Raw genomic sequence first — 72,089 nt, forward strand, 5'->3', positions numbered from 1 at the left:
TTTTGTCATGAAATATTGGAAAGTTATCAGCAAAAGTTTGTCTACTCGGAACCAGCTAAAAAAATCATTAAAGTTTTCTCTGGGAACTTTAAGAACATAGAAAATTCTATCATTGTAAATATTTTGACAGCATTTTGTCTTGCATTAATTTATCAGAAAAGAAAGTAATCTCTTTTTCATAGAATTGGGAGACATTGGAGAATTTGGATCAAGTCAGACTACCACTTCCACTTCTTAAAGAATGCTTGTTGCAATATACTGAGCTGTTAAAAGGCACACACATGCACAGTCAATTAAGCTATTGGATAATAGATCTTTTGTTTTGAGGAAACTAAATAAGCTATTCATTTAAAATATTTTTTAGGCTTCCTTTGTTGTCAGTCACACCAAGGATTTTAAAGAAAATGACATTGTTAATGTTTTCTCTAAATTCTTTTCATATATTATGACTTATTGTACCATTATATTTTACTCATCTACTTATGATAATAATTCTGATTTCTCTGAGGGTAATAAAATAAATTATATGAGACCTGTTCTCATTCCCTGGTGATAATCTGTTTCTCTAGTCTACAATATTCAGACTTGAGAAAATGAAACTCGGTGTTTATTTTTTTGTGCTGACTACTCTCATACTAATTTTATGTAATCAAATTATTTACCATCTGTTCTTTGTTTAGTCAAAATTGATTTCCTATATAGTTTGTTTGGACACTTGAGACAAATATGGTGTTTATATGTATCAGTTTAATGTCTTAACTGCTATAATTTTAATATGGAAATATTTTTCATCCAGCAACATATTTCCAATTCTACTATATGTAGTAAATTTTGAATTATTCCAATTTGTTGAATAGTTTCTTATAAAGGGTATTAGTTTCAGTTCCTATGTAATAGTAATTAAATAAATAATTCATTAACTTTTACACAATGATTCTGAATTAATATGTATGCATATTAAAATTAATATTTATAATCTTAAAAGTAAAACAATATTTTAGCTAATTTCTATTGTTTAGAAACTCTTGCTTGTCACTTAACTTTATCCCTTATGGATAACTGTCATTAAATAGGAAAACTTAAGGAAATGTAAAATTTTGACTGAATTATGTAACATAACAGTATGTTATAGAATATTTATCAAAATTGTAGACCTCACCTAAGGACTTTAGGCATACATTTAGCTATACAAATTTGTCTTTACTACTTTCTAAAACAATTAGAATTTCATATAATGGGTTACAATGAGTAACATGAAGACAACTTCTAATTCTTAAAACAAAAAAAAAAGGAAAAAGGGAAATTCTGTTGAATACAATCAGTAACCCTAGAAGTAGGAGTGTTTCCTCATTTGGACAGGAATTTTGATGCAGTATGGAAGTTTTATACCACAGTTAGTTTCAAGACATTGGTGGCAGAGTTGTGTACAAAATATTTAGGTCATATCTAATTGATTGTTTCAATAGGGACTTTTTAAAGTTGTCAGTCATAACAACACCTTTATTTCCAATGGGAAATAAAGTCTAGATATTCCTATATGCAATCTATGATAGGCTACTTTAAATTTTATACATACATATAGACTCATATATTTTGCCCATAATATAGGTCAGACAAATTATCCGCAAGGATGGCTATTAAATTTTGAAGATTTTCCTAAACAATTTTATTATCTATCTTAGTCTCTGACCTTGTCATTTATTGCTTCGTTAGATAGTGTTCTAAAGATCTGATTTCAATCAATTATCCTTATAAATGCTTTCCAGAATAGTATCTGAAGATTTTACTTGGCAATTTTGAACTGTCTAATTACTAATTATACATACCCTGATCAAACACTCAAAATGGGACAAATAAACCTGGATTTATGGTGCAGCAACTAACTATGAAACATTTGACATATTTAAACATCTCTACATTGTTTTTAATAAAATAAAAAGCATTGTGTTATGTTGCATTTTTAAGAAAAATGCAAATCATGTGCAAAATTTTTTCCACTCAGAATGCTAAATGATAGTTCCTAGTAACATATTTTATGATAAATACACACAAAAAGCCAGTGGTTCTTAAAATTAAGTCTTTATAATAATAGGGAGCCAGCAGGTGGCTCAAATATAAGGTAGTAACAGAATAAAGAACATACTTGTAACTGGAAACTTATATATCTTATATGTACATGTATTAAAGCATTTGTAATATGATTAGTTTTATATATTTTTCTGAATATTTTTGCCTACAAATTCACATAAGAAGAATCTTATTAATGCGAATTTAAATTAAATAAAGTAATTAGTGCATGTATTTTTATTTAATAAAATAGGTTCAATTTAATATAATTTATTTAATTAAAATATTTTAAATAAGCATTTTTTCATCAGCCTGCATTTATAAGATGCAAATAACATTTCATTTTATAAATAAAATATTTGAAAATAATTCAAAAATTGTGTTTTAGAGTTTTCTTGATTATTTCATTTGAATAATTATTTATTAACATAAGAAAAATATGTCTCATAAGCAAAAGTATGAGCTAGTTTTCCAAATCATTCCTAGCTATAAAATATTTTGTAAGCATTTTTCCTAGTGTGAAAGGTAGATTTTCCTTTTTTAAAACATCAAGAAATTTGAAATTGCAACTCTAAAAATATAGTCTTACAGATGAATAAAAATTCCAAGTATAAGTGGTCAGGGATACATAGGCTCTAGCTTTGCATGTGGCCAACTTTAGTTCGATCACCAGCAGCGCATATATTCCCTCAAGCAACTTCAGGAATGATTCATGAGTGCAAAGTCAGGAGTAACCTATGAGCATTGTTGAGTGTCACTAAAATTTAAATAATACACTTTTCTGTTCAAATTATTGAGCTTTAGTTATCTACAAAATTCATGTAAAACAGCATCTTTCTGCTCTATGATGCTTAACAGAGGAAGCATTCCCAAAACAGCATTAAACAGTGGGGTAAATAGCAATAAATATAACACATTTAGACTCTAAAATATTTAAATAATAATAACAAACGAAAAATCTGTAATTCTTATTTTAAGTTTATTATAGTTTGCAAAGAGAATTAGTAATGACAATGATTGCTCTCTTATAGGGAAATTCTAGAAGTCAAGATGTTCCATTTTTTTTAAGTCACACTTCGTTGTTTGTTTTTAGGCTGCATCCATTGGTGCTGGGGACTAGGGTCATGGTGTTAGGAATTCTGTCTTACATGCAAAGCACACACTCTAAACAATTTTTTTTTGCTAGTTTGTGGTTGTTTCGCTTTTGGTTTTTAGTTTTGTTTTTGGTCTACACCCCTCAGGGGTTACTCCTGACTATGCGCTCAAAAATCACCTCTGTCTTGGGGACCATATGGGACTTCAGGGAATCGAACGGAGGTCCGTCCTAGGTCAGCAAGGTGCAAGGCAAATGCCCTTACGCTGTGCTATTGCTCTGGCCCCACGTTTTTGTTCTTTTTTTCCTGTGGTCAAATCTAGCTTTGATAGGGGGTTAATCACACTATATACTCCCAAATTACTCTTGGCAGTGTTCACAGGATGATGCGAATTTTCAGAGATCAAACCGACGTCTGCTGAATGGAAGGCTAGGACACTACTTGCTGTAAAATGGCTCCAGCCCACAGTCCAAACCCTTAAGAATTGCTCCAACACTCAAAGTCATACTCTCTTATTTTCTGTTCTTCAAGGAAAACTTCAACTCTCAAAATTATTTTTGTAAGCTTTAGAGTCCACTGAAACCTGGAGCTCTGATTTAAGATTATGGAAGCTTAAAATATAATCTTTTTATACTGTTTTATTTATTTCATAACATATAAACATGTTTGATTACATATAAATTGTCTAAGAAGCAGGTGGTAAGATGCATATTTAGATAGAATTTCTCAATATTACCTTAAGAATTCTCTTTTAATTGGGGGTCTTCATAGTCCAACACTTTTCATATTTTAGTTCATTTTAGTTTTTCTTCAGTGTCCTAGTGGACATTAGTATGTCCCTTTTACTTACTCAAAATTTAATATGAGAAAATTGCTGGTCCATGCAGTCTTAAGGCTTATTTTTTTTCTCTGATATCTGGCTCTAATAAAATATGTAAAACCTCTCCTTCTTAATCCATATTATGTTTTTTGTTTTGTTTTGTTTTGGGGGCCACACTCAGTGACTCTTAGGGGGTATTCCTGGTTATGAGCTCAGAAATCACTCCTGGCTTGGTGGACCAGATAGGATGCTGGGGGAATGAACCATGGTCCAGCCTCTGTTAGCATGGCAAACGCCCTACCGCTTGCACCACTGCTCTGCCCTGTTAATATTTTTGCATTGGATTTCATGTAGAATTTCAAACATAACTGATCTGATGTTTATTCCAAATTCCATGTTTATTCTTAATTTTAATTACGTAATTTAAGGGCCTCATGAATGGTGCTCAGAAACTAATCTCCACTCGAGAAGTTACCTCTGCACCAGGAGTGACCCCTGGCAGAGTTATGGAAATCATATGTAGTTACAGGGTTCAGGAATTGAACTGGGGTTAATAAATGTTGAATCCATCATCAGACCCTTTAATTGACTGGATGGAGCTATTTCACTCACTTAAATTTTACTTCATTTAGGAGTTCTAATATGAACTCAAGTAAAATAGCTTTCCCATGTACATTCCTCAAAATAGGCCTACTGATTTCTCAGCACTGGATATTCCTAATAATTCATGATATTTTTATTAGTTGAGATCAGTTAAAACTCAGAGGCTGTGAAGCTCTTTTCCTTTTATCTCAAGAGATGCAAATTTTATTAGCACCATAAACAATTACAAAAAGTGATTGATAATATTATTCAAATGTGAATTAATTGTAAAAATGTTTCCTTTGCCTGAGAAAATTACCACCCTGTATAGCAAAATATACAAGAGTTTCTCCTTCGTGTTGTAAAACACTCACGACTCGTTTCCCCACATTGTTCTCGCCAACTGAATATGTTCATAATTTTTACAGAGTTCTAGTCTGCATACTCTTGAACATTATCTTCTTCCATAATATATGGTGCTGTTGTTTTGATACTTGACCATCACCAAAATAATAGAGAAGGCTGTTTAAAGCAAACAAACAAACACAACACTGAAAGTACAAATTGTCTAAAAATTTTTGGTCCACAAAAATAGTTCAGTTCACAGAAGAAAATGTTGGTTATTAGAAGTTTAACATTCCTTATATACTGGTTCTTATATATACTGGTTAGAATCTTTGCTTTGAACTCTAATGTCTCTACTGTTTCAATGATACATTGCTGTTTTCTATTTTTTTTAATTTTCTAGCCTCTACATGGAGCTCTATTGTTTATAAAAGCTGTCAGCCCCATATTAGTTTCATGTTCCCCAAATACGTGAATTCAGTATTTATTATTTTATATCTAAAGTTTAATTGCTTTTGATAATTATCATTTCTTTTGAGAAATTTAATGTTTTCAAAAATAGAAATTTTACATAATACATTTTAAAAATAAATCCTAACTTATAATTTTATGAGTATTGCTAAAACTTATGTGTACTATGATTTTCCATTTTGTTTTGAAGTAATATAATCTAAGTGTTTCAAATTCAAAAGTTAAGAATATTTAAAATGCTTTTGATGACTACAAATTAGATACAGCAAAACTGTCTTATAACTAATGAAATACTTATATTCATGAAATTATTGTTACCAAAAATGTCACAGAAAAGAAGAAATTTGTGTTTATGAATGTTCTTCATATAAAAAATATCATGATGCTTAGTATTTTTCTTTTTAGTTTTGGGTCACACCCGGTGACACTCAGGGACACTCCTGGTTATGCACGCATAGATTGCTCCTGGATTGGGAGTCCTTTTGGGAAGCCAGGGATCAAACCAAGATCCATCCTAGGTCAGCTGCATGAAAGGTAAACGCCCTACCACTGCACTGTCGCTCTGGCCCTGGATGTTTAATCTTAAGTGATTGATGTTTAGTCTTAAATGATTATTAGTTTTATAAGATTTTCTTAGTTTTATCATTTTTATTTTACAAATAAAAAGTATGCTTCTGATTTAATTTGATTGGCATAGTTTTAGTTAAACAAATATGTTCAATACAAAGAAAACCCATATAGCATATTCCTTTATCTTACTCATTCTTTTTTTTTTTCCTTTGGGCCACTCCCAGTGACCTCAGGGGTTACTCCTGGCTATATGCTCAGAAATCCCTCCTGGCCTGGGGGACCATATGGGACGCCAGGATATCTAACCGTCAGTCCTAGGTTAGCTCTTGCAAGGCAAACACACTACCACTATGCCACCACTCAGGCTGCATATCTTACTCATTCTTAAATAATTGATTTCATTGTTGTAGCAGATTCACTGTAAGATTAATTAGATAGTTTGCTCATTTTTCAGAGGAATACACTGAAAAAATATCCGGTGTACAGTGCTTTCATTTATTATATTATGTTTCTTTAAATTCGGTCCTCTTGAGAACTTGGAAATTTGTTCAGAGGATGTACTTAGCAATATATCAATAGTTATGTTAACAAATGATAGAGACCGAACTCTGTTATGCATCCTTGACCTATAATTGTTCCTTACCAATGCAACATAACAGAAACAACATTTAATACCACAATTATAATTAGCAAAAGTACTTTTCACTTTAGAATGATTTATCAAAATATATCTCATATAAAGCATACATAATTAAAAATTATTATATCTTAAGATGAGAGAATGACTTTTTGAAAAAGAAACTGATCTAAATAGCAAAGTGTATTTCCTATTATTTTGTATCTAATTTTGATTAAAAGTGTGAGTATAATTTTATATGCTCACTCCTAGTTTCTTAAGCATAGAATAAATTCCTGGTAAAATTCTTGATTATAAAGTGTTCAGAATTTTTCTAAATTGAAACTTTGACAAAGCTAAAAATAAAACGTAAAACCATTGACTTTTTTACAAAAGAAAGAAAATAATAAAAGTATTCATTAAACCAAGATATGATCATTACTATTTCAGTAATTATGTATTACTAATAAGACCCTTAAATATTCAAGTGATTATTTTATGAAGATGTTGAGAAGAAATAATCAATAAAATAAATATTATTTTTTATTTTTCTAAATTTGTACTTTGAATATATGTCCATAGTATCTTATATGTATGTCTTTAATATATATACACATATATACATACATATATGCATATATGTATGTATAGATCAGATACTAGGGGTGACCAATATAAAATAATAAAGTATCTAGTATAATATATATATATTTGTATCTAATATGAATCAGTATATTAATTTGACATGATATATTGTCTTTATTTGCACCTTATATCTGGGGTTTACACCTTCTTTATGTTGAATCTTCAGTGAAGGTAATGAGGAGAAATAGAAAAGATTCCTTTAGAAGAAAAATTTTATAGCATTGATATTTTCAAATCAAGCATGATATTTATTAGAAATTTTCTAAGCATAGCTTGTTTTATAATGATAGACTATGAACAAATTAACAAAAATGTAATGCAAACATGGTAACCTTACAGAACTTTTTATATCTTAGAATTTTATTCTACCTCAAATTATATCTGAATAAAATTAATAAACCTTAGTATCTACAATATTATAACATGTTTTATTAGATTAAAATCATCAGTTCAATACTGAGCTCAATAACGTCTGACAGCTGAGCATCAAATAGACGTTTGTGTAAAAGGCATAAATGATTGGTTGAGAAATGCAAGTTCAGATCTAAAGTAATTAATTGGTATTATTTACATAGCTATTAAAATCAATTATTCTCTTAGTCAAAATTAATACAAAGAAACCTATGTTTGCAATTTAGATCCCTCTTGAGTTCTGAAATATGTGAGTCACTTGTTCTTTACAGTATTTTGTAAATATTGAATAAAATCCTAGCTATTATGCATGTTTATTTAAATAATTTGCAGGTAGATTCCCTGAAGTTCCACTTTTCCTTGCAGATATTTTCTATATATTTTAAACTTATGATTATTTTGATCGCTAATATTTTCACATATAAATAAAATATTTTATTATCTATTGCAGAAAAAGTTAATTCTGTTCAAAATATAGAATTAAAACTATTTTCAAGGTTCTACTTACTCCTTTGGAATTTAAATGATTTATCATTTCATCATGACTCTCAGGTAAGCTGTGTAGATACTCACAAAAATGAGATTTAAATATTAATATCAGTCTAAGTCCATACATACATTGCTACTCAATTTCACAAAATTTATGAGACAGTTTTTATTGCAAAAACCCTTCAACTTAAGAACTAAAATGTGAGCTTTATGTAAAAAATACTTCTTATATACATATATAATATCACTTCTTTTCTCAATATTAAATACCCATAATGTTTTTTCTAAATATTTTATTATTGTTTCAAAAAAGATTGGGTCTGAAATTAGACTACCCTACAGATGACACTATAACATCATATAGGTTATTTTTCTGAAACCTATACAGTTTTGTATAGGATTCTTTGTAAACAGATTTTTCTTTTCTTTTATCATGAAATACTGATTGGTAAGAAGACAGTGGCTTCTTTGCAATGAGACTTATGCAACCAGATAAAAGTGCTTGGCATTTTATATATACCAATATTAGGGGAATGAATATACAACATTAGATATCTTTAGTAACTTTTAGAAATCTTTACCTCAGTGAAAAACTTTCAAGAGAGTTTTGTAAATGGTAGTTTAAGGTTATATTTTGTTAAAAAAAAAACACTACAACATTGTTCAGACTAACAACTTTCCCTTTTAAATCACAACTTTCCCTTTTAAATAATGCATGTCAAATTTCAGTACTTATGTGATTTTTAGGATTATTGAGTAAAATGATAAATTATAGATAGTCATAGAAGAAATAAAATTATACAATAATACTTGTGATAATGTATTGAATAATTAGAACTTTTATGAATAGAAGCATTTTACAGCATACTGAAAATAATGTTCCCTAACACCATAAGTCAAATCTCTCTTTTATTTTCCTCTCTTTTTCCAAATATGTGTGTATGAGTGTCTGTGTTTGCATATGTTTGCACTTCATCACAACACCCCTAAGAAGGGCTCACGCTTCTTCTAGTAGTAATTGTACTGATGACTCAGTGTCTGCTAATAGTGCTTGTGGGTCACTTGGGCTATACTGGAAGTGTTTAAGGGACTATGAACTGAGATAAACTTTAGGTCTCTCTCTCCCTTTGTCTTTCTCTCTCTCCCTTTCTCTCTCTTTCTCTCTCTCTCTTACACACACACACACACACACACACACACACACACCATAATGACAACATGGTAGTTCTTTATATTAAAATCTCTCTAAATGTCAGTGGTCTCAACTCTCCTATCAAAATACATAGAGTTGCTGAATGGATCAAAAAAGGTAATCTGTTTTATGCAAAAAAAAATATCTTAAAATCACAGAATTAATACCAACTCAAACCAAAAAGTTGAAAAATTTATCAAGCAAACCAATGGTGAACTATATCATTATATTAAAGATTATCATTCATTGTTCACATATGAATACTCTTTATATTTGTACATGTATGTATATTATTATATTTTATTATATATTATATTATATACATATATTATATTTTATTATATTATTGTATTATTACATTTTCATCACCTGCCATTTAGACTATAAGGTTTTCAAATTTGACATACACTTCTAACTACAGTGTAATCTTCAGTAGATTAAAGAAGCATAGAGTTTAAAAGCTCTGGTTCTCTTGAGGTCTGTAGGATATTACTTGGGTTAGGGTATATGCCTTGCATGCACTGTCTGCTGTTTAGAGTCTTGACACTAAATGGTCCTGAGTACCACTGTGGTTATCAGCATCACAGGGTCCAAGTAGCAAAGCATTAAATCTACAGCTGCATTGGCTAAGAATTTTAAGGAGGGAATCCTGGATACACTGAAAATAATTTGGGGGCCTGTTTGCCCCCAAATCTTGATTTCTCACACTAAACTCTAAATGTATAGTTCATTGTTTCAATCATTAGATGTGTATGGTGAGCCACTTACCTTCTCTAATGCCATTTTTTCAAATGCTAAATGACTAATTTATTATGTACTTATAATAGAAAGCATTCATGAATAAATTTCTTATCTTGATGACTGATATAAACTGTTGATTAGTCTAATTAGTCATACACACTGGCCAAGAAATATATGAGTCTCACATTAATATATCTGAAAAAATTATAAATGCTAAAGTTTAAGTATAAAAGTCATTAATAAAAACAAGGTGTCAGTCAGGAAATAATATGTTAGTTACATCTGGGAGCTCTTTTTGTTCTCTCTAGGATAAAAGAACAGAGGAGAAAGTCTTTGTTCACTCCTCTTGGCTAAATGTCTCTGCTTCCATTAAGGCTGGGTAGCACCTTTAGAACTTAGATTTATGGAGTTCATGCCATTTATATGTGAAGGGGATAGGTCCATCTGGCATAAATCAATTCAGTCAGTCACCTTTTCTGATTGACTCATTATAAATATCACCAAAAGCCAAAGGTACATGACAGAGAATAAATGAAAACCATTTATGAAAACAAGCTTGGAATAAAGAAACTAATTCAAATAGCTCAAGAGCATTCAGCTCCTTAATGTTTATAAATGTATCTAAAAATGTGATCAGAAAATATCACAAGTAAAGTAATCCTTTACATTACATACAGATTTCATTGCTGGAAATTTATTTCCACTTTAATGGAGAAATTTATTTTTTTTAGCTGTAATTTTTTTGGTTTTGTGGATCATTTATTTGATGAATAATTAAGAGGCATAGCAGTGAATATGTTGAAATCCACAAATGTAAATAGTTTTGAGATTGATTTATTTGTGTTAGTTTGTTAACTTCCTTTTAAGAACCAAACACACTGTAACAACTAGGACATATTTAAAAAGGAAAAAACACAGATTACAAGGTCCCAGCCAAATAGTACTAGGCATAAATCTCTTACCCTGTTCTCAGACAATCTGGGTTTAATCCCCTGTACCAAAGGGGCAAAAAAAAAGGAGAAAGGGTACAAGCAGGAGGACATTTGCTTTGCACGTGACTGACCCAGGACAGACCATGGTTCGATCCCCCAGTGCCCATTATGGTTCACCAAACTAGAAGCGATTTTTGAGCACATAGCCAGGAGTAACACCTGAGTGTTACTTGGTATGCACCCCCCAAAAAAAAATCCTCGGTACTATATTTAATCTCAGAGCCCTACATGAGCATTCCTTAAGAAGAGTGCATAGAGTAAGACCTGACCACTGCCAGTGGTAGTCCTAAAACAAGCAAAAGTTTTAGCAGTTTCTAGTATATACAGTGAATACAAATGATTTATTTTAATGAACTAAGGCAATGCGATCTTATTTTTAGTTCTATTTATTCTATTAAAACTTTACTATGCTAACAAAATCACATTATGCACTATAAACATTTTGTATATGTATAATGTGTTATAGCAGACAAGAGTATTTTTAAGTCTCTTTTTACTTTTGACACTAGGACAAAAATATATTTTTGTAAGTATGAATAATGGATCTCAAAAAAAAATAACAGTGCTTATTTCTGATTCTCTGACCTTGTTAGGGTTCATGTTCTGTCTGAGAATGAAGCTCAAAGGTAAAAACTATGTTTCACCTGTATGGGTTTAGTAGCTCTGGTCTCTGGAACAACCCCCTCACTCCACAAGTTAAACAAAACCAGATGTAGGAGACATAGTACAATGGAGGAGATAGCTTTTTTTTAATATAATTTTTATTTTGATCATAGTGGCTTACATATTGTTGACAATAATATTTTAGGTACATATTTACATAAAATCAGGGGGGATTTCCATCACCAATTTGTCCTCCCTACACCTCCGTTTTTTGTCCTACTTCCCATATGCTCTTCCCTCTCCTCCAGGGCTGCCAGAATATGTGGTCCCCTCTGTACCTAGCCTACTACTTAGTAGTCTTGCACCTGTTTGGTCTTGGTGCTTCCCTTATTTCCCCCTCTAACTGGGGGGCAGGACTAGCTAGTTCAATTTACGTGGTTTTCTTGGAAGAAGAGAAAAGTAATAAACTGGGGTAAAAGTCTAATACGCAGAAAATAAGCGGAATTCTAGAGGCTCTCATCATCGGTTTGAGAGACGAAGGAGAAAAAGGTGAAACACTCCACCAGTACAAAAAGAAGTGTCAAATATCCAGTGAGGACTCCAACAATAACGATAAACACCACAACACAGACAAAAAACAAAAACAAACAAACAAAAACCGCCATGGTCTTGAGATAAGAAACATGGCAGAGCACATAAAGAAAGAAAAGAAAAGAAGAGAAAAAAATAAGTATAAATGGGGGCAACAGCTTCAATAACCACATCAAAACAAAGAAATCGACCAAAAATAGATAGGTAAATAAAAATAATAAAAGTAATAAATAAAGATAAAAAATAATATATAAAAAATAAACAATGTTTTGTGGTTTTTGCTTTTTTTTTTTCCCCTCCTGCCCTGGCACAGTAAATACTGGGGTCATTCGAAAAGGAATTCACTTGGCCTAAGAGATATGGGGTTTCTCCGCCCTTGGAGTATATTGTCATGGGATCAACTATAGACTCTGTTCAGGATCATTTACTCTCCCGGTGGTGCTTTTGTGTTGTTTGGAAGACTTCTGTTCCGTCCTAGTTGATACAATCAGACCTCTTTATCTATCGATCTCAGTATCTGCACAGTTCCAGGGATTGCTTTTTTACATTGTCAAACACAGGTTCTTGTCCTTAGTATAATCTCCTGAGCATCACCAGGAGTGAGAACAGAGTCAAGAGAAAGCATAGAGCATAGCGAGGTGTGGAACCCTACCAAGAAAAATAAGCAGATGAATAAAATAAATATTCCATCACAATCATAATCTTGCAGTAAGTTAAACAAAGAGCCTGGATCTGTATTTTTGGGGCTGTGGGACTGGGGGTAGAGGCACAAACAAAGCAATGCTTGCACCTTTCTCTGACTCTGTACTTAGGAATCCTCCCTGGCACCTACTTAGGGTCCTACTATATGTACTACCAGAAACTGAACTCGGGTTTGGCTCGTGAAAGGCAAGTTCTCTAGCCCCTATACAATTTCTTCATCCTAGGATCTGCTTTTAATTCAGATTTTCTCTGACCCAGATAAGTATGTGAACACACTTTAAAAATAACTTAATATAAGAAACATTTTCAGGTCATAGAGCTGGGAGAGGGTATAAAAAGGTCACTTTGTATGTAGCGAATCCAGATTTTATCCCTAACAGATATTTCCTCAAATACAGCCAGGAATATTTCTGAAATAAAGTTGGTGAGCTCCTATGCCCTAATGAAAATTAGTTACAAATTAATGATGAAATGTTGTTTGTTCTTTTTTTTTCTTTGCTACCTTTTCTTTAGTAAGGTATAAACAGTAGTGGGATAAATTACAAGTGCCCAATGACAGATCAAGGTAGGATTAATAGTATCTATTACACTTGTAATTATTTATTTCTCTTTATTTTTCACTGTCTGTGATTGCAGGGTTTTAAAATGCACCTATTATAATAACATTCATTATGAAAATGTAAGTCGTTTATCTGACTAAATAGTAACTTTAATATTTTTGTGTGGAGCCTGTATTTGTTCTCCCTTGAATGCTTTGTTCACTAAAAATATCTATTCATTACTTAACTGCCAAGAATACTTAGAAATGTGTGTGTATGTGTGTGTGTGTGGAACGGAAAGAAAGAAATATGTGTTTTAAAGAAACATGGGCTTTAAAGAAAGCAAGAAACATGAAAAAAAGCAATATATTCAAGAGAGAATATTAAATTGATAAAGCAAGTGATGTCCTTAGATCCTTAAAATCCAAGCATAATATTTTTGACCAAGTACTTTAATCAAAGGGTAAGAAAATAGAATAAATACAATATAAAATAAAAAATAACAGAAAAAAGTTGGGATCAAGCAGAGGTGAAAACATAATTTTATTACTAATAACTTAGATCATCAGAATTTTGTATCAATGAATATACATATAGAGTCATTATCACATGAAAATAAAATCTCATTTTTGATATTACCTTATACTTTAATTTCTAAATTAGTGAAACATACATTTAATTGAGGAATATATAACATATATTCCTAATATCTTTGTTTTTCCTTTTAGCTGGAAATTTTTTTTTCTTCTTTTTTTTTATTTATTTTTTATTTTTTTTTGTGGTTTTTGGGTCACACCCGGCAGTGCTCAGGGGTTACTCCTGGCTCCATGCTCAGAAATTGCTCCTGGCAGGCACGGGGGACCATATGGGACGCTGGGATTCGAACCGATGACCTCTTGCATGAAAGGCAAATGCCTTACCTCCATGCTATCTCTCCAGCCCCTTTAGCTGGAAATTTTAACATATTCAGTCATCTCATTTCATATTTGTACTTTCATTATCATAGTCATTTGGAATACAGAAGAGTTTGTTCCATGACAAAATATATATATATTCATAGTATGTTTCTAATGGAATGAAATGGCATTAAGATAAGTTGTAAATAATTAAATTAATATATTCTGTAACAATGTATTTATTTTATAGTTTAAAGATAATTAGCAAAAGAAAACTCTTTGACATACACTTTATCTCTAGGTTACACCTTCTTTTAGGAATTGAAGTACATGACTAGTCAGACCACCGAAGCAGTAACTGCGATGTACAGACTTAAACTACAGGCTCTACATTTTTTTCCCTTTCACTTTTCTCTTTTCTATTCTTCTCTTTCTCTTCTCCCTTTCTTTCTAAGGTATTTTCTCTTTTCTCTCCCTTCATACCCCTCCCATATACCTTCCCCCTTCTCCCCTCCAGAAATCCAACTATCCCTTCACCCCTCAATCCCATCCAGATCTCCCACCATATTAAAACTCTTCACCCTCAGTCCTTAATCTATCAGGCATCAAAATCGACCTCCTACCCAACGAACCAGTACCCAGCACCCAGGCGAGGGGACACCCAGTCAAACCCACACCTCGTCTCCTGCAAGAAAAGACAGCCAACTCCCCTGCGGACTCATGATGCGAGGCCCTCCCTACCAACTCCCCCTAACGTGGACTGTTTCTTAAAACTGGACCTAGGTCCAAAAGTATCCCCAATGCAAGAACTCTTCCAAGACCTCCCTGCTGCAAATTTTTACCAATCTGAAGAAGGTCAGGGGTGTGATAGAAAGATGCCTGGGAACCCACACACCACAAGAAAAACCCAAAAGACAATGGGAAAAACTGTACTTCCAACATAGGCATAAGACCTGTAATATACCACCTCTTTACCTGCTTTCCCCCAAATGTAAGATAGTCTTTTGCACCACTTTGGTCCTTTAAAAACTTCGCTAACTCATTTTATTTCTTTTCTTTTCTTTTTTAATTAATTAATTTATTTTTTTAAATGTCTGTCCTACATATACATTTGTGAGCACATACATTTTTATTCCTTTTTTTTTTATCGTTTTTGGGTATGTGACCTGTTTCTGTTATCCCCTCTGTCTACCCCCAAATACACCGACAATATAAGGTAGCACCATTTCTCCCTGCAAAGGCACACTAAATAAAGGGAAAATCTTACATAAAAAAAAAGAGCTCTTATCTACTAGAGATAGAAACTCATAGTTGTTTAAAATACAGGGATATCTCCTACCCTGAAAATATGTCATGTGGAATCAACTTAGACCTCAGGTGATTAGATACCATTCATCCAGCCTTGAACCCTGGACCCCAGACATAGAAACGGCACAGTTCTTCACAACAGCTACAAGAAACAAATCCCAGCCGGGACAGCCCTAATACTGTGGGGTCACCAACAAGGACCAGCTCTAACATGATATCCTGACAACGAGGAAAATGTGAACAACTTGACCTTAGAACAGATTAGCCTACCTTACCAGCCAATGACAAGACAAAACCAGAAGACTTGTCACCCTTTGGTAGGTCCAAAAGCCAAGATCGCGATTTATAGATGACTGGCTGCTAGAACCATGACCAGACTGTATATATCTTGGGACCAATAAAAAAGCCCTAGTTTAGGGTTTGAACTATGACCTGCACAATAATTATGATCCCCAGTTCCAAAGGTCTGGCAGGGACAATTGTAATGGAATGGGGCTTCGGGAAGCACAAAGAAAGACGCTATTCTAGGTGCCATCCCAGTTTCAACACAAAGACCAAGATCTCCAACCACAGAAGATGGATTAAAATGACACTGAGGGAACAGAACCTCTAGAACCACAAAGACTGACTTCATCATAAGTCCCACCTCAGGATCCGTGCAGATGCTGAGACCTCTAGACACAGAGGTCTGATTGTATCACCCAGGACAGGGCAGAAGTCTTCCACACACCACAAAAGCACCACCGGGAGAATAAATGATCCTGAACAGAGTCTATAGTTGATCACATGACAATATCCTCCAAGGACGGAGAAACCCCATATTTCTTAGGCCAAGTGAATTCCTCTTTGAATGACCCCAGTATTTACTGTGCCAGGGCAGAAGGGAAAAAACAAAAATACAAAAAGCACAAAACCTCGGTTATTTTTTTATATATTATTTTTTTATCTTCATTTATTATTATTATTTTTATTTTTATTTACCTACCTATCTTTGGTTGATTTCTCTGTTTGGGTGTGATTATTGAAATTGTTGTCCCCAGTTTACTTATATTTTTTCTCTTCTTTTCTTTTCTTTCTTTATGTGCTATGCCATGTTTCTTATTTCAAGACCATGGCGTTTTTCATTTTGATTTGTTTTTGTTTGTTTCTTTTTGTTTTTGTTTTTATTTGTCTGTTTTTCTTTGTTTTATTTTTGTTGTTGTTTGCTTGTTTTTTTTTTTTTTTTGTGTGTGGTGCTAATCAATATAGCTGGAATCCTCACTGGATATTTGACACTTCTTTTGGTACTGGTGGAGTGTTTCACCTTCTTTATCTCCTTCATCTCTCAAAGCGTTGATGAGAGCCCCTAGAAGGATTCCGCCCATTTTTGGCATATTAGTCTCTTACCCCAGCTTATTACTTTTCTCTTTTTCAAACAAAACCATGCATCTTGAACTAGCTAGTCCCGCCTTCAGTTAGAGGGGGAAATAAGGGAGACATCAAGACCAAACAGGTGCAAGACTACTAAGTAGTAGGTCAGATACAGAGGGGACCACATATTCTAGCCGCCCTGAGGGTGAGGGAAGAGGAAATGGGAGGGAGGACAAAAATGGAGGTATAGGGAAGACAATCTGGTGATGGGAATCCCCCTTGATTTTATGTAAATATGTACCTAAAATAATATTGTCAACAATATGTAAGACACGATAATCAAAATAAAAATTATATTAAAAAAAAGTTGGAATTAGATGTGTTGAGGGAAAGGGAACTATTATCTGCTAATTGGATGACTAGGGATTATCCATTCACCTACATTTCAAGACCACCATATTGTAGTCTGTGAAAATAAAGACTTTGTGTGTCAGATTCCTGAAACAATGATGAAACTACTAATAGAAGAGTAAACAAAGTAAAAGTGAGAGTTGATGTACCACTTTGCATAGGCTTTAAAAATTACTGGACAAGGTTGGCTTTCACAGTAATTAAAATGGGGAAAGTTTGCTACTTGAAGAGACAAGCCGTGTGACCTAGAATGTCACTTTGCAGAATCTTCCAGATGCTTCGTGATGTCCAGAAGAGATCATAGTAAAAAGCCAAATCCATGTTGAGGAAAATTCAGAATACCTCAGCTTCTTTTTTGTTATGCTTTGCTTTAATTTGAAATTTCTGATTCTTTTTAATAGAATCTCCAACATTTCTATTGTGTCCACAATAAAAAAAAATCTTGCACTTCTCTGTAGGTAAAAATTTAATGAATTCTGTTCCTCTCGTCAGTGCGGCAACCACAGAAAAAGGCAAGTCAGTGGTAACCGTGGACTGCATGCTCCAGTATCTCATGTTATACTCTCACAACTAATAGCATGGTAGATTCAGGACTCCAAACCAAAATAATGAAATCAAGATTTAATGGTTAAGGCTTAGGTATGTAATTCTTTAAGATAAAACACAGCATAGAATTTACAAAATATCTTCAGATATTTTAAATATCTGACCCACGGGGTCATTAAGTTTTTCTAGCCTTTTGTGTTCAATGTCAAATTGACAAATTTTAATTCCGTGGTACAAGGAAGCAGAATATAATACTTTATGAACCTTCCTTCTCTTTCTTGGATTTCTTGGACAGGCATCTAATCCTGTGATTAGCAGTTATTCTTTTACCAGACATTTTATTCCATAAGTATACATAAAACTTCTGTTGTTTTTTAAGTTTTGACTCAATTATCGCTTTCTCAGCAGGAACTTCCTCCAATCGACACATTTAAATGAGTTATGAACACTACATATGCTTGTGAACATAATTGTCTCTCTTGCCTTTATTTATTCACTGGATTTTTCACATATCACATTATACATGTATATATGTTTGTACATATACCTAGTCATAGATACAAACATATAGGGTCACTCCTAGTGTTCTATGATTACTCCTTCCTTTGTGGCTCGTGGATTACTTTTGGTTGAACTTAGAGAAATTTATGGAGTTCCAGGAATGAAAAGTTGTCTGTGGGCAGAACAACTGCTCTGTCTGCTTTATTATCTCTTTGTTCCTCAGATAATTTATATATTGGCTTATTCACTTTGAAACAGTCTTATAATTCTCTTTGAATATAAAATTCCTGAGGGGTAAAATGAGTTTGAATTCATCATACCACTATAGTATCCTCAATAGTTAGTAACAGTATTTATAATATTTGTGTTTTAGGAAAAGGATTTTTTTCACTTATAAAGCTTTCTGAAATTAACCTCATCTCAAAAATAAAAAGGAATGATAAAACACATTAGCAAAGTAATTTTCTCACATTAGCCTATCAGGGAATTTTATTTTATTTACATAGAAAAGGAAAGAGGTCAGCCACAATCCAGAAATGTTTTCAGAAACAATCTTCATGGAAGTCAGCTGTTGGAAGTGTTCCCTTCATGGCCTTTAGTTCTTTGTTCTCTTAAATCACAATTCTTAATAATCAATATCAGAGAAAACCTTTTTATTTTCCTCCCACAAAACCTAGGAAAAGAAGCATATGTAGAGTAACAGCACATATGAAACCCTCCTTTACAGAAAATTTTCTAAGGTTAGCCATTCAAAATATAAGAAGCATAAAATCACTTATTGATTTTCTTCAATCAGAAAGGAACCTTACATAATATTATTGCAACCAGCTAACTTCACAGATGATTGTAATGAAAGTGTTAGTGTGTTTTTCCCATATAAAGCAAATTAAATTAGTACAATTATGGGAGTCTGAGCAGATGGTAGAAAATATTAAGCATATTAAAAGTAATAATAAATGACACTATTTTTCATGTTTCTAGGGTACCTTACAAATATTTTTTTAAATCAATTACTTTATTGGCCTAAGTACTTGCCCTCTGCTTTAGACTGAGTTCTCTCTCTTCAAATGCTCACTTAGGTAACATTTTGCCCAACTATAAAATATCTGCACTGTAAAAATGGTGCCACATCTATTTAGTATTTCTGAGGTTTCATACATTATTTAAATTAAGATAATAAATAATAATAGTTCTTTGCTTGGCAGACACTTGGGGGCCTCCCCAGGCATCCCCTGACGGCTTGCCTCGGCTGAGGCGTGTCTCGCTGGGGCTGTGAGTTTTCTGTTGGAGTTGTGGATTGTGCTGGTTTCTTTGCTTGGCAGACACTTGGGGGCCTCCCCAGGCATCCCCTGACGGCTTGCCTCGGCTGAGGCGTGTCTCGCTGGGGCTGTGAGTTTTCTGTTGGAGTTGTGGATTGTGCTGGTTTCTTTGCTTGGCAGACACTTGGGGGCCTCCCCAGGCATCCCCTGACGGCTTGCCTCGGCTGAGGCGTGTCTCGCTGGGGCTGTGAGTTTTCTGTTGGAGTTGTGGATTGTGCTGGTTTCTTTGCTTGGCAGACACTTGGGGGCCTCCCCAGGCATCCCCTGACGGCTTGCCTCGGCTGAGGCGTGTCTCGCTGGGGCTGTGAGTTTTCTGTTGGAGTTGTGGATTGTGCTGGTTTCTTTGCTTGGCAGACACTTGGGGGCCTCCCCAGGCATCCCCTGACGGCTTGCCTCGGCTGAGGTGAGTGTTTGGGGGCCGGAGTTGCAGATCAGGCTGACTGCTGGACCCCTAGGCCCGGCAGACATTTTGGGACCTCCCCCAGCCTGCATCAACCTGGGAACTTTGACCTGATTCAGCATTAATCTCTTCAAGGCGTGTCTCGCTGGGGCTGTGAGTTTTCTGTTGGAGTTGTGGATTGTGCTGGTTTCTTTGCTTGGCAGACACTTGGGGGCCTCCCCAGGCATCCCCTGACGGCTTGCCTCGGCTGAGGTGAGTGTTTGGGGGCCGGAGTTGCAGATCAGGCTGACTGCTGGACCCCTAGGCCCGGCAGACATTTTGGGACCTCCCCCAGCCTGCATCAACCTGGGAACTTTGACCTGATTCAGCATTAATCTCTTCAAGGCGTGTCTCGCTGGGGCTGTGAGTTTTCTGTTGGAGTTGTGGATTGTGCTGGTTTCTTTGCTTGGCAGACACTTGGGGGCCTCCCCAGGCATCCCCTGACGGCTTGCCTCGGCTGAGGTGAGTGTTTGGGGGCCGGAGCGCGGCCGCTCCGCTGCGCTTCGCGGCCGCGCACTCCACCTCGCCAATGAGTACCACCACAACACGTAGAAAAACCCACAGCGTAAGCGAGACAATGGGGAGACTACGCAGACCAACTTCAACCATAGAGAATGAAGATGGAAACTCTGATGACCCAACAACGACCAACTACCTAAGCAGTCTTTCAGAAATGGAGTTTAGAGACGAAATATGGAGGTTGCTATCAGATATCAAAGAAAGTATAAATCAGAGCACTAATAAAAATCAAGAGAATATGAAGACAGAAATCAGAAAACTCCAAACTGAAATATCAGATCAGATAACAGGTCTGAAAAACTCAATAGACGAATTGAAGAACATAATGGATGAGTTTTCCAACAGGTTAACAGCAGCTGAGGATAGAATTAGTGCTTTAGAAGATGAGATGCATAACAACTTTACACAGCAGAAGAGATTAGAAAAAAACCTCAAATCAAATGATCAGACAATGGAAAATTTACTCAAAGAATATGAGAAGATGAAAATAGAAGTCTTTGATAAGCTCAACAGAAACAACTTCAGAATCATTGGAGTTCCAGAGACCCAAGAAGAAAATCTTCAGGAAGAATCAATGGTTAAGAACATCATCACTGAGAAACTACCAGAGCTAAAGAAAACATGTGACCAAATCCTGCATGCCCGAAGAGTACCAGCTAAAAAAGACCCCAGTAGAAACACCCCAAGACACATCCTAGTCACCATGATGAAACCCACCGATAGAGATAGAATACTGCAAGCAGCAAGATCGAAAAGGGAAATTACATTCCACGGAGCATCCTTGAAATTTACAGCAGACCTGTCACCAGAAACACTCAAGGCCAGAAGGCAGTGGTGGGACGTAGTGGCAAAACTCAATGAAATAAATGCTTCGCCAAGAATATTGCACCCAGCAAAACTAAGTTTCAGGTTTGACGGATGTATACACGGCTTCACAGATAAACAACAGCTCAAAATCTTTGCAGACTCAAAACCAGCCTTAAAAGAAAAACTGAAAGATCTACTCTAAAAACAAGACAGAACAAAAAACACACCAAACTTCTACACAAAGATGGCAATAAATCCCATGACAATTATTTCTCTCAATGTCAATGGACTAAATGCACCAGTTAAGAGGCACAGAGTGGCGAAATGGATCAAAAAACTGAAGCCAACCTTCTGCTGTCTACAAGAAACACACCTGAATAGTCAGAATAAACATAGACTCAAAATCAAAGGCTGGAGGAAAATCATTCAAGCAAACAACACCCTTAAAAAAGCGGGGGTGGCCATACTAATATCAGATGACACAAACTTTATACTCAGAAAAATTGTAAGGGACAAAGATGGATATTATGTACTAATCAAGGGATTTGTACAGCAAGAAGAAATCACTCTCCTAAACATATACGCACCGAATGAGGGTCCAGCAAAGTATTTAATACAATTGTTGACAAATCTGAAGAAGGATATCAATAATAACACAATAATTGTGGGAGACCTCAACACAGGCTTGTCAACACTTGATAGGTCAACCAAATGGAAACCCAACAAAAATATACTAGACCTGCAAAAAGAAATGGATGAAAGAGGCCTAGTAGATATATATAGGGCACTCTATCCTCAGAAACCTGGATACACATTCTTTTCCAATGTACATGGATCATTCTCCAGGATAGATCATGTGCTGGCACATAAAACATACCTCCATAAAATAAAAAAGATAGACATTTTGCAGGCTGCCTTTGCTGACCACAAGGCTCTGAAGTTAGATGTGAACTGCAAAGGGACACAGAAGAAAAAATTTAACACCTGGAAGTTAAACAGCCTCATACTCAATAACCAGTGGGTCCGAGATGAAATCAAGGAGGAAATCAAAAGGTTCCTGGAAACAAATGACAATAAAGACACAAACTATCAGAACTTATGGGACACAGCAAAAGCAGTACTGAGAGGAAAATTTATAGCTTTGCAAGCACACATCAGGAAGGAAGAAGGAGCTTACCTGAGTAGCTTAATGACACAGCTAATAGAACTAGAAAGTGCTCAACAAAAGGACCCAAAAATAGGGAGACAGAAGGAAATAACAAAGCTGAGAGCAGAAATCAACGAAGTGGAAACCCAAAAAACAATCCGAAAGATCAACGAAAGCAGAAGTTGGTTCTTTGAAAAAATAAACAAGATTGATAGACCATTGGCAAAACTCACAAAGCAAAAGAAAGAGAGAAACTTGATAACGCGTATTAGAAATGAGAAGGGGGGAGATCACTACAGATACTGCAGAGATTCAAAGGGTATTCAGAGAATACTTTGAGAAACTCTATGCCACTAAATATGAGAACCTGGAAGAAATGGATAAATTTCTGAACTCATATAACCTTCCACGGTTGAATAAAGAAGAGGTAGCATATCTAAACACCCCCATCACTATTGAGGAAATTAAAACTGTAATCAAAAATTTACCCAAAAACAAAAGCCCAGGCCCTGATGGATTCACGAATGAATTCTTTCAAACCTTTCAAGAGGAACTACTACCAATTCTGGCCAGGCTCTTTTATGAAATCGAAAAAACAGGAATACTTCCAAATAGCTTTTATGAAGCCAACATCACCTTAATACCAAAACCTGATAGAGATGCTGCCAAAAAAGAAAATTACAGACCAATATCCCTGATGAACACAGATGCAAAGATCCTCAACAAAATCCTGGCGAACAGGATCCAGTGCCTCATCAAGAAGATCATTCACTTTGATCAAGTAGGTTTCATCCCAGGAATGCAAGGATGGTTTAACATCCGTAAATCTATTAATATAATACACAACATAAACAACAACAAAAATAAAAATCACATGGTCATATCAATAGATGCAGAAAAAGCATTTGATAAGGTTCAACACCCATTCTTGATTAAAACTCTCAGCAAGATAGGAATAAAAGGAACCTTTCTCAATATAGTCAAAGCCATCTACCAGAAGCCAGTGGCAAATATTATCCTCAATGGAGAAAAACTAAAATCCTTTCCTCTAAATTCTGGTACAAGACAAGGCTGTCCTCTCTCACCACTCCTATTCAACATAGCACTGGAAGTACTTGCTATAGCGATTAGGCAAGAAAAAGATATCAAGGGAATTCAGATAGGAAAGGAAGAAGTCAAGCTCTCACTGTTTGCAGATGACATGATACTCTACTTAGAAAACCCTAAAGACTCTACCAAAAAGCTTCTAGAAATAATAGATTTGTATAGCAAAGTGGCAGGATACAAAATTAACACACAAAAATCAATGGCCTTTTTATACACGAATAATGATAGGGAAGAAATGGACATTAAGAGAACAATCCCATTCACATTAGTTCCACACAAACTCAAATATCTTGGAGTCAACCTGACTAAAGATGTGAAGGATCTATACAAAGAAAACTACAAAACACTGCTCCAAGAAATAAGAGAGGACACGCGGAAATGGAAACACATACCATGCTCATGGATTGGCAGGATCAACATCATTAAAATGGCAATACTTCCAAAAGCATTGTACAGATTTAACGCGATTCCTCTAAAGATACCCATGACATTTTTCAAAGAAGTGGATCAAATACTTCTGAAATTCATCTGGAACAACAAACAACCTCGAATAGCTAAAGCACTCCTTGGGAAAAGGAATATGGGAGGCATTACTTTCCCCAATTTTAAGTTGTATTACAAAGCAACAGTTATAAAAACAGCATGGTATTGGAATAAAAACAGACCCTCAGATCAGTGGAATAGGCTTGAGTACTCAGAGAAGGTTCCTCAGACATATAACCACCTTGTTTTTGATAAAGGAGCAAAAAATCCTAAATGGAGCAGGGAAAGCCTATTCAACAAGTGGTGTTGGCACAACTGGTTAACCACTTGCAAAAAAGCGAACTCAGACCCCCAGCTAACACCATATACAAAGGTAAAATCCAAATGGATTAAAGACCTTGATATCAGAACTGAAACTATAAGGTATATAGAACAACATGTAGGTGAAACACTCCAGGACATTGAGACTAAAGGCATCTTTAAGGAGGAGACAGCACTTTCCAAGCAAGTGGAAGCAGAGATAAACAGATGGGACTATATTAAGCTGAAAAGCTTCTGCATCTCAAAGGAAATAGCGCCCAGAATACAAAGGCCACCCACTGAGTGGGAGAAATTATTCACCCAATACACATCAGATAAAGGGCTAATATCCAAAATTTACAAGGTACTGACAGAACTATACAAGAAAAAAACAACTAACCCCATCAAAAAATGGGGAGAAGAAATGAACAGACACTTTGAAAAAGAAGAAAGGCAAATGGCCAAAAGGCACATGAAAAGATGTTCAACATCACTAATCGTCAGGGAGATGCAAATCAAAACTACTATGAGGTACCACCTCACGCCACTGAGATTGGCACACATCACAAGAAAGGAAAACAAGCAGTGCTGGCGGGGATGTGGAGAGAAAGGAACTCTTTTTCACTGCTGGTGGGAATGCCGTCTAGTACAACCTTTATGGAAAGCGATATGGAGATTCCTTCACAAACTGGAAATTGAGCTTCCATACGATCCAGCTATACCACTCCTAGGAATATACCCAAGAAACACAAAAATACAATACAAAAAACCCTTCCTTACTCCTATATTCATTGCAGCGCTATTTACAATAGCCAGACTCTGGAAACAACCAAGATGCCCTTCAACAGATGAGTGGCTGAAGAAACTGTGGTACATATACACAATGGAATACTATGCAGCCATCAGGAGAGATGAAGTCATGAAATTTTCCAATACATGGATGTACATGGAATCTATTATGCTGAGTGAAGTAAGTCAGAGGGAGAGAGAAAGACGCAGAATGGTTTCACTCATCTATGGGCTTTAAGAAAAATGAAGGACATTTTTAACAATATCTCAGAGCCAAGAGAGATGAGGGCTGGTAGGTGCAGCTCAGGACATGCAGCTCATCACATAGAGTGATGAGTGCAGTTGCAGAGATGACTACACTGAAAACTATCATAAAATGTGAATGAATGAGGGAAGTAGAAAGCCTGTCTCGAGTACAGGTGTAGGGGGGTGGGGAGGAGGGAGATCTGGGAAATTGGTGGTGGGAATGTTACACCGGTGAAGGGGGGGGTGCTCTTTACATGACTGTAATCATACAACTATAATCATGTTTGTAATCACGGTGTTTAAATAAAGATAAAAAATAAAAAATAAAAAAAAAAAAAAAAACAAAAAAAAAAAAAAAAACAAAAAAAAAAAAAAAAAAAAAAAAAAGAAAAACAGAAAGAAAAAAAAAAAAAAAAAAAAAAAAAAAAAAAACTCTACGCCACTAAAAATGAGAACCTGGAAGAAATGGATAAATTCTTGGACTCTTATAATCTTCCACGGTTGAAGGAAGAGGATGTAGCATATCTAAACACCCCCATCACCATTGATGAAATTAAAACAGTAATCAAATGTCTGCCGAAAAACAAAAGCCCAGGTCCAGATGGATTCACTAATGAATTCTATCAAACTTTCCAAGAGGAACTACTGCCAATCTTGGCAAGACTCTTTCATGAAATTGAACAAACAGAAACACTTCCAAATAGCTTTTATGAAGCCAACATCACCTTGATACCTAAACCAGACAGAGACGCTACCAAAAAAGAAAATTACAGACCAATATCACTGATGAATGCAGATGCAAAGATCCTCAACAAAATCCTGGCAAATAGGATTCAATGCCTCATTAAGAAGATCATCCACTACGATCAAGTAGGTTTCATCCCAGGAATGCAAGGCTGGTTTAACATCCGTAAATCTATCAACATAATACACAACATCAATAACAAGAAAAATAAAAACCACATGATCATATCAATAGATGCAGAGAAAGCATTTGATAAGGTCCAACACCCATTCTTGATCAAAACTCTCAGCAAGATGGGAATGGAGGGAACCTTTCTCAATATAGTGAAGGCCATCTACCACAAGCCAGTGGCAAATATTATCCTCAATGGAGAAAAACTGAAAGCCTTCCCTCTAAATTCTGGCACAAGACAAGGCTGTCCTCTCTCACCACTCCTATTCAACATAGCACTGGAAGTACTTGCTATAGCGATTAGGCAAGAAAAGGATATCAAGGGAATCCAGATAGGAAAGGAAGAAGTCAAGCTCTCACTGTTTGCAGATGACATGATACTCTACTTAGAAAACCCTAAAGACTCTATCAAAAAGCTTCTAGAAACAATAGACTCATATAGCAAGGTGGCAGGCTACAAAATTAACACACAAAAATCAATGGCCTTTCTATACACCAACAGTAATAAAGAAGAAATGGACATTAAGAAAACAACCCCATTCACAATAGTACCACACAAACTCAAATATCTTGGAATCAACTTGACTAAATATGTGAAGGACCTATACAAAGAAAACTATAAAACTCTGCTCCAAGAAATAAGAGAGGACACACGGAAATGGAAACACATACCCTGCTCATGGATTGGCAGGATTAACATCATCAAAATGTCAATACTCCCCAAGGCATTATACAGATTTAATGCCATCCCTCTAAAGATACCCATGACATTCTTCAAAGAAGTGGATCAGACACTTTTGAAATTCATTTGGAACAATAAACACCCTCGAATAGCTAAAGCAATCATTGGGAAAAAGAATATGGGAGGAATTACTTTTCTCAACTTTAAACTGTACTACAAAGCAACAGTTATCAAAACAGCATGGTATTGGAATAAGGATAGGTCCTCAGATCAGTGGAATAGGCTTGAATACTCAGAAAATGTTCCCCAGAGATACAACCATCTAATTTTTGATAAAGGAGCAGGAAATCCTAAATGGAGCAGGGAAAGCCTCTTCAACAAGTGGTGTTGGCACAATTGGATAGCCACTTGCAAAAAATTAAACTTAGACCCCCAGCTAACATCATGTACAAAGGTAAAATCCAAATGGATTAAAGACCTCGATATCAGCCCCAAAACCATAAGATATATAGAACAGCACATAGGCAAAACACTCCAGGACATTACAGGCATCTTCAAGGAGGAAACTGCACTCTCCAAGCAAGTGAAAGCAGAGATTAACAGATGGTAATATATTAAGCTGAGAAGCTTCTGCACCTCAAAGGAAATAGTGCCCAGGATACAAGAGCCACCCACTGAGTGGGAGAAACTATTCACCCAATACCCATCAGATAAGGGGCTAATCTCCAAAATATACAAGGCACTGACAGAACTTTACAAGAAAAAAACATCTAACCCCATCAAAAAATGGGGAGAAGAAATGAACAGACACTTTGACAAAGAAGAAATACGCATGGCCAAAAGACACATGAAAAAATGTTCCACATCACTAATCATCAGGGAGATGCAAATCAAAACAACGATGAGATACCACCTCACACCCCAGAGAATGGCACACATCACAAAGAATGAGAATAAACAGTGTTGGCGGGGATGTGGAGAGAAAGGAACTCTTATCCACTGCTGGTGGGAATGCTGTCTAGTTCAACCTTTATGGAAAGCGATATGGAGATTCCTCCAAAAACTGGAAATCGAGCTCCCATAGGATCCAGCTATACCACTCCTAGGAATATACCCTAGGAACACAAAAATACAATACAAAAACCCCTTCCTTACACCTATATTCATTGCAGCTCTATTTACCATAGCAAGACTCTGGAAACAACCAAGATGCCCTTCAACAGATGAATGGCTAAAGAAACTGTGGTACATATACACAATGGAATATTATGCAGCTGTCAGGAGAGATGAAGTCATGAAATTTTCCTATACATGGATGTACATGGAATCTATTATGCTGAGTGAAATAAGTCAGAGAGAGAGAGAAAAACGCAGAATGGTCTCACTCATCTATGGGTTTTAAGAAAAATGAAAGACACCCTTGTAATAATAATTTTCAGACACAAAAGAGAAAAGAGCTGGAAGTTCCAGCTCACCTCAGGAAGCTCACCACAAAGAGTGATGAGTTTAGTTAGAGAAATAACTACATTTTGAACTGTCCTAATATTGAGAATGTATGAGGGAAATGTAGAGCCTGTTTAGGGTACAGGCGGGGGTTGGGTGGGGAGGAGGGTGATTTGGGACTTGGGTGATGGGAATGTTGCACTGGTGATGGGTGGTGTTCCTTTTATGACTGAAACCCAAACACAATCATGTATGTAATCAAGGTGTTTAAATAAAAAAAAAATTAAAAAAAAAAAAAAAAAAAAATAAATAAATAATAATAGGCAATCATCTATAGTGGAATATAAATACCTTAAAATATTTTGTTACCGAGGGGCCAGAGCAAAAGCACAGTAGTAGGGCATTTGCCTTAAACAAGGTTGACCCAGGATAGATCTGGGTTCTATTCCTTGCGTCCTATATGGTCCCCCAAGCCAAGAGCAATTTCTGAGTGCATAGCCAGGAGTAACACCTGAGTGTCATTGTGTGTGGCACAAAAATAAAAAAACAAATTAAAATTATTCTCTAGAATATTTTTTTGCTTTTTACATCATTTTTATTGAGTTTTTGTATTGAAATTTATAGCCAGATATCACTGATGGTCTTTAGGTATATACATTTGAAAACTATATAGGATGGTTATAACAATAAAGACACATGCTTGCTTTGTGAATGCCTTTGTTTAAATATATAATAATTATATATAATATATAGTTACATATATACTTTGTTATATATGTAATACATTATACAATTATGGATAATATACATTAAAGCACATGTGATATATGTGCTTTATATTTTTAATTTAATTTAATTTTATTGAAACCATTCTGTTTTACAAAGTCCTTCACAATTGGGTTTCAGACATACAATGAATCAGGGCCAATCCCATCACCGAGTGTCTACCTTCCTCCCTCTACCAATGTTCCCAGAGTATATTCCATTTGTGCTTTCTATGTATATATTTAGTATGGAGTATAAATGGTGTGTTCAGAGTCAAGCAAATCCTTGTTACCTAAAAGCAGCTGACAAGTTAAGCCTGTCACTCTTATATTTTATTATTTTAAAAGAATATTGGAAAAATGCTCTAAGAAATAGCCCTATCCATTCTTTCTTAAAGAATTAACAACTTCTGTAATTGAAGACCTGTGTCTATATCCTTAGACATCAAATACTTTGCAGAACATTCAACATTTGAATTTTTATTGTTACAAAGATGTATGGCAGACTTGTGTGTGATTACATTCTCTTCTGAGTAGATGGGGCAGAATTTGCAAACTTTAATATTCTCCTGAGTTCTGAAAATGCTCTTGCTGCTGGTTGAGATTTTGAAAGAGAAAACTAAGTTGTCTCTTAGTGTGTGGGGTACATCTATTGATTTTGGAAGAATTTCTTTATATAATGGAGCCAATAAATCCCAAATGGAAAATATTTTATATTTTGTATCAAGAAAAATAACAATATTTGTTACTCATTTATAGAACGAGATACTAATGTTTCCAAATTATAGAAAGCTAAAATTTATCTTGAAACATTTTACTAAAGGTAGCAGAGAAACAAAAAATGAGCTAGGCTGGATTTGTCTCAGTGCATAAATTCAATTTGGTTTATCTACATGGATAATTTGTGTGGCTCTTCTTTTTTCGTTATTTATTTTAAAAGACTATAATTACACTGTCACTTGCTTTTATGTTCATAAATACAGCTTACTCCTTAGTGTCAGAGAATTTTATGAAGATTTTTGTATTTTGCTTGACTTGAATATTCAAATATTCTGCTATACTGGAAAAAAACTTGCATTCCAAACTTGCTGGAATTTATTACTTTGTCCAAGTAAATGGAATCAACATTTGAGGAAAGCTATAGGAGTAGAACAATTAGGAAGCAAAGTAAAGCTATGAAATACGATCTTGAATCACTGAAAATTATCTGAACAACACTACAAATTTCTAGGACTTATAACAGTTAACTTGGAACTCATTATCCACAGATTTTAGATACTAAAACCACTAGTAATTGATATGACTCATTCTAAGGAGTATCTTACCTCAAGTAAGTATCTTTTCTATAACTAAGGTAAAACTTTTTGATTGTTTGTTCTTGGGGTCACACCAAGTGGCGCTCAGGGGTTACTCCTAGCTCTACACTCAGAAATCACTCCTGCAGGCTTGGGATGCTGGGAATTGACCTGGGGTCCATCCAGTGTTGGCCACATGCAAGGAAAATGCCCTACCTATGTGCTATTCTCCAGCCCCTAACTAAGGTAAACCTTAAGGAGTGTAATACTGAAGAGCATATCTTTCTTGATGGAATAACAATTAGCATAATTATTTTATTTTAAGTTATTTCAATAGTTTTAAATGTATGTTATTACTACACAAAAGTTACTGCATCCTACTGCCACCAATGAATGAGCCCATAAACTTTCACTAGGTTCCAATGTCACTTCCAGTGTTATCTTCCCTCCATTCCCACTATTGATTTTTGAACTTTGTAATCCAAGGTCAAGAGTTTGTATTGTTTAATACTCTCTTGTCTCTTGATTTATTTCTATATGTTAAATAAACAACTATTTGTTTCCTTATTTTGATTAATATACTAAATATTTCAGTGGCCATAGGAATGAATATCTGTCTTAATTATTTTTGTTGTTGTTTTATAAGTAGATACTAAGGAGTAGAATTATTAAGTAATATGGAAGATTTTTTTGAGAATCTTCTATAATGACTTTCATAAATCCTGAATTAGAGGACATTCACACCAATAATGAGAAGATTTTTATTTCTGCTTTCTTATCCATTGCCAGCATTCTTTGTTTTCCCTCTTCCCTGGTGTGAGATGATACCTAATTTGATTTATAATTCTCTAATAATAAGTGATAATAAACAACTTTTATATGACTACTTACTTATCAACATAACTTCTAGGGGATATGTTTACCCAACTCCTTTTTCAATACCTATATGTGCTTATTGAAAATTTTGTTGTTAATTTTGTTATTATTTTTATAGCTTAGATATTAGCACTTTATCTGAAATAGTGTGTACAAGTGTTTGATCTTACTGAGTAGGGTGTCTTTTCATTTTAGCCTGAACTTCTTTTAGTTTTTGTCATCAACCCAACAGAATAATTTTTATCAATAGTCCTACAGAAGAAGAAATGTAAACAAGTATATGAAATTAGTTTTGGTGCTGAAGACATAGTAGAGTGCATAAGGTGTTTGCCTTTCACACAGACAACCAAGGTTCTCTTCCTGGTACCCCAACTCCCATCAGATATGAACAGCAATTATTCACTGGGTATGATCCAAAATCAAAAAGCACTTACTAATAATTTTCATGTTACAATTACATAAAAAGTAACTATTAATATATATGTCAATACAAATTAATGTTGAAATCATCATATTAGAAGAAGGGAATAGTGTGATTGTTTTACATCTGCTAAAAGATACAATATTAACAGTAAACTATCAATACTGCAATTTCCACAAAATTTTCTTTTGTTGTCAAACTGAATTGAATCTCCAACTGTTTGCAAAATATTAAAGTGACTTGTTAGAATACTTATTAAAGTACAAAGTTAATACGAATTAGAAGATTTTTAAAAACTATTTCTATTATTTCTTAAATTAGGTCTTAAGTGCTAAAAATCAAGAATATTTAGACCTGAGAGGTGTAGAATTTATGCTAAGAAATCTTTCAAGGTTTGTGGAAAAATATTAGATGACTAATTATTGTCATTATTTTCATAAAAGGAATTTAGGAATATGAATATAATTCATAAATTTAGTATTCAAAATTCTGAGTTAGTTCAAAATTTTACTCAGAAATAAATGGGCATTTGTAATCAAAATAATTACAATTGTCTATATAAGATAATTTGTTTTATGTCAAAAAATGGTATAAAAATTTCAAATTAATTTTCTACAATAAAATGAAGTTAACATTTTTCTTACAAATTTAGACAAATATATCCATTTTATGAAAATGATTGGTTTTTATAAGAAAATAAAAATGTTGTAATTTTGTCTAAGTATATTTAATACATTATTTTTTGTTAAATATTGGTCCCAGAAAATACGCTGCTATATTAATAAAATCCTGTTTTTATTTGTATGGCTTCTTATGAAATTAACAAAAATTGGTAAAACACACACAAAGGAAAGCATTTATTTTTGGGGTGTCAAATTAAGAGATGAATAGGGCTTTTTTCTGGGTTTTTGCTTGTCCTGGTCAGCTTTGGGAAATATATGGAGTATCTACTATAGAACCTGGGCTTGCTGTATGCAAGACAAGTGTCATCCCAGCTGTACTATAACTCCAAATCTGAATTTTTTTTAAAGAAACTGAGATCAAAGTGAAATTTATCTCTTACAGACTGTGTTTAGAAAATAGTGTGAATTATTTTTTCAAAATATCTGATAACTTTATATTAGAGGACTCAGGGTGACTAATATAAAGTAATGAGAAGAGAGGGAAAATCTGTTGCTTTCTCTCTTTCTCTACCTCCACCACCTTTGAATGGCTGGAGGGTCTAGGACCAATGACTCCTACCTGGCAAAGACCTCAATATTAGACAGCCTCATGATGTTGCCGTCAAACAGCACCTGGCTTCTACTCGACCTACATAAAATGAGAGTAGATCGCTGCCATCTAAATTCTTGGGAAGCTATGAACTGAAGTTAGAGTGAGAAATTGCTCTTTGCAGGAAAAGAAAGTCAGTCCTAGACTAGGCCCAGGCCATTTAGCTCCATCACCTTTCCTTCCAAAAATAATTTCAGAAAGAAATGACCAATGGAGCAAAAACAGATTGTATTTGAAAGTACTAAAGAAGGGGTGTGAGATGACAAGAAAAGAAGAGAGTAAGGCACTCAGAGAAAGTTCTGGCTTTTTCATAGGTGGAGAGTCTTGGTATATACTGGCATGGAAGTAGCAAAGAATGGAAATATACATCTCAAGAGGGGAGATGCTGATGACATGTTCATAGGTATCTCCTTCGTTCCAAGTTGGCCTCACGTGGGGCTTTCTACCTAAGAGTCCTATTGTTCAGTTGGTTTCCAGGGATTAGTTGATGATTTTGTTTTTAGCATTCTTTCTTTGTCCTTTATTCTCCTGCAGGGCATCCAGTCTTTGGATTTGTTTTGGCTCCAGTTAAAGATCTTTTCAGGTATTGGTCACTAGAATAGCTGTTGGACTAGATTTTAGACTAGTAAGCTTTCTTACCTCCAAGAATTCATTGACATGAGGGAGCCTTCCCCATTACCTGCCTGTCTCATGTTTCCATAAGTAATAATTGTTAATCTAGGTCATTATATAGCTAAGCTGCAGTTTCTTATAAAACAACTACTTTTAAGAGGTGAAGGTCAAAACCACAGTCAATAGTGTGAAGAAATTACTCCTGACTTAACTCTCAGATATTACTTCTGGTTAGGCTAGGTGAACTATGAATCATGCCAAGGATTGAACAAGAGTCCACTGAATGTATGCAAGGAAAGTTTCCTAAATATCATCTCTACTAACCCCTAATATTAGGAACAATCATAAGATAGTTTACCAAGAAGCTTAAGTTTATATATATCTAGTGAATTTTTAATTTTATTGTTAAGACTTTTTAAAGATAAAACTGGATAAAGCTTTGGGAAAAACATATTGCAAACTTAGAATCAATCAGTTTGAATTAGGAAGAGATAATCCACTCAAAAATATTTTTAAAAGGATATTATTCTTTGGGATAGTATATATAGAATTTAAAGATTATTAGATAGATCATACTAGTTAGGGTAAACTGGTAAAATACTTTATCAGATGGGAGAAGTAGAAGTAGCTAAAATGTTTTAATTTAGTGCTATAATTGTCAATACTGTTTTGAGACTGATTAATATTTATGATTAATATTTATGCATTTTCTCAACCATTTGACACTTGAATTACTATTTTATTTTTTATATTTAAATGACAGACATTTATTAGAAAATATAACAGCAAGTCTTACACAGTGATATCTAAGGTACACAACAGCAAATCTTACACAGTGATATTTAAGGTACACGGTGACAATAAATGAGGGCCTTTCCACCAGCAATGTTGTCCTCCCTTCATCCCTGTTCCCAAGCATAAATCCCTTATCTCCCTCCTTTATCCCCCAGAATGCTAGTGTAACTAAAAGCATATATGTTAACACTAATGTAAACCCTTTTTTTTTTTTTTTTTTGCAGTTCCAGATATTTTTACTAGTGATTTCTTAAAGGTTTGGGGTCAAAGAAGCACTGCAAAAACAATGTTAGTGTGGCAATTATTGTTTGCATGGGCCCACCAAAGTATGGGGGTCATGGAAAGGAAAAACTTTGGCTAAGTACAAGGAGACGCTACCCCTGAAGTTTCCTGACATAAGGGAGATTTGGAACATTGGTGATGGGAATGTTGCACTGGTGATGGGTGGTGTTCTTTACATGACTGACACCCAAACACAATCATGTATGTAATTAAGGTGTTTAAATAAATTTAAAAAAATAGTTTAAACCAAAGGAAAAAAAAAGACCATTTCTAGGCTCCAGGCAAACTAGTTTGTCCAATCCCAGTCATTGTCTGTAGTACCCATACAGTTATATTTTTACAGTCTCTGTTGTTGAAACAAGACATTTTTAAACATTTGGTATAAAGTAACATTCCATACTTATCAAGAAGTTTCTTTTAAAAATTAAATTTTTCAGAGTCTAAGATTTAATTTAAATCCCAGAATATCTGCACTGTTTAAAACATGCATCTGACAACAGACACATCCAAATATATGATCTATAATACTTCACTATTTCAATGTTACATATTCGATATTAGATGTAGAACTGAACACACTAATATTAATACAAATTATACATTGTTTTAAGCTATAAATATATAATGTAATTCATTAGCAGTACTATTATATATTGAAGAAAACAAACTTCATCTATAGGTCTATAGTTTTTGACAATTTATAAATAATGACAAATTTAGTGATTTTAGTATTTAAAATTATATTGAAGTAAACATGTAAATTAATATTTAAAGCAGGCATTTTCACTTATACAACTTAGTATATATCAAAATATAATATAATATAATATAATATAATATAATATAATATAATATAATATAATATAATAAATATAATAAATATAATATAATATAATATAATATAATATAATATAATATAATATAATATAATATAATATAATATAATATAATATAATATAATATAATATAATATAATATAATATAATATAATATAATATAATATAATATAATATAATATAATATAATATAATATAATATAATATAATATAATATAATATAATATAATATAGATATACATGGCATGGACATAGTATTGCAGTTATATATTTTGTTTTTTTGTTTTTGGGTCACACCCAACAGTGCTCAGGGGCTTCTCCTGGCTCTATGCTCAGAAATAGCTCCTGACAAGCTTAGGGGACCATATGAGATGCTGGGATTTGAACCACCGACCTTCTGCATGAAAGGCAAATGCCTTACCTCCATGCTATCTCTCCGGCCCCTGTACGTATATTTTCATATTAACAAAATATTTTGTGTAAGGGCTAGTATACAGTTGATATGTTTTCAGCTCAATTCACTATTATTCATTAGTTTGCCATATTATGTTATCTATGGATTGTAAATTGAAGTATTTTTAAAGTTATAATAATGCAAAACTTAAAAGTAGATGCAGCTGGGGCTTGCGAGGTGGCTCTAGAGGTAAGGTGTCTGCCTTGCAAGCGCTAGTCAAGGAAGGACCACTGTTCAAACCCTGGCATCCCATATGGTCCCCCCAAGTCAGGGGCAATTTCTGAGTCCTTAGCCAGGAGTAACCCCTGAGCATCAAATGGGTGTGGCCCGAAAAACCAAAAAAAAGTAGATACAGCATAAAAATTATATTTATCACATATCAAATAGGTTTTATGTTATTAACTTTCCATTTATTATAATGCTCTGACATTTTAGCTATCACATTTGAGTTCACCAGAAAGCTGAAAACAGCACATCTTCAATTATTTTGTGATATAGAATAATATGACAAATTTATATTTTGTTCACTAATTTATGAAGAGTTAAAATTTCTATAAATATCAACTATAATAAATTATCATGTTCTACCATAGTAAATCAATCTGCATTCTAATAGCTACTCACATTCAGGTTTTGGTAAAGTTTGATAATAAAATTATTTTGTTGAATTATTAGTCATACTGATTAACTCATGAGAGGTACCACTACAGTTTATGACATTAAATATGGTTAAAAATTAAAAATGATTTATAGAATATTGGCTTTACATATATATATATATATATATATATATATATATATATATATATATATATATATATATTGTTTTCTTTCTTTTTTTCCTTTTCTGGTTTTGGGCCACGCTGGTAACTCTCAGGGGTTACTCCTGGCTATGGCTCAGAAATTGCTCCTGAGTGGGGAATCATATGAGACACCAGGGATCAAACTGAGGTCCCTTCAGGATCAGCTGCTTGCAAGGCGAGTGCCCAACCACTACACTACTGCTCAAAAAATCACTCCTGTATTGGGGGAGCATATGGAATGCCTGGATATTGAACAGAGGACCGTCCTGGGTCAGCTGCATGCAAGGCAAATACCCTACCACCACTCCATTACTCTGGCCCCTGAACTATCTAGTCAGCTTTAACTAATAAAACATAGAATGGTTTCTAAACTTATATTTATTGTCGATCAACTTTATATTTAATAAATAAGAAAACTTAAGACTTTGGGTATTAAAAAAAGATTTAGGAATGAATGGGAATCAGAAATATTTAAATTTTCAAATAAAGTCATCCATAAATTGTTATTTTAATCAGTCATTTGATATTCCAAACAGCATAAACCATATTGAAATCTTTCTTTTTTTTATTATTGGGGTGAAGTACAGTGGTTTACAGTATTTTTATTGTTAATGACGGTTTTCTGTGTACATACTACCAACACTCCAATGATTGCCAATGTACCCACCTGACTTCTCCAAAGTCTGAATTTATTTTTAAGTTGGAAATAATGACTGATGAATTTCAAATGAATTTTTATTTTTGGGCATAGAAAATATTTATAACGTATTTGTGATATCATGCTTTTGTTATGATCAATAACTTATTTATAACAATGTATATAAAATCTTTTAAACCTCAAATCCAACTAAAACTAAGTATTGGGTATTTCCTTGCTAAGTTTTTGGTATTTATCAGATTTTTAGAAATTTTTAACTCCTAACATATCCTAACAATACTGTGGTTAGGTCCAAATTTGAAAGATCACATTTTCAAGATATGAAATATATTTCTAAAATAAAGAGAAAAATTTTGAATCAAATTCTCAATTGTAAACTCAAGTAAACAGTTTTTATAGTATTGTTTTGTATCTTAAACCATGTTTTTCTTGAGCTTTAAAATGTATTAGTTGTTCTATGTCTTCTCATCATTTGTATTTCTTCTTTGAGGAAGCTCGTATTCATATGTTATCAGTTTTGGATTATTTTCCTAATAAATTCCTGTTAGTAACTTATTAAAAATGTATTAGTTGAATAATAAATGTGCCACTCAGGGAAAAAATTTAAAAAATGACTTGATTAATCAACACATAAAAATATCATGAAAATATTTCAGGTATAAAAATTTCTCGGATTTTCTTATTTGTTTTATCTTATTTATACCCAAAGAATATAAAGTAATTTGTAAATTGAATATATGTATATATCTACATAATTACTAGCAAAATATTTTGAAGAATGTTTAGATATTTTTCTAAGCTTTTTTTAATTATTTAGTTTTATTGCAAAACAAAATATTTACAAAAGTTGATAAATTTATGTCTTCTATATAAAAATGTATTGCATATTTTCTACCAAAAAAGTGCCCAAGATCTTTTACAACTATTCTTATATCACTTGTATTCTGTGCTTACTTTTAAATACCTACAAATGTTTTAGACACTGGAGTTAAAAAAAATCAATAGATAAGTCACAAACTTTCAATTCATAAGAAACATTATTTGGGTAAGGTAGTAAATAACAAAAACACAAGCAGGGAAATAAATAATGCCAATTTAGATAGTATTCTAAATACTATAAATAAAGTGAATGTCATGAATAACAAAATAGGATATATTTTGAAGATAGGTAGAGCAGAGCTCTGTGACTGATAATATATAATGAAAGAAAATAAATTAAATATGATGTTTAATAACTAGTACTTTGAAAGGAAAATAAATGAAAGAAAGAATAAGTTTGTTTTAGTAGTTAATTATGAATTCTATTCATAAAATTAAATTTTAGTGTTAGCATTAGGTTTATGTGTGTGTATGTGTGTGTGTGTTTGTGTGTGTGTGCTTTAGAGGAATTTCTTTATTGAATTAATGGAACCACTCAGCCTTGCAACCTATTTGTGTTAATACGCAGAATGAAAGAAGTAGGAACTTCCCTAAATTGTTACTATTAATTAGGTGATAGAAAGAAAACAAAGCTTATGAAGGTGTTGAATAAATTGTGTCTGTAGTATTAGGAAAGCTTATTTTTTCCCTTTTTTTTTCTTTTTTTTTTCTGCTGTTAACATGAGAAGCCAAAAACAATTACTTAATTAGGATAAAAGTCAAGTTTTCTCTCAAATATAATGAAGTCAGGCATTTCTCTGTGTATTAGAAAAGTCAGCAAGGTTCTGATGTCAGCAAGGTACTAATCTTCTTTGTATTTCTACCTCTCTTCTTTGTGTGTTGTCTTACATACAAAAATATGATTCCTCAAGGAAAAAAATAAGGCACATACTGGTTTTAGTCACAGTGTTTGTATTCTAGGCAAGAACAACAAATATAAGTCATATGACATTTTACATATTAATTGAAGTCTAAGATTTAAAGAAATTTCCTTTAAATCAGACAAAATAACATCTGCTGTGTTCTGTTGACAAGAATATAATCTCAAGAGTAAGCATATATTCTCAAAAATTTAAGTATAAACATTTGCAGCAAAATAAACTTTAATCCCAATTGAAATCTTAATTTTGCTACTGAAGACTTTTTCCCTGAAAATCTTTTTTACATTTTCTAAGCATGATTACTGTTGATATTGGAAAGAGTTATCATTTATTAAATCTTTAAGTTAACATCATTTTAGCAGAATGGATGTTAAAATTATTCAAGTTCAGTTTTAATACCTATGAAAGCCATATTTTTAATATAAATTTTCAATATAGGTTTCAAAGATAGTATAGAATATCATGTGACCCTAGTAGGAATCCCTGAGGTGACTTCTGAGCACAAATTCAGAGATAGCCCTTGAATTGCAAGGTATGTGCACCTCTCAAATTAATCAAATTAGTCTTTATGTTTATAATATTGAAACTTTTAAATTGTATGTTGTTACAAAATCCTTACTGGTCATAAGCGATGGTCTTCCAGCAATGCTCAAGGGGCCATGTAATGCTAGGGACAATGACTCATGACATACACATTAAACTCTATATTATCTTTCAATGCCCTACTATTTTATTTTTAATTATTTTATTAATCTGACAAAATAAGTGCTTCTTGTTATTTTTACTATTATTTCAAAAGGAACATATTTGAAAAAAAGTTCAATATTTCTAGAACATAGATAAGTTGTTTATAATCAGAAATTCTAATGATAACCTGCTTTTTTTTTTTTTTAATTTTGGACCACACCCGTTGATGCTCAAGGGTTACTCCTGGCTATGAGCTCAGAAATCCCTCCTGGCTTGGGGGATCAAATGGGATTCAGGGGGATGGAACCTTGGTCTGTCCTAGGCAGCATGCTCAAGGCAGATGCCTTATGTCTTTCTCTATCGCTCCAGCTCCTGATTAAATTTATTTGCACTGTAGTTCAGCAGTAAAACAATTTTAATTTTATTTGCATTTACTTTTAACTAAATTTAATTTAATACGTCAAATTTATAGGAAAATATTACAAAACTGAAAAGTTCATAATTATCTCTGTTTTGGTTTGGTTTTGTGGATTTTTGATTGTCCTTTATGTTTCTCTAAAGCACAGGAAAGGCCTTTTATTGTGTACATGAGTGCTTTTATGTTGGTTTCGAATTTTTTTTTGGGGGGGGGGGTAGACCTGGCATCGTTCAGGTATATTCCAGATTCTGCACTCAGAAAACACGCCTGGCAGTCATGGAGACCATATAGAATGCCAGGGATTGAAGTAAATGCTCTACCGACTATACTATCACTCTGGCCTCTATGCTTGATTTTCCTTACAAACACATTATCTCTTGTGACTCAAGTTACCAAATGATAACTATAGAAGCAGACTGCTTAGATTGATCTCTATAGATTTTATTTTGTAACATATGGGAAGCTGTTGTCAAGATTATATTCAGAAATTAAGTTGAAAATAAATCTAATAGGGGCCGGAGAGATAGCACAGAGGTAAGGCATTTGCCTTACATGCAGAAGGTCAGTGGTTCAAATCCCAGCATCCCATATGTTCTCCTGAGCCTGCCAGTAGTGATTTCTGAGCATAGAGCCAGGAGTAACCTCTGAGTGTTGTCAGGTATGACCCACCCACAAAAAAAAAACAAAAAACTAATATATTTTGCATTTTAATCTGCCCCTAAATAACACTTTCATTTATAGTGTCAAAGTAATTTAACTTTTTTCTTTTATCATCAAATTTATAGTTATACTGCTATACTTACCAAATCAGACTCACTTCATAATATACATAAATATAAATCACCTTCAGATTTATCTAAAACACGATTCAATAAATTAGAAGCTAATAGAATTCTCTATAATAGCACTCTGTGTAGTATAGCAAAAAATAATTTAAAATAACTTCATAAACTAAGTCATGAGAGAAAAATTTCCAACTGAAATCTTTGGAAAGATACTTTTTGTATTTTAGAGTTTTCCTTTTTGCAACTCATTATCTTCAGAATCAGATTATAACAAATATGAGAAATCATTATGCAATAAAGGTAGATTAATGATTGAAGTATTCTAAATTCCTAATATTTCTAGAGATTGAAAAATACAATGATTTATTTATTGCTAATTTATAATGACATGTTACTATTTGAAGGATATAAACAATCAGAATATAAAATATGTTTTATTAAAGTTTAAGCAAAAACAATGAATCATATTATAGTCAATTAAAAGTTGGGAATAGAAATAATTGAAGTTGTGGAGCACATGTTTGATCTGAATGCCCTAAAATCACTAACAAGAATGATTCATCTTCCATTAGCACCTCTGGAGTGTCCATTATAAAAGCAAAGTTTTTATATACACACATATTTTATATATACACTACATCTATAAATGTTATATGTATGCAAATTATATATACATCTATATATATTTTATGCTGTTGCTATTGTTGTTTGTTTGTTTGGGGACCACACCCATCTGTGTTAACTGCTTACTCCTGACTCTGATCTCAGTGATCATTCCTGGTGGATTCAGGTCAACTGCCTGCAAAACAAGAATCTTAACAACTATCAATTATTGGAGGTAATTTGTTACTGGTAGTGGGATTAGTGGTAGAATGTTATATGCATAAAACTTAACTATCAAAATTATGTAAGTCATAATTTTTACATAAAATTCTTTTAATTAAAGCAATATTAAAGTAATATTAAAAATAATATCCACTGATTCTTCCCAGGTAGTCTTTTCTGGGCTGATACCTCTGGAGCATTCTCTGAATGAGTAAGGACAGATCTTGCTTTCTGCCTAAACCACAGCAGCTCATAGCTATACACCACCATAGCCTTCAGCATATAAATGACTTGGATGAACGCTTCACTACTAATCTCAGAAGAAATGCCAAGTCACAAAATCATCCTGGTTCAGAGATCCAGAGCACATGGCTGCATACAAAGCAGCCAACACCTTCAATTCCACAATAATAAAAGTTCCATAAGAGAAATGCAAATTAAGTGGCAAAGTGACATAGGAGCCCACTAAGCTAAATAGTGAAAATAGTAACACAGCAGGTGAAACTTATAACAAAAAGCTCAGAAAGTAGTCTTCATTGACTTTAACAGCACCATTGTGAAATATAACGATCTTCACAAAATGTCTTTTACTCAACATTTTTTTATAATTCCATTTACCATTCTGTTGTGACAAGCAATATAAAATAAATTATTGTATGCATTCTAAAAAAAGAAAAATGAGTATAGACAACACTCAAAAGAATGAGTTATGAGTATGTTTCTGTAAAACTTGACACAAGGAAACAGAGTCTAGAATAGACAAATTGAAAATCCCACTATGAAAAGCCTATCTGAAGTGAAATCTAAATTGACATCTACATATTTGGAGCAATATCAAAAGAAAGGGATTATAGACCACTGGATAATCTACATAAATATAAATTGTAAATCCTGGGAATTAAAAAATTAATATTTTGTCTCTGAGAACTTTAGAAAAATACAACTATGCTATTTGCTCAAATGCAACCATTTTTTTAAAGTTCTGCTTGACAACTTGTCTTCCAAATTTGTCTAAGCTAAGGTCATCATTATATGATATCTATTCAAATATCTCTTATTAAAAATTCCCAACATAGGGTCCTGAAGCTAGCACAGTGGGTAGCACATTTTCTTGCATACAGTTGACCCAGGTTGACACCCAGCATCCCATATGATCACTGCAGCCTGCCAAGAGTGATTTCTGAGCTCATAGTCAGGAATAACGTCTGAGTGCCATCGAGTGTCTTCCAAGCTAATTATTACAAGCAAATTATTTTTCCTAGCTTGAAGATGCATCCCCTGTCAAATTTCCAAATGTATTTAATATTTGACCTGGGTATTCATGTGGAGCTCCTACACAACACAGGCAAATCATCTTACGGTTCCCTCAGGTTATATAAAAATAAAATCTGTCTTCAAGTCAAATACTAGATTTATCCACTTAAGCAAAATTATGAAATACTGTTTTTACTTTTTCAGGCATAAAATAATTCTGAGTAGTTTAATTTTACTTCATGCTTAGAGTAAACTGAAACATATTATAATATTGAAACTTGAGCAATATAAAAAGTTTTAATTTAATAGATGCTTAACTATGTATTGTATTCCACATTTTCCCTCTCCTTAAAAATTATTTAAATAGAGAAATCAACTTTATGCAGTTTATCAACTGATGAATATGCTGGTTATGATGCAGATTATATGGATTTTTATAAGAAAATATACTTGAATGTGTACAAGTCTGCATTTAAGTAAATATTTCAGAAACACTAGTGATCATTTTTACCAATACTCATCATTATACAAAAATTAGATTTTGGAAATTTAATCATGTTTGAAGCATTTTTAAAATCATATACTTGAATCTTTTTGAAAAGCTATTTACATTGTTTCTGGCTAGTCTGCAAATGAATCAAAAATCAAGACAAATATGTACCAGAGAACAATTTGAAATATTTAGTGAGGTTGAAAGAAATGATTCTAACAGAAAAGTCGTTCAACTAATAAATTTATTTAAAAATTGTATTAAAATATATTTGGGAAAATGAAAGATAATGTCATTTAGTTTGCTTACCTTATACCACAGACCCAAATTTGATTCCTGACATGGTATATGTTCGCTTGAGCACTTCCAGGTGAGATAATTTAGCACAGAGCCAAAAGCAATCCCTGACTACTGCCAGTCATGATAAAATAATTGTAAATATATTACAGATATGTTTATATAAATATAGAATGGATTAAAATGCACAATAGTTTGATAAGCAACTTTAAGAGGGGCTGGATATGTTTAGACTGAAAATTTTGATGAACTAGATTCTGTATGGGAGTTACACCTGGCATATATTTTAGAAGAGCCATATTTTTATTTAATGATAAACAAGAGATATTTTTATCCCTTTTGCTTTGTCTTTAAACAATTTCATGTACTCTAAATGCTAGTGAGAGGAAATAATTATTCAAATATAAGTTCTTTTCAAATTGACAATATTATCTATGACAATATTTTTGCATTAATACAACACTTATTCTTTTATTATGTCATAGGCTCATATTAACATGAAGTTTTTCATGAAAGTACTAGTTAAGAATCCTGAATATCCTTAATAAACTTCATCATTACCAAAGTTTCATAAGTTATGGTAGTAAGTCAATCTCTAAAATGCAAAGAAGTGCTGTTGTGTACTAGAAGAGTTCAGATGCCTTCTCAATTGAGTTACTTACTCTGAGCGTGACTTATGGGGTCTATTAACTTCAACGAGATTACAAATGAACAAAAGGAATTGACCTGCCTTGTTTGAAATATATCCTAATCTGTTCCATTCAAGTGGGAAGCATGAAATAGATTTGTACATAATTTATAGATCCCAAATCATTTGCAGTTTATCAATAGTTATTGAGCACCTACTATGTGAAACACATCAGGTAGTCACATTGGAGAATAACACTACATAAAACACACTGTCACTCTTCAATGATTTATACAACTGAGTTTTATTTTTCAATAATGTCTGCAAGTTTATATTCTAGGAAGGTGGAAGAAAACATTCATTTTAAGACAGTGTTAAAAAGTGCAGAGCCTGATTAAACCCTGAAATAAATACTGGTGTGCATAAATGTACTTAATATAGTTTAGAATTCTGAAATGTTAATTTGTGTTACAGTGAAGCTGTACGTTATTACTTAATTCTAAGTTTGTACATAATCATGTATTGAGCTGATATATAGTCCCCTAACATATTGAGAAAATAATTGAATGAAATTTTATTTTCTCAAGTTATAGTAGTAATAGTAAGTAAACATATTCACAACTAATTTATTGTTCATTAGTTTTTAGTGCAATTTTGGTCATTCCATTTAAATTAAGCCACAACCTTAAAAATATGTCGAAATTAACAAAACTGTCTGAATTCATCTTTAAAATTGTTTTTACCAGAATAGGGTATCTTTAAATAAACCTTTTGTTATGAATCACTGAAATTAAATTTTGTTTTAATTTTTAATATGTCTCATTATCTTAAACATATTCCATCTCTGTTTCCTAAATTTTGAGACTCTACAATTCATATATTGACTATAACCATAAGTAAAATATTCTTAGTCTATAATATAAAATGCAAGTGACTAATTTGAGAAATTGTTTCATTTAAAAATCTAACAATCAATAATATTAATAGTATCACAGTAAATTAATTGAAAGTTCATTTAAAATATTAATGACTTGTCATTAAAATTATAGAACTCATGATATTTAAAGATATATTTAAAATAAATCAAATGATATTAAGATTTGAATGATTTAATAATCAGTTTTATAACAATGAAATTTTTATTAACTTTTAATCTCTATTTAATGACATCAAGGTTCACTGATTGTGGTGATTCTGGTAGGTTTGGAAACAACAGCATTCAGATCTGTGATACTTGATCCTTTGTATGGTTGATCAAGTATTAACAGAAACCGAATTTAGCACCCCAGAACACTGTTTGGGGAATACCTCATTTTCATCCCTCCTCTCAAATTAATTTCAACACTAACATATATTCATACATTTTGAGATCAATATTGATTTGTTTTCAGTAACATACTAACCATAGCTACTTTAAAGTTACTAGACAAGCATAAACATTATAGTTCTGTCATTCTTGTAAGATTTATGTAAAGCAATAATAATTATACTATTTCCTATAATGTTGTTTTCTAGATATTGAGTCTGAGAAGACTGTTCTTCCACTTTAATTTCCAAATGGAATGTTTATATGTAAACCACCAGATTAACAGGGAGAGTTAGTGCAGTTGGAACATGATATGGTACATGATCCACCAGAAGTGATCCTTAGAGTGATGCCTGAAAAAAATCCTTGAGCACCAATGCCCCCAAACAAAATCCGCACAATTAAATTATTAAATTCTTAAGCCCAGGAAAGTATTGAAAATATACAGAAGATTGGCTCACTGATAAGTAATGTTAGATCAATCTAGATCAGGGGTCTTCAAACTACGGCCCGGAGCCACATGTGGCCCGCAGAGGAGTCTGATCCAGCCCACCAGCAGTGAACGCTATTTGGTTCCCAAGATACCTGCCAGCATATACACTCAGTGTCACGGTTTCTCAGGGATGATGTCAACAGCCTCTGCCCACTGCATGTTGTGTGCTGGGAGGGTGAGCTTGAGGGCGATGTTGAGAGGGACACTGATGCGCCCTTGCGCCTGGCGCTTGGCATGCGCGTTGCTGATGATGTCACTGAGGGCGCCAGCCGCGTGGTGAGGAGTACCACATGTGGGTGACTATATGATGTAAAAAGGTGCCTGCTCCACCCCCAGGCAATGTGGTGTCTGTGTGCTGTGCCTGCCTGCCTGTCAGTGAGGTTTTCCTCCACTCCGTCCACTGCCAAAGATCAGTCAAAAGTGCCATAGAAATAAATTTTTGCCAGATGGGGTGTTCTGCCCCATTGGGCTGTGGGTGACTCATACGAAAATTCCTCTTTGAGGGTGGTGAGGCGTTAAGTGCTGAAATCAAAGTTAGGGGGTGGGTGGTGGTTGGGAGGTTAGGGGTTCGGTGCTGAATTGCCCATGTGGAAAATTAGGAGTTCGATGCTGAAGCATTTTAAAGGGATTACATTGAAAATTTTATATACATTTTGCAATTCCTTTTCAGTGTTCACATGCTGATTCCGAACATATCAATTTGGGCTTTATATAGGAAGATATAACTGAACTATCAGGGACTGAGCTGGTCTCCTTAGAAAAGCCGCAAGGGGTAAGTGTTCACATCAGGGACTAATGAAGGTTCATATACTGTGTGTATATATACACACATATTTGTATTTCACTAATATCAGTTTGGAATCCCTAGGAAACAATGATATCAAGAAAAAGAAAATTTGACGGCGAGTATAGGATATTCAAAGAACAGTGGACTTACGATTACTTTTTTATGCAGTACAAAGAAAAAGCTGTGTGTCTGATATGCCAAAATATAGTTGCTGTGTTCAAAGAATATAATTTGCCATACCACTATCAAACTCAACATAAAGATAAATATGATTGTTTGGTTGGAGAAGTGAGAAAAGATAAAATATTACAAATAAAACATACACTGACGACTCAGAAAACTGCTTTTGGGAAGCAGAAGCAGTTAAATACTTCCTCACTGCGGGCAAATTTTCAAGTTGCCAAGCTAATAGCATGCAATGGCAAACCATTTGTGGAGGGAGAATTTGTTAAAGAATGCCTTATTTCTGTTACCAAAGAGATGTATCCAGAGAAGGCCAATTTATTTAGTACAGTGAGCCTTTCAGGAGTTACAATGACATGAAGAATTGAAGAAATGGGAGAAAATTTGCTGCACCATTTTCAAAACTCTGCAAAGAAACTTTGCTATTTTTCCTTGGCACTCAACTAAAGCAATGATGTTCATGATTCTGCCCAACTTCTCATTTATATGCGTGGGACAAATGAGTATTTTGAAGTCACAGAAGAGCTTGCTGCACTGCAAAGTATCACAGGTACAACCACAGGAGTGGATATATTTGAAAAGGTTTGCCAAACTGTGAGTGGTTTGGAGCTGGACTGGGTTAAACTAGTCAGTGTAACAACTGATGGTGCTCCTAGCATGGTGGGGTCTAAGAGAGGAGTAATTGCTCACATTACACAAGAGATGGACAAACATAACCATCCTCATACAATTGCCATACACTGTCTCATCCACCAACAAGTGCTGTGTTGTAAATCACTGAAGTGGGACTCTGTTATGAAAATCGTGGTATCTTGTGTTAATTACATTAGAACTCATGCAATAAACGACAGACAATTTCAGGAATTTCTATCTGAGGTAAATGTTGCCCATGAAGATGTTCTGTACCACACAGAAGTCCATTGGCTGAGTAGAGGGAGTTTTGAAACATTTCTATGATTTACTTCCGCAGATTACAGCTTTTCTACTTTCAAAAAACCAAGAAGTACCAGAGCTCAATGATGCAGAATGGAAATGGCACCTTGCCTTTCTGACAGATATAACAAAGCTACTCAACAGTTTCAATCTGCAACTTCAAGGCAAGGGGAAGCTCATCTGTGATATGGCATTGCATGTGAAAGCATTTGAAGTAAAATTAGGCCTTCTCATCAAACAAGTACAGAAGGAAAACTTCAGTCATCTCCCAACAATTCAAAACCTGTCAGTGGACAAACCATTGGTTGCTTTCCCAAAGGAAACATGCCTGGCTTTACTAGAATTGTTGCAAAAGGAGTTTCAATTTAGATTCAAAGAGCTTCATCTCTAAGAACAGGACATACAGTTTTTTTGTAACCCATTTTCTGTTGAGATTGAAAATGTCCTTACAACTTACCAAATTGAACTGGCTGAACTGCAGAATTGTGACTCTCTGAAAGACACATTTAAGTTAAGTAACCTTTTGAATTTCTATGCATCTCTCCCCTCTGAGACATATCCAAATATCAGGAACCATGCACTCAAAATGGTAACCATCTTTGGTAGCACTTATGCCTGTGAACAGACTTTTTCAAGAATGAAACATCTGAAATCTCTAACCAGATCAAGATTAACTGATGCCCGCTTGCATCACTTGTTATGGCTGGCAGTGACAAATATGGAACCGGACATTGACCATCTCATTAGCCAAAAGCAGGCCCACAGTTCCCATTAAAATACTGGAGCATGATGTGTTTATTTATAAATGGTTTTCATTTTATTTATATAAGATATGTGCAGTGAATAGGAATTAGTAGCTTATATAGTCCAGCCCTCCAGCTCTCTAAGAGACTGTAATCTGGCCCCCACTTTAAAAAGTTTGAAGACTCCTGATCTAGATGAACATAAAAAATTAATTAGATCATATAATTGAACAAAAAATATTATGAGTTATTAAAGTGTCCTAACTGGATAGGTGTGCTGTCTGGCCCACAAACAGTGGAACTGGTTTCTGCTGTGTGACCTGAAGCAGTGCAGACATTTTGGGCCTTTTCTTGGCTGTCCTGAGGCCTGGGCTTTGATCTTTTCTCCCCATCGTTCCCCGAGGGCTGTTCTTCAGAGATGAGCTATCTTGCCCACATATTCATTGCAGTGCTATTTGCAATAGCTAGACTCTAGAAACAATTAAGATGCCCTTCAACAGGTGAATGGGTAAAGAATATGTGGTATATATACACAATGAAATATTATGCAGCCGTCAGGAGAGATGAAGTCATGAAATGTTCCTATACATGGATGAACATGATGAACATAGAGACTATTAAGCTGAGTGAGTTAAGCTAGAGGAAGAGAGAGATACACAGTCTCACTTGTATATGGATTTTAAGAAAAATAAAAGATATTATTGTAACAATGCCCACAGACAATAGAGATGATGGCTGGAAAGACTGGCTTATGATATGAAACTCACATCAAAAAGTGGTGAGTACAGTTTGAGAAATAATTACACTGACAACTATCATAGCAATCATAATGAATGAGCGTATTAGAATGCCTGTCTCGAATACAGGCTGGGGGGTGGAGGAAAATTGGATAAACTGGTTATGGGAATGTTTCATGGGTAAAATGGTGTGTTCTTTATATGACTGAAACCCAACTAGAATCATGTCTGTAATCAAGGTGCTTAAATAAAGATATTTAAAAAGATAAAGTGTCCTGTCAATTTATTATATTATAGTAAGACATTGATTCACTGATTTTCAACCAAAATATTGTAAATATAGATACATATAATAAGATTAGGTATTTAATGTTTTCATTAATGTAGTCTGATAATGACAGTAGCTCACATATGCAGCATAACTTGAGGGTTGAATAGATAGAATTGTTTACATGGCCCACCTGAGTTCAATCCCTGGTATTATATGTCCTCCAAGATCCACCAGTAGTAATTCCTAAGAGCAGAATCAGAAGTTATACCTGAGCATCACTAGGTGTAAATATAAAATTAAAAAAAAACTAAAAACAATTGCTATATAATTTTCAGAAAATGTCAAAGTGAGAATTTAATGAGCAACGAGAGGATATTATTAGAAACTTTTGTTTATATCATAACCAATACACTATATTTCAATTAGATTAGTTGTTGAACAAGTGTTGGCCTTTCCTTGTGTAGTGAAAAAAAAATAGAAAGTTGCTTCTATAAAATACAATGCAGGGTTCAGAGTGACAGCACGGCGGTGAGAGTGTTTGCCGACCTAGACTTAATCCTCAACATCCCATATAATGATCTCCAAACCAGCCAGGAGTAATTTCTAAGTACAGATTTAGGAGTAACCCCTGGGCTCAGCTGAGTGTGGCCCCCCAAAAACAAAACCAAGCTGGAGCAAGAGTGATAGCATAGCGGCAGTGCATTTGCCTTGAAGGAGCTAACCCAAGACACTGTCCTAATTTGATCCCTGGTGTCACATAAGGTCCCCCAAGCCAGGAGAGATTTCTGAGCGCATGGCCAGGAGTAACCCCTGAGTGTCACTGGGTGTGGACCTAAAACCAAAAACCAAACCCAAACAAAACAGAACAGATACAAAAAGTATTAACAATAAAAACCAATTCAGGGCTTAATTTCTATTACTTTAATGAGCACATAGTTGCATAAATTACAGCAGGAATATGTATTAGTCATTATTGACAGTTATATATGTTTCATAGACTTGAGATTTTTTCATATTAGATTTTGATTTTGATTGAATGTGCATGGTTTCTTTAAAATATTCATGATGTTTTGTAATTCAATTATATTGAGAAAATTAGAGTTGCTAGGAATAATTTTATAAAACTATGCAACCTACAAGTTTTATTGAATGATTTTGATAAGTACCAATTATATTTACATTATTAAATTTGTTTATTTATATTATTAATTTACTGTATTTGAGCATTTTTTAATTTGTATTAGCAGTATAACAGACACTTGGGTTTTTTTTAGACAGTGATGATTAATGGTGGGATTTTTTTGATAATTATGTTTTAAAGTTGAAGATATAGTACTGCAAGAAGAGCAGTGTGCATTGCATGCATCTGATTAACTCAAGTTCAATTTCTGGCACCTTTAAAGCCACTTGAGTCCTCAGGAGTGATCCCTCAGTGCAAAACCAGAAATAATCCCTGTGTATGTTTAGATGTGACCCCAAACAGAATATTCAATTTTCTATTGTCACATTAAATTATTAACTTCTGTTAATTGTCTCCATTTTCTCAAGTAATTCATTTGGTGTCAGATATTGATTATTATAATACTATTTTAAATAATGTTCTGTATCGATTTATTTAAGTAACTATTTTTTAATTTTTTAAATTTATTTTTTATTGATTGATTGGCGTGGGTGGGTAACACCCAGCGGGACTCAGAGGTTACTCTTGTCTCTGCACTCAGAAATCACCCCCTGGCTGGCTAAGGGACTACATGAGATGCCAGGAATCAAACCAGGTCCCTCCTAGGTTGGCCGCACACAAGGCAAATGCCCCACCGCTTTGCTATCCCTTAGAGCCCTCATGTAATTTTTATCTTAAATCACACATTGCTTATTTACATCTCTATATTTTATATGTTCATTTTGAAAGTATTTTCATTATAGGATTATTTTTTAAATCTATTATTCAAACAATGGCATATTTTATGCAAATTAACATAATTGTATGGATAACAAAATATTTTGCATTATTTGTACATCATATATCTCTTTCTTGGAGATGAAAACTTATCACTATGCTACACAAATTATAAATTTCACTTGCTACTTCAAAACCCAGAACACTTCTTTTCTTCCTATTGCTTCAGTGAGCTTTCACATTTTATCACCTTGAATTATCCACTACTACCTAAAAATGCACTTTCATTGAGAGATCATTCTCTAAAACCCCAATATGCTTGCTACCGACAGCACTGTTTTAGGTCTGCCTCACTTCTCATTAAATTTAGACTGACAAATTCTCCAAAGTTGGAGTCTTCATTTTCCTGAACTGATTTTATAATTTTTGTTTCTGTTTTCAAATTTAAGGGCATATTCCCTTAAGTTACAAAATTAGTTGCACTTAAATCATTTAAGTAATTTATATTTAATTTGTGGTTTAATTTTATGAATGCATATCAAACACTATCTTCAAATATAAGTATAGGATTGAAGGAAAAAGAACCTATCTACATACATTGTATATACATATATATATATAAATGTAATTTGAGTTGTATGTACAAGAAAATAACACAGACATATTTAATAATTAACATTTAAATTAATGTTTAATATTTAAGTTGAAATATTAAAATTACATTAGAGAATGGATATAATAAAAATAGAGGAAAAAAATAACTGACTACAATTTTGTAACCACATAGCAAAATTGGGCTCGTGTATGTTGAGGTTAGAGGCAGAATTTGCATCAAATTCTAAAGAATGGCATGCATGTTTAATATGGATATATAATTTAAAGACCAGATTGAAAATTAGTTTCCAAATATAGTCCAAATGTTTCACAACTAATTACCTAGAGCGATCACTCTATAGAATTAAGATGTAAGAATTGTTCATAAATCTCTCTCTTAATCTCCTGTAAATTTTTTTACGTTTAATTCACAGCTCCAATTTAAAATCCCACTTTCTTCTTTTAGTGAATTCCACTGAACCTTGACATGGAGAATCACAGTCCTCAAGCCAAAAACAATTATTTTAAGGCTCATTGATTTTAATGCCTCTACCATATTTATCAGTCCTTCCCACAGTAATTTTATCTCCTTTGGCATATTTCAAATGATTAAACATAAGCATTTGATCAGAAAACAAAAATGATAGGAACTTCAAATTTTCTTAAAAATCTAAGTATGCAGTGGGAAATAATGAGGGATTTTTTTAGCACAAATATTGAAGATTCTTTGGTATTTTTATTCCCAATCTAGGGCCTTTTTATGACATTGCATTTTATTTTTAGTTTTTTATAATTGTTATTGTGACCAATGTGAATTACAAGTCTTTCACAGTTATATTTAAGATATATAAATAGTGACAGTGTATTAGGGCCATTTCTACCACCAGAGTTTTCCCCTCTCTATCCCTCTATCTCTATCCCTGTTCCAGAATGCATCATATACCACCCCACTTGCCTCTGTATCACTAGTGTAATAGGTTCCCTTTGTGTATAGCTTGTTGTAGACTGGGAGTATTAATTTTGTTGTCTTTGACTTTGAGTTTGGTGTTTAGGTCTAATCGTTTTTTATTTCCACTCAAATTTTAAGTGACTATTTGCTCCTGGTCCCATCTACATCCCCCCCCCCCAAATTTATGAGGCAGAACAAGCTGATTCAAGTTCTGTGGTTCTGTTGGGGGGGAAAAAAGGAAGCTGTGAGGAGTCCATTGTTTTAGAACTATTTGAGTTTTGTTGTTGCCATTCATTATACCAATAGTGATTAATTTCTTAAAATTATCACCACCATTATATCAAGTAATCAATCACTATAATGACCAGTTTTTGATTGAATTTCTAAAATTTTTCTACTTACAGTATCTATTTGTTTTTGTTTTTTGTCAAATTTTCAAATAATATTCTTATTCTTCTTCAAAGAATTGACAAAATACAAATAACTATACATTTTAAAATCTGTATTATGTTTATTACAAAAAATACAACAATTACTGAGACTATTAATCTGAAATCTTATAATTCAATTACATTTTTCCATATCTTTAGTCAGACCAATTTTTTTTGTTTGTTTTTTGGGGGCCACATCCAATGACACTCAGGGGTTACTCCTGGATATGTGCTCAGAAATTGTGCTCCTGGCTTGGGGGACCATATGGGATGCCAGGGTTTGAAACCGTGGTCTGTCCTAGGTTGGCGCTGATAAAGCAGACACCTTACTGCTCCGCGCCACCGCTCCAGTTCCCTATTTTCTTTTTTTATCTTTTTATTCTGAAAATTTTATCTGATGCTAATCAAATACAACTTTTTATAAAATACTTGAGGAACTTAATTTAGAACATTTTATATAAAAGATTTTAAGTTTATAATTTATAATTTTCTCCCTGCTCAGTTTAGCTAACATAAACTCTAAAGTTATATTATTATATATTATGCCTGATTGTCATTCTGTCAGACTATACTTTTGCATATATAAGTTTAATTTTTGTTGACAAGGTTAAATTGGAATTAAATACAGAGCTGTCATAGGAACACATGTAAATTTACTTTATCTCTGATACATTTTAGAACTTAACTCAGGAATATGAATATAATCTAGATACTGACACACACAGTTTTCTGTGCAAAATATCTGCAGCATATTTAAAAGCAAGTGATGCCATACGGCATTGACTTCTCAAACCCTGTTTACTTTTTTGGTCTTAAATACTGACAAAAAAAAACCTTGGAAAAATAAAATATGATTAAGAGAAACAAATTGTTATGTGTCAGGGCCAGTGAGGTGGCGATAGAGGGAAGGTGTCTGTCTTGCAAGCGCTAGCCAAGGAAAGATCATGGTTCGATCCCCCTGCGTCCCATATGGTCCCACCAAGCCGGGGCAATTTCTGAGCGCTTAGCCAGGAGTAACCCCTGAGCATCAAATGGGTATGGCTGAGAAAAAAATTGTTATGTGTCAAGGTCATATGTATAATATCAACTTTAAAATGAAACCACAACCAAAAGTCTATAAAATCTTAAAGAAAAATGTGTATAATAAATATATTTTATATAATAATTGAAATATATAAATTTATATAATAATTGAATATATATGCATATATATTCAGTGAAGTAGATTTCAAACAGTGTTCTAGGAGCCTTTGTATCAGTTTTGATAATACTTGATAATCTTAGATAAGGGTGGGGCAGTATTGATCCCTGAAGTGTTGAGAAGAACAAGGTACCTAAAAGTGCAGGGGTATGGAGTAACATATTGTTCACATGATGTTGGAAATCAAACTGTAGTCCTGACCAAGAGTACAATTAAACTCCTATATAATCTCCATGGAGTTTGTTAAAATAGTTATTTTTTTAAATTTTGGTAGCTAAGAGCATGCAAACAAAATGAGCTTAGAAACAAGTTACATATATTATACATATTCTCATATCATCCCATTTAAACGGTACCATTAAAAACCATTTAAAATTGCAAATATGGGCCGGAGTGACAGCACAGTGGTAGGGTATTTGCCTTGCACACGACTGACTCAGGATGGACTGAAGTTCAATCCTCCGGCATCCCATATGTTTTCCCAAGCCAGCAGTTATTTCTGAGCACATATTCAGGAGTAGGCATCTGGTGTGGCCAGAAATTAAAAAATGATGCAAATATAAGAACATATAACTAGCTAACATGTTCTTATTCCATCTATAGAATGTTCAATTCAAGAATAAAATGTTAAAATTTACAAGTATTGGGGCCGGAGATATAGCATGGAGGTAAGGCGTTTACATTACATGCAGAAGGTCAATGGTTCGAATCCCGGCATTCCATGTGGTCTCATGAGCCTGCCAAGAGCAATTTCTGAGCATAGAGCCAGGAGTAACCCCTGAGCATTGCTGGGTGTGTCCCAAAAACCAAAAATAAATAAATAAATTAAAAAATCCACATGTATTATTTTATCTTTGAACATGAGTCAGTAATTTTTCTTGGAAGCTAATCTAGTTTTAAATAAAATTTCTCTACACATCTCTATTTTAACTAAATGTAGTATATCACACGTTATTTGTTTAGAATATAAAGAGCCATCAATTTTTTAAATCATGAACTCTTCAAGAAATATTTTGTTAAATGTCAAAATAACCCCCCAAATGTTAAGTATTTGTTCTTTTATTTAATATCGCATAGCACTAATCATTTGACTTCTATGAGAAAAGTATTCAAACCTTTCTAATAAAATGTGCTTAACAGTTAATACAGTTTTTTCAGTTTATATATGTATAAAAGGAACAAAAAGTTTTTTTTACCTATTTTCTGTAGAATTTTATAATAAAACTTTTATAAATATGACAGTAATTCCAGAGAAATCTTTTGTATCTAAACAGCAACCACTTCTGACATCTCAATTTATTTTTTGTTGTTGTTTTGTTTTGGGGCCACACCCTTTGACGCTCAGGGGTTATTCCTGGCTATGTGCTCAGAAATTGCTCCTGGCTTCAGAGGACCATATGGGATGCGGGGGGATAGAACCGCGGTCCATCTTAGGCTAGCGCTTTTAAGGCAGATGCCTTACGTCTAGCACCACGGCTCAAGCCTCATGACATCTCAATTTCTGATTTCAATGGCTGTACACTATGTTTCTCTATGCTGCACATCGGACAAGTAAAGCTGATATCAAATAAACAGTTACTCTTTAAAAGTAAAATAAAAATAAATGTTGTAGTGCTTACAAAAAGAATGAAGACAAGATAACAAGTACAATTTTTGTCAGATTTTTAAATTTTTAATCAAATTCAATAGTTGCATATCAAATCAAATATATGTGGAAAATTTTAACGTTATAAGGGTTTTTTTCTTATACATCTGCCAAGATAAAGAAAACTCAAATGCAATATCCCTACATGAGTCTACCAAAGTTGTATAAAAAATTAAAAACATGAAGTAGAAATTGAATATAAAACATTATAAGTGAATATTATTAAGAGTTGAAAGAAGCTTTTATCTCAGCACAGAAACTGTCAAGTTAAAAACTAAAAATACTTTGGTGAAATTAACAGCACTTTTGTGATCTAACTCAAGAAAGTATACAAGTACATTAGGGACCCTTCAAGCACTCATTTTCAGTATTCACAGAAGTATTAAAAATCGGGTAATAGAGATGCGAACTCTATGTTATAAAATGACTTACACAATGTAGCACATTAATTTAAAAAAGTAGCTTTAGCATTGGTATTTCAGTGTCATAAAGATTTATTTCATTAAAAAATTTCAGGAAAATAGAACTTTATGTTTTAAAATCTATTGATAATAAGTTGTAAGGAACAAAGAAATTGGAACATTGGTAATATTAATTTCTGAGTATGTAGGGGATTTTACTACAATAGACTACTAGTTAAAGTTAAAGAATCCTACTGTATACCTGATATATGATTTGTTTAGTGTTAATAGATTATCAAACGTAACAATATGAGATATCACAAAGAAAATCAGGATGAACTCTTTCTTACGACTTGAAAACTTCTTTGTTAAGTCAGGCTATTTTACTGAAGAATCTGATCACATGATAGGTTAAACATAAGCCAATCTGGTAAATCCTATGCCCCAAACTATAAACCATGTCACTATCTTGCAGCAGCTACAAAGATGATATTGAATCAAAGCATCAGTAAATCCTCCCATGATAACCCCAATACAAATAACTTACTCATACAATCAATAGAATCATACTATGGACAGTTTATGCAACAGTAAATAAATGAATATAAAAGATCAAGTCTAGGATAATAAAGGAAATATTTATTAAACGTATGTAAGTTTATATACATCAGTTCAAGAAAATATTAAACAGCAAATTTCTATAAAAATATGATTAGTTTCTAAAAATGTTTTGTGTAAAAGCAAATTTATCAACATGATTTTTAATTATTAATTGCAAATGTTGTGTATAAATATTTTACTAAAACTTATAGCCGAATTTTATTTTTCTAAAGTGACTTAAGAAATATAGCAAACATTGTAATTTGTATATTAAGTTACATGTTGATATTTTGAAAATAGTGAATGAAAAGAAACCCACTTTTATTGATGATTCATTGCTGATGCACTCTTCCATCGAATGTAAACTGCTTCAGCCACCAGAGGATCTGCATGTAGACTTATTAAAAACCTAAAACTATAATTATCATATGATCCAGAAATTCAATTACTTACATTTTAACAAAGCAAAGTTTAAAAATGATTGTTTGCAGCACTATGTGCTATAGGAATATTTATAAATAACCCAATTGTTCAAAATCACAAAAAATAGGATAAAGAAGATGTGATAGACACATTGTAATATTATTCAGCAATAGGAAATGATGAAATTGTGTGTTTTAATACAACATTGAAAGAGGGTGTCATGTTAATAAGAATTATTTAGGACAGGACAAATACTAATATTAGAAACACTAAAGAATAATCTATGTTTTGTTTTGAATTTGGATAGACAATCGCCAATGAGAAAATCCCTTTAGATTGACAATAGAAATGAGTTTATCAAGCAGCAGAGAGGTAGGGTGGTAACAAATGGTTAGGACAGTACCCATTGAGAATGGTGAAGGATATGTCTACTTAATGCTGATTTTGTTAGAGTTGTTGTTTAAGACATAAATATCAAAGGAATAGAAAATCATGTTAACAATTAAGTAAAAACCAAAACGTTCAAAAATGAATATGATTGCTGAAAAGAAAGAAAATCAAAGAATCAAAAACCACTAGTTACTGTATCTGTTAGTGAGTCTACACAAAAATATATAAAAAGACAAATATCAACATAAAATATGTGTTTTCATTCTCATAGCATCAAGGAAAGATAATTATAAGGTGTGATTCCTATACAGATCCAATTATACAGATAATCACTATGAACAAACTGAAAATTAACAATGATAATTGTCTCTACATTTAGAACAACTTTTTGTCTTACTAAAGTCTAAAATTGATTATTCATTATTCAATTGTGTTTACAGCTTCAAAGCTACTTTAAGTTCCACTTCACTTTGTTATTGATAAGGGAATAAATGGAACTATAGTATCATTTACCTATAAGCTCAAAAGTGAAATGTACAGGGGCTGGAGAAATAGCATGGAGGTAAGGCATTTGCTTTTCATGCATAAGGTCATTGGTTCAAATCCCAGCATCCCTTATGATCCCCTGAGCCTGCCAGGAGCGAATTCTGAGTGTGGAGCCAGGAGTAACCCCTGAGCGCTGTTGGGTGTGACCCCAAAACCAAAAAAATAAAAGTGAAAGGTACAATAGGAAATTTTGTGGATTATACTAAGTTCCTTTGCTACTATGATATTAATAAAAACTAAAAGTCAGCAACACTAATAAAATTATTTATTAGCCTGATTTACATTTGAATATAATGAAATAAAGATGCCATCTAAAGAATGTGTACATAATTTTTTCACAATATTATGCTAAATGCTCTTTTATTGTAAATGTTAGGGGAATAAAAACCACACAAATGTGTATATATGTGTGTGTATATAAATACAGCTAAAAGATATTTTGTAGGATTGCTTGGAGGTTGGATCAAATTGGAGAAAATAATATTTGAAGAGACACTGAGACAATGGTGGAGGGAAGTGGACACTGATGGAGAGTATGCGCTGCAGTGATTTAGTCAAGAAGCACTGCATTAAACAGATCTTCTTCTTCATCTTTTATTCTTCTTCTTTCTCCCTCTCATTCCACTCTTCCTCCTCCTATTTCTCCTCTCCTCCTCCTCGTCCACTGTAATTTGAGATTCAGGTCCTCAACTATCTGAAATTTAACTCTTTTTAAAACATATTTTAGCAGAATGTTACTCTCTATAATTTGTGTGTGTGTGTGTGTGTGTGTGTGTGTGTGTGTGTGTGTGTGTGATGCTCAGGGGTTACTCCTCGCTATGTGCTCAGAAATCGCTCCTGGCTTGGGGGGTCATATGGGACTCCGAGAATCACACTTAGGTCTATCCTGGGTCAACTGCATGCAAGGCAAACACCCCATGGCTGCGCTATCTCTCTAGCCCTGGTTTATTTTTTAATTAATATATTTATGTAAACTCCATGATTACAAACATTTTATAGTTGGATAATAGTTATAAAAAGGTCATCCTCCCTTCACAAGTGTAATATTCCTACATCCAATGCCCCCCATTTTCCTCCCCCCTCCTCCTCCACCCTAAACTGTATTCAAGGCAGTATTTCTCTCACTACCATTGTCGTGACTTTGCAGTGAATTTTTTTCTCTAATTTCTTCTAGCTTCCTTCGAAAACAAAAAAACACTTTTAATCCTCTCTCATTTTTTAGGGGGAGTCACATGTTGCAGTGCTCCGGTGTTACTCCTGGCTCTATGCTGAGAAATTGCTCCTGGTAGGTTCAGGGGACAATAGGGGATGCCAGGATTTGAACCACTGATCTTCTGCATGCAAGGCAAATGCTTTACCTCCGTGCTATCTCTCCGGTCACCTCTCATTTTTTTTATTTGTAGTTGGGTTTTACTTATAAAAAAGAACACCCCCTTCACCAGCGCAACATTCCATCACCAGTGCTCTCCATCTCTCTCTTCCCCCACCCATTGCCTGTATTCATTTTCATGATAGTAATAAAATAATAGTAATAAAATAATCTTATTTATTTGGTGCAGAAAACATTATTTATACTTGGACTAAATAGCATAAATGTATAATAAACTAGTATAAAAGCATATGCCCAATTATGCTCAAAGAGGATTAAATTCATACTATAAACTACAACATAAACTGCTCTTTACTTTTTCTCTACTTAGATAACTTTTTTCTCTTCCTCTTAATATCTTATATAGCTCATTGATTCATAGTGTATCTCAGCTTATTATGTAACAATTTCAGCTTGATATAACAAAGAAAGTATTCAATAAACTGTGTACCTACATATGCTATCATGCTGCTTCAGTTACAGCAAAGGTGACTTAGGCCAATTTGGTGGTAATTAGTAATTTATAAGGTGAAGAGGCTTTCAGATCTCTAAATTTCTGCTGATTAAATGGTTCCAGCATATATATGATAAGAATGCCAAGTAAGCAAAGCATATAAAACATATTGAATTGTGATTTAAAAGATTCAGTGTTTATCCATCTAAGTAAATAACTAAAACAGAAAACTGCTCTTCAGAGTGAATAATTAATATTCATAATTGAATATTATAATAATTGAATATAATTCATAATATTGATAATTGGCTACTTAAATGATACCTTCTAAATATAATAAAGAAAATCTCACCTATAGATTTTATTTTAGAAATGCCAGATCCAGGATTCATAACAGTTCTCAGTAGACTATGCCCTGATAGAAATCAAAATCAGGAACTCATACATGATACATGTAGAAATTACCAAATAATCTCTCCATCTTTATTAATAGCCCAAAAATTCCAAAAAAAAAACTATGTATATTTTTCAGTTTTTTCATAATTCAGCTCTGAGATATAGTGTTGACCTATTTTTAAAACAATTCTTGCAACTGTTTTTTCTGCAGTTATTCCTTAATTATAAAAACTTTAAATTAGGTTTCTTTCCTCAAAAAATTACTCTAGGACCAAAATGTTTTCTATTTGATGGTGTAGAGTGCCTTTGGAAATGTTCAGCCAAGCCAGCTAAATTGTTTATTCCTATGCACCCATACAATGCTCAGTCCTGGCACTGTTACATTGCCACCATGGCCACACTTAGGTGTGATAAAGGGTCCAGGAAATTTGGGGATCAAATAAGAGTTCCTGTGCATTTTAGGCATGCAGCCCTGATCACTGAGATTTCTCCTCTTCCATGAAAGTTTGTTTATCGGTGACCGCATTTCAAAGTATCATATGTAATTTATAAAATTTTAACGATTAGGCCAAAGTGATGGTCCAGTTGGTACATTGTCTTGTATGCAGCTATTTTAGGCTTAAATTCTGGCAATCCATCTCGTTCTCTGACTATGATAGGAATGATTCCAGAGCACAGAGCCAAGGAGCAAGACCTGATTACCAGCATTTCAAACATGAAATTACAATAATCACACTCTTTAAAAATCATAAATCATCTTAAAATTATAAACTGATCTTAAAATCTTATAAAATAGAACTGAATAGATAAGCTAAGGCAGTGGTCGGCAAGCTGTGGCTCGCGAGCCACATGCGGCTCTTTACACTTTATAATGTGGCTCTTCTGTGTGCCAGGCGGCCGCTCCAGGAGTCAGGACTTTGCTCCTAGCCCCTGTCATTGCACGCCCTGTGTGCAGCCCCGGTGGCCGGCTCCACACAGCTCCAGTAGGGTCATGTGTTTTATGCAGGATTTCAGAAACAGCAAAGCGACATTGGCTTTGTCAAAAACAAAACTCTGGATGCCACTGTAACAGAATTAAGTTTTTCTCCCTTTAATATCGACATTGGCAACTTTGAAATGCAATTGCTGAATTAAAAAAAGCAAAACAAACAAAAAAAAAAACAAAGAACTATGGAGCTCGAAATTTGAACGTCTTTGTGCTAATTTAGAAAGATTGGAGAAACACAAATGGGAACTTAGTTCACAGCACAAGTGGTCTGCTTTGAAAGATCTGGGGAAGGAAGATATGTTGATTTTTAACACCTGGAATAGTATTCCTGACTCATATAATCAACTAAAAAGGCTAGCGTTTGCTGTTCTTTTCTTGTTCGGGTCTACATATTTATGCGAACAATCATTTTCAAGCATGAATCTTATCAAGAGTAAATTGAGAAATCGTCTCATCGATGAGAACCTGGAATCTTGCCTAAAATGAAAAACAACAACATACAAACCTGACTTACTCAAACTATCCAAGGAGATGCAAGGCCAATGTTCACATGAGTGTTTGTGACTTTGTCAGTCATTGTCAGGATGTCATTTTCTCTACATTGTAAGGCAAATTTTAAGGGATTTAACGTTATTGATAAATAATATCGTTCTAACGTTGTTGTTTTATTAGTTGTGTTATTTGTATCCTCCCGACCTATGTGGATACCTGCATGCAGAATATTCTCAATAAAAACTCATTGAAACTAAAAACAGTGTACCATCCTATGTATTTTCGGTTTTAAAAATGTGGCTCTCAAAATAATTTCAATCGTGGTTTTGGCGAGATTTGGCTCAGTTGTAAAAAAAAGGTTGCCCACCACTGGGCCAAGGGGACCATGTATAAATATGACCAGGGATCCTTTCTGAGCAACAAGTGCAGTGCCCTGGGCACATCTAGAAGAGATTTCCTGAGAACAGAGGCAGGGATAACTCACTGACACCAATGGTTGTGGCATGAAAAACAAAGATAAATGCTACACTTACAAAATAAAACTAATATCTTGGCAAATTTAACTGTGCCACATCACTCAGGAAGTAGTAAAACAATAATCCTTAATTAATTTATTTTAAAATACAAACAGGCAAAATAATGTAAGTAGTTCCTCTTATATGTATGGCATACTTGTATTTCCAAACAAACAAAAAGCTGACATAACACTACGTTTAAAATCATTCAGTATGATTAATAAATATTATATACCTCAGCATGTATTAAGCTTAAAGTTAACCCATTATAAATGTTCAAAAAATTTCCTCAAATTGTTTTGTCCAATCATTTCAAATATTAAAATTTGGCTTAAATTTTTATATAAAACTAACTCTTGAATTCAAATATAATGTTATCTTCTTTATATCATAAAGAAAATATTATGTATTTTTTGCTGTGACAGAATAAAAATTGAAAAAGTTCTAACAAATTTAGGCAAAAAACAAGTTTAAGTTAGGCCATGAAAGATAATTATAAAATATAAAAATTCTCAGTTCTCATTGAAATGTTTTTATTACTTCCATAAAAATTTTATTTTAAATTCTCCTTTTCCAGGAGAAATTAGAACATTCAAATATATGAAATCATAAAACAAAATAACGGGATATTTAAACAGTATTTTCTATTCTAAATAAATCTGAATACTAACTAATACAAAGTATCACAAACATTATACATAAATATTTAACATCTACTTAACACTTTATGTTTTCACTCAAAGGCAATTTTATTAGAGTTGAACATGCTACAAATAAAGGTACAACTTAAATGAAAAGCTAATATAATTTATCCTGAGAATTTAACATTAGTAGAGAAAAGAGACATTAATAGAGAAAAATGCTTTAGTCAGAAAGTAAAAATGGTAGTATTTGTTTAAGCTGATTTTTTTCCACATTTTTTTTTGTAGATTTTATAATTATGTGTTAAGAAAGGACATCAATTATTTTTTCTTTTAAGCATTGAAGATGAAAGTGCACTTTGAATCAATTTCTTTCATTTCCCTTAAGCCCAAAAATCTTAACCAACTTAGAATTTTTATGGTTATTGCCTCAATTTAATTTAAATAATTTCTCACACCATATGTATAATCCAGTATGTAAGAACTTGTTCAATTGAGTATTCTTTGGGATAAAGAGCTTTTTAAAAAGCAACATTCAATCTATAACATATGTAGAAACAGTTTGTAGGCAATAAATCAGCTTTAAAGAGAACATATAATCCAACAGATAAGTTAAATGTATTTAAGGTAGGACATGTAGCATATTAAGGGTTTGAAAACAGTGAAATTTGATAATAATTAAGTTTTATTATGTATCAGAGGCCACATGATAAATCATATCAATTAAGACAGTAATGCTGATTTCCAATTCATTGTATCATAATTTTTTACTGACCAAGTGAAAGACATTGATAAGAGAATAAAAGGATAAGCTACAGATCATTAGTAACTGCTTGTAAGTAATACTGTTTTGGAGAAGTCCACACAAAATGGCGTTCAGGGGATAATTTTGGCTCTGAGCTCAGAAATCACAAGCTCGGGGGACCATATTGCATGCCTAGATTGAACCCGGGTCCATCACAATTAGGCAAATGCCTACCACTGTGCTATCATTCTGGCCCCAATAATACAATTATTAAGTTTTCTAGTATATAAAAAGAAGTCTCCAAGTATAGTAACAAGAAAATAAAGACCCAGAGAAATGAACCGACAAAGAAACTGAATAAAAAGATACCACAAAATGCATTTCTATTGTATCAGATGACATATTCATGTTTAAAAACAATCAGAATGCATAAGAGAAAAGATCCACTTACATTAAACTCTTCATAATACAATTAATTCTTGTTGACAGAAATTTATTCAATAATTATTTGAAGAGAATAATACAGAGACAGAAAAAATTGTGAGCTAGGTATGTTAGGTTTGTTCACTATCATGATTATAGTGAGTTTCATAAGTCAGTTTCATATCATAGATGAGTTTCTTGTCAAAATGTCTTCCCATTTCATTCTGCATTAAATTCACTTTTTTTTTTTTTTTGGTTTTTGGGCCACACCTGGCAGTGCTCAGGGGTTACTCCTGGCTTCTGCTCAGAAATAGCTCCTGGCAGGCACGGGGGACCATATGGGACAATAGGATTCGAACCAACCACCTTTGGTTCTGGATTGGCTGCTTGCAAGGCAAATGCCGCTGTGCTATCTCTCTGGGCCCTTAAATTCACTTTTCAATGTTTTGTTTTGTTATGTTTTTAATAACATGTAAAAAATTAAAATGACTCTAAAAATAGACCATGTTCCATATTTATATGTAGAAATGTTCAGAACATAAAACATATCTTGTGAATTCCCATTAATATATATTTTTGAGGCCTTGAGTGATGAATAGAGGATAGGGTGTTTTGCCATGTACATGATCAACCCCAGCAGCCCATAGTGTTCCAGAAAATGCCTGCAGTGCACAGAGCCAGGAGTAATGCCTGTGTGCCTCCAGGTGTGTACCCTAAATCAACACAAAAACAGCTACAGATTATTTTGGGGTGGTTGGCATTTTTGAGTTTACTTACACATTATTATTAATTTCAAATTCCCTGTAACTATTAAATTATAATCATGGCTATAAAATTATTTTTCTTATTTAATATGTATGTTTCTTTTAAAAAAAGAAATAGGGCATATTCCTAGATCTGTACACAGGGATCACTCCTGTACTATTCAGAAGACTTATGAGGCTGGAAGCTTCATCAGGTGACACGAGGAATAGCATGGCTCCATGCTGCTGGCTTTTTGGCCAAGCTTAGGGAAAGATGTGGCCTCTGGCTAACCCCCCACAACCTTCTCTCTCCTTCTTCCCAGACCTCAGGTTATCCGCCTGCCCAGGGTGCCAGCAAGGTGGGTACAAGGAGAAGTTTAAAGGGGACCTCAGGCCTCCCCCATTCCCAATTCTGCACCAGAGGGGTGGATGGGGGGAGGGGACTGTTAAACTTCCTTTCCCATTAATCCCCATTCTCAAACTGCCCGAGGGCAATAGCCCCCCATGTGTAAAGTTTATATAGATTAATAGCATATCATATAGTTTAATCCACTTTGTGTTATACAGGATAGATAGTTAAATAAGATATCATAGGGTTTCATTTATGTTTACAATATACAGAACGTCTATATTGTATTATTTCCTTCCCCCATCGGCTCATCACCTTACAGGCTCATTTCTAGTCCTTTATTCTCATCCCCACTGTCTATTACTCCACATGTAACCATTTTTTACCCTCAGGTCTTCACTCCTTATGAAGCAGATTATTATCCTTACTCAAGCTAATGGAAAGCCACCTCCCAAAATAAAAAATAGACTCTCAGTTTGAGAAAAAAACCAATACTCGTCTTTTTAATCTATTATCAGCTGACTCCTATCCTCCACCTCCCTTCAGTGGGTACCTGTGCTTACTACCATAATCAGTTTTTGAGAATCCCCACTCAAAAACATTTCCTGACAAGGGACTGCTGGGAGTCGTTTGCAGACTCCAGATGGCCAAATAACACACCAAAGGGGTGTCCCAGAATCAACACTTTCCCCGCCCCCGACTACTTCTAAAACATAAAAGGGACATATGCATCTCCTTTGTATATCTTAGATGTATTCCCTTAACATCTAGAACACTTTGAATATCCTTTTATATAGTGACAATTTTGCCCACTGTTGTTGTTTTTGTTTGTTTGTCTGGTTTGTGTTTTCCTTTAGGATCTCTTCAATAAGCAATGCTGGTAGAAGAGTCTCTCTGTTTAGAATTCATGTGAGAATCAAGTTATGGAGAATGTTGGATCAGCTCTCAGATGCACTAACAATACCTTGTGGCATTTCTCTTTTGCATAGGCATATTAAAATGGTAAAATATTACATATGCAAACAAGTTCTTATCAAATAGAGATGGGAACACAAATTTTGCAATGCAATTAGGCCTTATACCTGAACATTGGCGTAATGACTTGGCTTAGGCCTCAGAAGAATGGGCATTGCCCATATACCCCTGAACCATGAATACTATCTATGGAAACAATCACAATTGTCTATAACATTACCAGGACTCAAACCTCTACCAGGGAAGACCATACCACTGCTCTGGCATTGACTTACTCCAAAGTGTGCTCTCAAAACCCAGATGACTTAGCAACAACCTGCTAGCAGGACAGGTCTCTCCACATCTAATGGTGAGGTGAAACTAGAGGATGCTCTATATCAACTTGACTTCGATGAAGAAAATGCGCAGAATCCAGAATCTTTAAATACAGAAACCTGACACCAACAACAGCTAATGTGTGAAAAAGTTTCACCAGAACCACAGAGAATGACTCAACATTTGGGCAGACTGGCATGTCTGGAGCCCAGAGTCAGTCTTATGCCAGAAATCTTCAGGGATAAGGCCTTCTTGTAATCAGACCAAAGATTTTTTTCCCGTTTTCCCCACATTTTGCTGGGCTTATGCAAACAATGGCGATTGCCACTCTCACAGCATTATGACTATAATTTTTTTAACACTTATCCTTTAAGAAAGAAAGAAAAAACACCCAGCTTACTAAACTTAAAAAAATTAACTGTAATAGAATGCTTGTCTAGAATACAGACAGGAGATGGAAAGAAGGGATGGGGCATTGAGGTGGGAATGTTGCATTGGTGAAGGGGGGTGTTCTTTTTATGACTGAAATCCAACTACAATAATGTTTGTAATCATGATGCTTAAATAAAGAATTTATATTAAGAAAGAGACCTATGAACCACCATGGATGAACCCATATCAGTAGCATGCAAATAAGCACAATACTATGTTATTCTGGCCCAATCCCTCATTTCCCTCATTCATTGTTATTTTTTTTGCAGGATGTGGTGATTATCTTTCTGTACGAATTACTGATTTGTATGGTCTTTTTCCTTTATATTTAGAGATATATTTTTACTATTTCAACTTTTATTTGCTATTTAGCTAAGTCAATGAATGCAGTCTATGAGAATGAATGAATTTAAATTAGATAACTATGATTTAATGATCTGGTTTTAAAAAACATATACTATATGTTATTATTGTTAAAACATAACTTTTGAGACTTCTCATTCTTACCTTATATATTCAATAATACTTTCATTTTTCAAGGCTGTTTTTTAATCAGATACTATACTTTTAGCTTTTGTCTAATGCTCATTTGTTTGATATCTTAGAATGTTTCTCATTCAGAGACCGATGGTCCTCCTGTGGGCTTCCCAAGTTGTACACTGGGAATAATCATAGAAATGGAGGCAAAATATGAGTTGAGGAGTCAACCAGTAGAAAGAAAGTGGAGAGTACATAGGAAAAAAACAAGTTGTGGAAGGGGCATTGGTCATTGAAAAGTCCTAAAAATATACATAAGAAGGTGTTTGGTTTTTATTTCTTGGTAATATTTTTCTTTCTTGGTAAGTTTTCAAACCTGAGGGTGTATTTGATCCCCAAACTTGAAAAACCCTTTTGTTCCAATTAAAGTATAACACCAGTTAACTCAATTTACTATCAATTTAGTTTAGATTTATGCATACTTTTATCTACATGATATTTTTATCAGGGGATTATGCAACAAACAAACAAAAAAAAAAAACCAAGTGATTTAAAGCAATATAAATGTATTCCTTAAAATATGCAGACCAGAAATCTAAAATGAAGATGTCATGAATGTTGTTTGACATCTAAATGTTCAAGAAAAGATATATTCCCTTAAATCCTTTGGGTCCTGGCATTCCTTTGACTTTGAACATTATACTTCAATCTGTTCCTTCTTTTCTTTGTCTAAAATTTATTTTGTGCTCACTTTAGCAGCACATGCACTAAAATTTATTTCAGTTCTTTCTAAATAAGACATCTATCATTGAAATTAGGGCCTATTCTAAATACAGATGATCTCATCATGCGATCCTTAACTTAGTTTCATAGGAATAAATTCAAATTAAAAATAACTTCAGACTTAAGCATAGTTTATTTGAAGCTACCATTAAGCCTGCCACTAAAACACTTATGAAGTTAATTGTTATGAACTCTATTCACAAATAATTTTTAATATATTCAAATAAACGTATCCTGAAGGCTCTTTTAGAGATTACTCTTTTAATATCCTTTATCTCCTAAGTATTTGTATTCTTGCTTTCTGTATATATTTAGTTCATTTAGCATATTTTTAATGAATACTCCATTATTATAGCTTTAATTTTTAAACCTCACTCTGATTTTTAATCCTCACTGCTGTCATGGATAAGGCAATGTTAAAATTTTTAATTATTTTAAACTATGAGAAAGAAAGAAAATTGCATGAACATGATAAAAATGTCTGAAATTTGTAACTATCCATATTATTTCTTATGGTCAAATCAGTACTAAAGAAATATTAAAATTTATTTACTGATTCTTCTTATATATCAATGCATATATATTCACAGATAGCAGAGAATATAAAATTATACAGTTGATAGGTAAGAAGGTATAGACGTCATGGTTTTTTTCTTAAACAATTGTTTAATAGTTCACAGAATCTTGGTGTGTATCATATTTAGAATCATTTTTCTTCTGCTCACCCTTTAAACTCTATTATGAGTAATATTTTCCTTGGAAATCTCTCTTCTCATATATAATCAGATAACATGCAGTCCTGAGCATCTTTAATTGATTGGGAATATTTTCTTTTTAAAAATAATTATCTTCTAATATTAACACCACTGAGATATTTTAAGTTTGATCCATAAAGGAGTAATTTGTGGTTTTGTATATGGGACAATATTTCAGCAAATAAAAAGAGCAAATATTAAAAATAAAATTAATGTTTTCAAAATGTTTTATGAATGCATGTACTAATGATAAAATTGTATCTAATTTCATTCTAATATGCATATTAGATTCTACATAAGTTCTTTCTATATTGGATTTTTCTAACATGCATATTAGATTCCACATAGTTTTTTTTCCTTTTTGAGCCACACCCCTTGATGCTCAGGGGTTACTCCTGGCTATGAGCTCAGAAATTGCTCCTGGCTTGGGGAACCATATGGGATGGCAGGGGAATTGAAGCCAGCTGGGTCAGCCGCCTGCAACCACTACGCCATCACACCACAATTGTATCTACATTCCACTTTACACAAAAATTAATCCTAAATAATATTATATTTTACTTAGTTATTTACCAATTAGACCACTAGACCTACACCTAGTATCAAGTGGGGAATCATGCGGTACTAGAATGAACATCATCTTCACATGCAATGCATATAGTCTGTTCATCACACATATATTCAGAGCTTTAAATGTATCATATTCTGACATAAGCTTTCTAAGTATATATTATTTTTTCACAAAAGTAATTAAATTTTATGCAACATAAATGATCAATATTTTAATTTGCATCTATGCTTGATTGTATGTGCTTCAAAATTACTACAGAATGTCTTTTTGTTTTTCTAGTTTCTTCACCCATCTCTATAAAGCATTGCTATAAAATTTCACCATTTATCATTATATTATTTTGAAAAATCTAGGGAGGCAGCTAAATTTACCCATTTATCACCAATTACCTGCTTCATGTCCCATCCCATTTTGAAAGCAATTAATTATTAAGCATTCTTGGAAAATCGAAAGCTATATCATTAAAATATTTTGCAATCTCAGGTGTTTTGCACCAAATTCACAATGAGAGAAATCATAAAAACTTTTGTAGACAGAAAATATACAATAAAGAAGAATATAAGCATGAAATCCAAGCAGTTATGAAGAACAATATATTTGCTAAAATATCTTAAGCCATTGGTATGTAGTACAGTGAGTTTATAGTGGATCAGGCATTTGAGTTACATGTGGTCATTCTGGGTTCAAGTTCCAGGAATTGGTACTTCATATAGTACTTCCACCCTATCAGAAATCATTCTTGTGTATATAACTAGAGTAAACCTTGAACACTGCTGGATGTGACTCCAAAACAAACTGATTCAAGTCTTACAAAACTGATAGAATTATACACAGTGAACATTTTCCAACCACATATTTCACACACCTTTAGACTAAACATAATGATTTGCTTCATTGTCTTTTGCTCATTGATAGAATTTGCCAAGTGCTAAAGATATATTATTGTGTATAGATTCTTTAGAAAATATTGATTAAATAAATTTTAAAAGATTTTAAGAACTATAAGAAGCCTATTAAACTTGCTGAGTATTTTTAATAATAGAAGATGAATAAATAAGGTATATTTCAATACCTTATATACATTATTTTTATTTTTTATTCTACTTAAAAAGCATGCATTACATAGTAGACATAGTTGATCATAATTCTTTTTCCAGTTGAGCTAGATACTGTTAAAAAAAAGAAAAAAAAAGAAAATTGAGTATA

Source organism: Suncus etruscus, chromosome 13 (assembly GCF_024139225.1).
Source record: "Suncus etruscus isolate mSunEtr1 chromosome 13, mSunEtr1.pri.cur, whole genome shotgun sequence".
Classification (NCBI taxonomy): Eukaryota; Metazoa; Chordata; class Mammalia; order Eulipotyphla; family Soricidae; genus Suncus; species Suncus etruscus.